Source organism: Nyctibius grandis, chromosome 1, assembly GCF_013368605.1.
Source record: "Nyctibius grandis isolate bNycGra1 chromosome 1, bNycGra1.pri, whole genome shotgun sequence".
In the NCBI taxonomy this organism is placed as follows: Eukaryota; Metazoa; Chordata; class Aves; order Nyctibiiformes; family Nyctibiidae; genus Nyctibius; species Nyctibius grandis.
Window position 1 is genome coordinate 64959449 of NC_090658.1, and position 70480 is coordinate 65029928.

Below are 70480 nucleotides of genomic sequence, written 5' to 3' on the forward strand. Positions count from 1 at the left end.
ACTCACACCTTGTCCATGCAAGGAAGTTCCAGGGGGTGACCTGTGATTTTTAAACCTGTTCAGTTTCCCCATATAGCTAGGTCTACACTGACTTTTTTCAGTTTTATTTATGGGACAAGCTTAGGTCCTCGACTCCTCCCTTGATATGCTGAAATTAACAGTCCACAAAGCAAGTGTAGAAGCTGAAATTCCAGTTTCCCAAGGGTGAAACCTCTTACACTATGAGTATACATGCCAGTGACAGAAGATAACTGGTAGAAACTCGGATGCTTATGATGCTCGCTGCTATTTAAATGATTTTGTTTTACACTCTTAGTAAAACTGATAAACGCTTTTCCACAGCAGCAAAACCAGACCAGTCAGGACATGACTTGAGCGTAGTACAGAAATAGTACCTATCACAGAAGGTTTCTTGAGGTGAGATTTGTCAGGCAATGGGCAAGTGACAGTATACCTGCTGTGTGATGATAACAAAGCTCAGGGGACCATATAAAGGCAATAATACTAAAGCACCAGGAGGGCAGGGTTAGACATGAATAAGCCATTTTTTAAGAGAGAAACCTGTACCTAATATATGCCCAGAGGTTTTATACAGAGTTTTGTGAACACACACACAATCCAGGCAGCCAAGCAGCTCACTAGATACTTGATCACCTCTGAAGTAGGCAGCCTCAGCACTCCACTCACTCTTCAGCTTTGGTCCTTTTGTAAATTCCCGACTTTGCCATGTGATCTGCTGGAAAGGGTTGTCACCGCAGCTGGAAGCAAGTTTCTGTCTGTTCTCAGTTCCTTTAAAGTCAGCCTGTCACTCCTACCTCTTGTGCTATTGCTGCTTGTCGGTAAGATGTAGAAAGAAAGGAAGAAGTACAAAATATCGCAACAATGATGATTGTGAGTGTGAGCTGTAAGTCAGCTCAGACTGACACGCTCACTACCTTTATCGTTATTTGAGAAAACATTACAGCATCAACCAAGCAGGAAACTCTTCAGGCATTTTTTTTACATTTTAGCATGGGTCCAACACTATAATGCAATGAGACTGTAATTTCTCTCTGTAGGCAGATGGCAAGACAACACAGAAAGCTTTGTAATGATCAGTGTGGGGTGTTGCTAAGACATGAATTAAAGCTTCTGGACCATAAAGCCTAGGATTTTATAGAGATGAACTGCATGCTTTCAGTGTGGGCTCATCTAAATTACCAGAAATGAAGATCATGTGTAGCTAATGGGTACTTTTGGCATTGATCTGGTTATGTGTCACTCATCTAGCTTTGTCTACATCTAGCTGTTTTCTCTTGTGGGAAGCCCCATCAGGCTGAGTCCTCTGACATATGTTTTCATGTGTTGAAATACATCCTGTGAGGTAAGTTCAAGTCAAATGGAGTTGAAGTTGTACCTTTGAGCAGCCTCTTTCAGACCAAACATCACACAGGATACTAGAAGTTTCATTTAATTCCAACATTTAATTCCAATTTTAATAGGACTCCACTGAAAACATATATCTGGGGCAGGATGTCGTTATCTAAATCAGGGCAGTAAGTACATTTTAGGTGGTAAGGGTATCCTGCCTGGCCTTCAGCTGCCACTGCAAAAGAGACTTCAGGTCTCCCTATTACATGTGTCATATCTACCTGTCCTTGCACGTGTCCTGCATACTCAAGGACGTTATTAACAACTATCAGACTGCTGCATATTAATACCTCTGTCCTCTTAGGTGGTGATGTATTTTTCTCCTGGAAGTTCTTGGCTGAGGTACAGCAAATTGCACATCTGCAGTACATATCCTCGTTCAAAAAAACTAAAGACTGCAGTCAACACTGCAGTCAAAATGAGTGCTGGTTCTGCATCAGTGTTTAGGTGTCCACTCTTACACTGACTTCAGACTAGCTATTTTGGATGCTGTTAGTCGGGTAGTCATGAAAATGCCCAAAATAGCTAACCACCTGAGTACTGCAGCACACACAGAGCTCCATATTCCCATAGGCACATTGCTATAGGTATCTCAGATACCTTTGGTATAGGTCCGGATGCCACCATGGGATAGCATAACCCTGGTCACAGTGAGTGCACAGCTCTGGTCATGTGGTATAGAGTAAGCCACTGCACTGAGGACGTACACGTGTCATGTCCTTGACTATGTTCCTGAGGCTTGTGTACTTTATACTGCTGTCCCACTGCGGCTGCAGTGCCACCCAGCCTCACAGACAACCCATTCTCATGTCTCCAGTCCAGGAAATCTTTCCCCTTCCCTGCACAAACCATCCCTGCTATGTATGGAGATTTTTGCTTACTTGAAGCAGCCATGGTAGGCCAGTGCATAAGCCAGGATACCAGACTATGGTATCCTGATACCAGGTTAATGATCTATCCGTTATGCTAAATCCTGTGCAGCAGCACTAATTCTTCCTATTCAATCATCCTTTTCCCAAGAGCTTGGGACAATACACGAGACATGGAAGGCTAGCTGATTTATTGCTTTCATGCAAAAGGTCAGACTAAGGAAGACCAGCTAGTGGAGTCTGTCACCCTATAAACTTAGTATCTGACTAGCCATTGGTTGGCTTGTCTTCAAAATATCCTTTGACACAGAGAAGTTACTATAAAAACAACACTTGGAGACTTTCAGTAACTTGTACTTCACCTATCTGTTTTTTCCCCAAAGCAAATGAGAAAATATGTTTTATGATTTTCCAGCATCACATATTCACTCTGAAATGAAAGCTAAGACTTTCTGATTTACCATATCAGCTACACCTATATCAAAGCTTCATGTGGGGCGAACTGATAAAAGTTATCAATCACAGAAGATAACCCTACAGTAAGACTGTAGCCGAAATTTCTGTTATTGAGTCAGAATACTCAGTGTGAACAGAAATACGTAGTAAACATTTTTCCTTTGAAATAAACAGGCATATCTCTACTTTTTCAGCTCAAAACTACAATTTAGGACTATTGAGAATACATACACCCGTATACACCCACCAGTACAAAAATGGTACTGGTATGTGTATGGTATATTTGTCTGTGTATATATAAACATATCTATTTGTTAAAGATGTATTTGTTATATATGAGCGTATATATTCTCTGCAAGCTGAGAGACACAAAAGACCCTAAGCCACCACTTCTGAGCTTCTCTCTGTAGGAGAGTTACCTTCTGACAGCAAGATAAATGAAGGGGCAGCTGTGTTCATTCTCTAGCGCTCATGCTTGTTTAGTACCCTGATTAATGATGAGTGCTATACTTAGTCTAATTTGTCTCTTGCAAACCTTTATATGCTGTTCAGAACCCAATGTAAAGTTTATGTGAAGATGCACCCACACAATAAAATGATTCCATATTGAAAATTACTTCAGTTTAATTCCAAAGTGAGTCCCCAAGGACCTCATTGCTAGGGAAGCAGTATCTCAGTCTGCCTTGACTTTAAGCCACGTTACGGGTTCATTGGCAGTCTGCAAAAGAGTTACAACATTGCAGTAAACAGAGGCAGTAGATATTGTGAGAAAATGGTGATATCCAGTTGCTACTTAGGTAAATTTTTTAGTTCGTTTGGACATTTCAGAAAGAGAGGGAAAGAAGCAGGGGTAGCAATAGAGAAAAAACCTTGTCTACTAGAAGACCATCCTGCGAAGGCTTACCTATCTGAGGAAGGTAAGAGACTCTAACCTTTACTTTAAGACTCCTTCTGGCTGAGAAAGTGATTCCATCCCAGAAAAAAGTACATGTGGAGGAAACATCATGGCATGAACCTTCTAAAGAAAAAGCAAATGATGGAGTCCTGCTGTGGCCCTATAGAAGATTTTTAACTACATTTCCACTTTCAGCTGAATAAATATTTTATGGGATGAAAATAATTGGTAAAATGGTGTAATGAGGGATTATCAGGAGGAGTTTCAACACCTCTCCATGGACTGGTTTATTGCAAACCTTTGCCCTGAGAAAGAGCCACGTGAGCGAACTCCACGTGAACTGAGCGCCAAACACCTGCAGAAGCTTAGAAATAGCCTGTGGTGGCAGAGTGGGTAATAGGAAAAAAACACTTGTTATAAAGTCAAATGCACACGGTTAGGCAGATGTGAGCTCAACAACATTTGCTGGCTTTCAGCAAGCCCACCAGAAATTAGGAATAACTCTCAAACTGGTGCGTAAGCTCTTAAGAGCAGGAAGATTATTAGTCACAAACCAAAGGATCCTCTATGTGAAAAGGCAAAAAATGAAAAACAAATGAAAGGATAGTTCTTCACATCATAACAGCAAAGAGAAGCCAGCTTAGGCCACAGATCCATGCTCTACATTTAGGTAATTCTTGCTTTTTGGTGAGATGAATGTTGCCTTCTATTCAGCAGGACACTACTGAGGCCTGCAAAGGGCTTGCACACTCTCATCAGTTGGCTAGTTAGACATTAATTTTGAGACTAATCTTACTCAGAGTTACAACTTCAACATTGACTGCTTATTTCCTCTTTCCTTAATATTTCATTTTAAATGTAAGCTGATGCTTTTTGAGTACAACTTCCCTAAATAACACTGCTCTAGGGCAATGAATACAGATATTCTTCTACTGATTTTTTTTTAAATTAGAGCTGGTATAGTAAGCAAACACAAATAAAATTTATCTTTAAACTCTTTGAGATTTTTGTAGCAAATATAAATTTAGCACTTATTTTTCTGAAGCTAAGATGCTCTAATGTGTTTTATATGACATTGATGTTGATAAATGTAATGCAGAAGTTGCAGTTTCCTGCAGAAAGTGAATAGTTGGCATGTTAAAAAAAAGATTTAAAAGAATTTACAATGACTCAAGTATTCATGCTATCAAACACTTGTGTGGTCATATTGATTTCTTTACCATTGCATGGAAATGAAGTAGCAATAATACTTGTTTCCTTCAGAAGTTAACACACTGAGTTACAGCTAAAGCTTTCAAAATTACACTATTATGGCTTCTTCATAGGCTATTTGTTTCTTCTTTCAACTTCCCACAGCAACAAAATACTTGTAAAAACTTGATTTCAAGAGTTAACAGTCTGATACTGCAGTTAAGCAGAGAAGATAAAATCAACAGAAACATTATTCAGAATCTATGGGATTAGCTCATTTTCTGAACGACTACAATGGAAGCAAAACTTTTGTTTAGGTTATTCCTGTTACTACTATAAATGCAAACTCATCCTCTAGCCTCTGAAAAACAAGGCTGTGATTCATATACCTAATTTCTAATAGATAGCCTAATTTAACTCTTGAAGTGCTAAACTCCTCCATGTGCATACATTCACTGTGTTGCTGCTTCTGTGAGCTTTAAAAATCACACTCCACTTCCATGGATTTCAATGGACTTGCATGCATCATAGTAAAAATTATTCCATGCAGTGGCAATAGAATACAGACTATTAATTAATCTATTAATTTATTCTAATTCCCTTGTTTGTCCACAGTAAGATGCCTATGATCATTGCCAATATCTTTGCAAATTAGCAGCTGTCTTCAAGAAGTAGTGTGTCATGTCCTGTTCCTAAGAAACATGGTCATGGGTGTGACTGTCCTGAGACATCCGGCTGCAGGCTTCACAAGGGATTTCACTAGACGAAAGATGGCAAATCACTTCCTAAAACTGGATCCAAAGCATTACCGGAATATTGGAGGGAAAGCCTTAATGCAGTTGGGGTTTGATGATAAAGAAAAACAATCATGAAAGAAAAATTCAAGGAATTATTTTATTATAACTATAGGCAAATTAACACTCATCCAGTTACTTGAAATGGCCTACCCTCCTATTACCTTCAGACACAGCAAATGAAGGCTGGATTTAGGCAGTAATCTCAGAAAGTCTACATCTCAGGAGAGGTAGCCATCAGGTTACTTGGCTTTGGATCACACTTTGCAGGAACCAGCACAAAACACATTATTACCTGTTCTTTTACATCCTCCAGATGATGTTGAGACACCTCAGAGTCTCCCTGGTTCCTTTTTGCTGCAGCAATGCAGGAAACCCTCCTCCTGGTAACCCTGTTCCAGCCAAGGACCATATCCCAACATCCTTTTTAATCTTTCATTTTTACTGCTGTCCTCATGAATGACCTACTCCAATTTCCTCTGCACATGTTCATTTAGTACTTACAGAATCACAGAATCACGGAATCAATCAGGTTGGAAGAGACCTCTGGGATCATTGAGTCCAACCTTTGACCTAACACCACTGTGTCAACTAGACCATGGCACTAAGTGCCACATCCAGTCTTGTCTTAAACACCTTCAGGGACGGTGACTCCACCACCTCCCTGGGTAGCCCATTCCAATGCCTAATAACCCTTTCTGTGAAGAAATTTTTCCTAATGTCTAACCTGAACCTCCCCTGGTGCAGCTTGAAGCTATGTCCTCTAGTTCCAACTATAGCTGTCCATAGGCCAGCCAAACCTCTCACCTGATGACCAAGGAGCAGTGTAGATTCAGGAAAACAAGTCAGAAAAACAAGTCAGCCTGACTTGTACAAGATGACAGGACGTTTGAAGCTGTCCAGTTGTATCCCTGTCTTTGCTGACAGGTGACACCCAAGCACGCATTTCTTACTCAAGACTATTGGGAATGTGTGCTCAGGAGGAGCCCAGGCAACAAAGCATGTTGAAACCATGCCAAACCTGGGAGGCTAGACCATGCCAAGGCAGGAGGTTTGATTACATGCTTTAGTGGTGTACTTGGTAGTGTTAGGTTAACGGTTGGACTCAATGATCTTAAGGGTCTTTTCTAACCTAAATGACTCTGTGATTCTATGACTTAACGCTTTCAACCAACACTTTTGATTCTGTGCTGAGTTCAATTAAACATGGAAATGGTGGCAATAACCACCTTTACCACTTGATCTTGGCAGGACTGTATCCACTTAAGATGTGGGGGACTTAAATTCCTTTACCCAGGAAGTAATGTCTGTGCAGGTGCCAAAAGCTCTCAGCTGGATGTGTATGTTTCAATGGTCAATGTTTTATTGACCATTATCCTGGAGGGTCTGGCCTCACTGTACCTGCAGAGTGGAGATGCATAGCTCACCCCTAACCCTGAGAGAGGCCAGACTCATGGTGCAGAGGCACTCAGAAACCACAGCAAACCCACTGGCCCACCTCCTAGGGCCTTCTCCAGCTGCTGTGAACCTCAGTTTGGATACCCACCACACTGCCACTCACTCAGGAAGGACCCAGGGGGAAGTCCACCCTCCTGAACTGCTCGCTGTGCTACAGCAGCCCTCAACGTTGCAGTGCCAAAGATCTTCTGCCTTACTGAGTCTCAGGCACCCTCAAATTTTTACCACAAACCAGCAAACCCCACTGACTCAAGTAAGGTGCTGTGCAGCAGCCAGCCATAGCACCTCCTCTGTCAAACAGCATCCAGCTATCCTTTAATGCCAGCAACCACATTTCAGGTGTGTGTTGCAGCTTGAAGAAGCTGATGGAAAGTACCATGTCATATCAGCCGTGTGTGCTCCTGCTAGACTTGGAAGCAGGTTTTCCCATCATTAGGACAAAACCCTGCCTTTGGGCATCTCCACTTCCTTACCAAACTCTGCTACAGTGACACCGCTCCCTCTTACATAGTCGCCATCTCTTTCAGGAGTTCAATACAAGAGAAGCCATTCATTATTTATACGGAACTAAGCCTCTCCGTTTATTTGAACGACTGTTTCAACCGTCTCTTATGATTTATTAAGTATTTGCAATGTTTTGCAGTGACACTTTGAATGGGATGGTTTCCACTCTGTTCCCAAGGGATGTAACAGAGCAATATAACATCTGCATTGATCATGTTATGGCGAAACCTTTAAATGCGTGGCTTCTTTATTCATGGTTTCTTGAGTATGCCTGTATTTTTGCACATGTCATTCCCAGATGGCAGTGCTGCCTGGGCTAACCAGGCCAAGGTAGGCCACAGTCTGAAAGGTGATCCCCACAGCAAGCACACTTGAAATACAGTTCTGGACATGCCATGCCTACCTGTGTAATGGCCATTCAATCTACATGTCTGCAGTGAACCCTGCCCTGTGTGTGGTGGCTCCAGTCTTATTGCATGTGTGATGAAGAGCCCTGACAATATAAGTTATCCACATTCAGGTTTCTCCGATTCTTAAGACATGACTGACTCTGGGCACCTATGTTAATAATTATGTGTGGCTTTCTAGCTGCCTGAGCAAGTGCACTAATCACAACAGGATCTTCCAAAGTGAGCTGGAGGCCTTCATTTTAGGAAGACACCTAAAATAGGTGTTGTTGTCAAAACATGAACACTTGAACAAGTGACTGAAAGTCAGGCTTTTTAAAGCTCAGGCATGTTAGCCATCCAAATATGGTAGCGTCCCAAACAGCCAGCCTTAAAAAACCTTCTGCTGCTCAAAAATCATTTGTGAACATACAGTAAGCCCACAAATACAGATGTCTGACTTAAACCCAGCTGAGATTGCATCATTCTTCTACTTCTCAGGCCAGCAGCGGACGTAGCTGAGACACCTGTCTGCAGTTTCTAGGCCAGGTGCCATAGTATGAAGGGTAGGTTGTACTCTGAGGACCCAGGCAGGAATACGTTTCCCTCCTGTTTCAGGTGTTTTCTAGACTCATTTCTGTTCTACAAGGCAGTATCTTAAGGTTATAAATGTTTCTGATAGACAAGTTAAGAAGTCTGGTTTGCAGGACAGGCACATTTTTTAGCATACGATGATACTGGTTTTCTGAAGGTTCATGAGAGACTTCCAGGGAGTCATGTTAGATCCTTTCTACCTTTCACAGCAGGATTTCTCTTGCTATGTCTCACCGTACTGCTTAATTATCCAATAAATTAATAAAGAGAAGAGGGTGAAAGAAATAAAATGGCTTGACCAGGTCAGTGAGCCCTGTGAATACAAATGATTTAACTGAATCATGACTTTCCTCTACTAACCCCTCCCCAAGAGACAGCAGAGTGATATGCAATTCATAGTCAATCCATTCAGGCTGCTCTTGATCCCAGTTAATCCTTGGGTGCAACCTTCTGATATTCTGGGGATTGTTTTCCGAGGACAGGATAAATTCTCTTCGGGAAGGATGTCAGTTGCTTTCCTCTTGAGGAGGCATTAACTGATTTCCACTAGCAGAGGATCTTAACTCAGAGGCACGCTTCATATTGGACACGGTTGGGCTCAAACATTTCTCAGAGCTTCTCCTTCACGGATAGTGCTGATATGATTATTACTTATATGTGTAGGTTAGATTTTTCTGTCTCAGTGCTTGGACTTGGTTTTATAAAACAGGAGGAGCGCTCTTGGCTGTGGTCAGTGCTTGGGCCTGCTGCCTGGGCTATGCAAATCAGGATTTGTAAATACACTGCTCAAAATAGCTCCGCAGCTGTGACTTTGGAGGGTGGAAGAATGATTTTCACTTCCCTTATTAAAATGGTTTAACTTCACGGGTTTTGGTAATATCAGTAAATGGAGTCAAATCAAGACCACATGACGTATCCACCTACATTTAACACCTGATGTAATATGATGGTGAATCATAATTATTCTTCTCAGTTGAATTAGAGACAGGGAACAACTTTGGTAAAGGTATTAACAAATGTGGTCACTGGAAGGCTTACCATGCTTTCCTGCCCTGTTAGTCCTTACAATAAGCAGTTTATTTTTATGGAGACTATTGACAGCATGGTAGATTCAGTAGTCCGAGGCATTTTGCTGGGAGAAGACCATTTACTTTGGTCTTTCGTTGTCGATAAAATCCAGAGCAGAGTGTATAGCTATGTCTGCACTGACCTGCCACAGTCAAGAAGGTCTCCTGAGGAAGACTCACTTCAATTCAGCCATGATGGGGCGGGAGACGAGGGTCAGTTGCAGGTGGGACCATATCATCTGGCACAGATAGCACTGCCACTCTGGCTGCTGTGGAAGGGGAGAAGGCTGGACAAGGAGGTGTATCTCCATTTCCACCGTCTTCACTTAAGGGAGCCTGTATGCAAGGCATCCACACACACGCTGGAGCTTGGATATCAGAACTTTTTCCATGGTCAAGTTTGCATTTATTAGCAACAGCTTCTAAGAGGCAGAAGGCAAATCATTTGTGAAAGAACCACAGTTTAATAACCTTCAGGGTTTAGAATATGTACTTAATTTCATTCTAATTACAGCTGTGTGTAAGGATGATTTTTGATTGATGCTGATTTGTTTTACTTATGAGTGTAAGATGACTTGTTTTGTTTAGTCAATCAATCTACAAAGAGCAAAGGAAGATGCAACAAGTAATTTTTAAGATGTTTCAGTTCACCATGAGCAACACCAGGACTGTCTGAGATATGTTTCTTTTCCCAGAGTTCTGGAGAAGAACACTGTTTAAACAAGATCTGTTGATCTTTTACACAAGTTCTTGGTGAAATATAAACATCTCATCCTTTTGTTTCAGCCTATGACTGACAACTGTGGTGTTTTGGATATCTTGGAAATCATGAACTTTTATATAGGCTTTTATAGTAAATGACAAAAATATCTTAGGAAACAGGATGATGAAGAATCTCTTTCACAAGACTGACTTTATGGGGGAAGATGAATAACCGTTGTTACACTGAAACTAGTAGCATGAGGAATAACCTATAAACTCTGTCTGGAGGAACATGAGTCATCAATGAAAACTCTCTTCAGTAACACTCAGAACAATTTTATTTTGCCCTCCTCAGCTTTCTCTTTGAAAGCTCTGACAGATTCACATACCAGGGAAGGAAAAAATGTTATTTAACTTATTGCTGCCTAAGTATATATTTCTTTCATTTTCAAAATGTGACTGAATTTCATAATCAAAAGGAAGAATTGCAAATGAATGAGTTTTGTTTGTATTTTCCTTAGGATACTTTCTTGTAGCAATTTTTTAAATAACAGCATGAAGGGTAGCAAAGCTAGCAGTCGAGCAGTCTTCCCGTTGGTATGGACACTATGCACTTATTTCCCATCTAGCTTCTACTGAGCTGAACAGCAAGACCATCGCTTCTCGAGTGCACCAGCAAAACCTTGTAGCCTGCACCTGAGTTTTAACCTGGCTGGCAGAATAAAGATTTACGGCACAGTACGGATGAGTATGCAAAGGAGGTTGTAAACATGTAAGTCATAAAACTGTACATTATCAGAACAAAAGCATCCCAATCTAACCCTAAATCAATTGGTTAAACCAAAAAAAATGACTCACAACCGTAAGGTGGCTGGCATTCAGGATATACAAGGCACACAGGTCTATTCCTATAGCAAGTGCAAAACACAAACGTCTCTCTCAGTTCTAAATCTGGATTTCAAAACTTAAGTCTGATAGCATCTTTTAATATTTTCAAGCACTTTTTCTTTTAAGTTCCACTGAAGAATACTAAGCTGCAACTGTTCTAACAAATTAATGCAAAGGCAAAAATTTCCTGAAATATTTTCTGAGTAACAGTGTAAGTTTGTCTTTTCCATGTATGATTTAAAAATTGCCCAGGGCAGCCTCCCTGTGTGTTTAATTATAACCATGTAAATATTTCCATAGAAAGATCAGTTTTGCAAGGCTGGATTGGATCGTGGCCACATCTCTGAACTTTCCAGTTCCTTTCTAATGCTCACGTTGTTCTTTATTAATACATTTGGCAATGTCTGATTCTATCTGCATTGAAATGAGTCTTTTATTTATGCTCCTGAGTTAAACTATTTACAGAGTAAAGTGTAGGCTCTCATTATCCGAGGCAATCTCTCTGTTTGCTGGTGGGAGGAAAAGTCACAGAAAAGTTTTTGCCTTCAGTGTTCAGCAGGCACAGATTCAGGGGGGGATGCAACAGCAGCCTGATATTCTAGACTAAAATCAAATTATATTTTGTCCAAACAAGTTTTTTTTTTATTGCTTGCGGGCAATAAACATGATCCGTAGTAATATCTATGCAGTCCATCTACCCCAGTTTTTGTCTGTTAACACACCCAATCATAACCACCACCCAAGCATAGTCAATATATCACTCTCATCTGGCACAAACACCCGACCAGACCCTGCATGCCTCACTCAGGCAAATTTCCAATGGAAGCCAACAGCAACTTAGACTGAGAGAGGAGCACAGGATTACAGATAGTGTTGAAGCCAAAAGCTGTGTATATTTATGTACACGTGCATATATGTGTACTGTTCCATAAAATAAACATATTTCTTAGAAACATGAGCAGTACTCGGAATGAGAGGGAGATAGATTGATGAAAAGCACAACTATGACTTGTTATCAGTTGCATCTCTCATGATTAGGGGAAAAAAAAAAAAGACCCTTGCAGCCCCAGACTGATGCATTCGAGCTGGTTAACACCGTCAACCCCGTCACACTCAGCATCTCCTCCCTCCTGCTGGGCTTCTGGGGCTAAGGAGGTCAGGTGAACAAGCAAAGAAATACCCCAAGCCTGCCAGCAAGTTCCTTGGAATAGCAAGCTGCTCCTTAACACCTGTCACACAGCATTTTATCAGCAAAGATTATAATCTTTTTCCCATGCTTGTTTGACAAAGGCAGGAGCTAATCCCCACCCCATCTCATAGCCCAAACAGCTAAAAAGGAGTATAAATCAACATATGTAGGTTTTTGCAAAATTAACGGGTATATAATCCTAAATGGACTTCTGACTTTCCATTGTATAAGTAACTTCATTTCTTGAACTATTATAATAAAGAAAAAATGATTCAACCAACTCAGACTTTTAGCCACTTTGGATAGAAACTAAATTCTGCTCTTAACCACTCTCTTCTACAATCCATCTGGAGTAAATCTACAGAAGTTAAGGGCTAATCCAAATTTGCTGTGATGCAAATGAGAGAGACTCTGTTCCACTAAAATTAATTAGATTCTCCTATCACTAATTTGTTCATATATCCTTTATTTTAGAAAAAAAATTGACTCAGAGAAGAAAAAGACCAATTTAAAATGGAAACAAAGCTCCAGTGTCATGGGTGGTAGAGTCAGTCAGAGGTGATAGCAGAGCATATGGGCAGTGCCAAACTCTCTCAGGAAGCAAAGATATACAAATGCTATTTTTTTTTCTTCAAGAAAAAAAAGAAAATGGAAAAGGAAACACTGAAATTGAGGGGCTAGTTTCACTCTTTATAACACTGACATCCTTTAGCCACTTTGTCACAAGGTTTTCAGTCTAGAAGTCAGGCTGAAGTCTGCCTCAGGCTTTAAGCCAAGTCAGACGGGACATTTCTAAGAACAGGGGTAGGGGAATAAAAAAACCCCAGAAGGCCTCCTCCCTTCGCTTCTGCTTGAAATGCCAACAATGTTTATCCACAAGAGTTCAAGAAGTTTAAACTGAATGTGGAAAAATTTACGGTTAGAAAAAGCAGTGTGATCTTTCATCAAAGTACCTTGTCGGTACTCATGCTGACCATCACTTCAAAGTAGACTGATATGCAGCAGTCGGGTATCAGCTGTCAAAAAGCCTGAGGGAAATGGCAGGGAAGTAACTGGTGATGGAAGGTCTGAGAAACTGAAAACTGGCAAGTGGGTGCCAGGATGGGGGGGTAAAATGGAAGAGAGTAAAACAACTGGGAGGACAGTGAATAGATCAGTTGGCAGGAAAGGAGCTGGCAGGGGTCCATCTGAGGGAAGGGGAAGGGCCCATGCCACGGCACGTTCAACTGCTAGAGCCTCCCCAAGTATTCAGTCTATAGCACCCCATGAGCACAGCATGCAGCCTTTCAGGTGCCCTCACCTCCTTCTGCTCTCACTGACAGTTGCACTGCGCAGCTCCACACAAACCCAGCGAGAGCTCTGTTCGCAACAAAAACATGTTATTCCTCATAATCCCGGAGTCGCTGGGGTGGGAAGGCCCCTCTGCAGACCCTCTAGTCCAACCAGCGTCTGGTGAAGCAGGGTGCTCAGCTCTGTGACCAGTTGGATTTTAAGTATCTCCAAGGATGGAGACTCCATAGCCTCCTCCCGTGTTCAAACACACTATTTAATACAAAGTAATGGGGAAAATCAGACATCTGAACACCCAAGGATGTAGCACGTTGGCCTTCAGCTTCCTCTGCAAAAAAAGGGCTATAACGACATCCCGCCCACGTCTCACGGTGGCTTCGAGGGAGGGTTACTCCTCAGTGAAAGCACGGGGGGGTGCAGCAGAAGACAACCCGCGCCTTGGAGACGGCACCACGGCGGGAAGACGGGGCCGGCGGCACCGCCACCCGCCCGGGCGGGACCCGCAGCCCCCGCGCAGCCCCCCGCGCAGCCCCGCAGTCCCCCCGCCTGCCTCCACGGACCCCGCGGGAACACCTCCGCCCCCGCGCAGCGCAGCGCTGCCCACCCGGCTCCTCCTCCCCTGCGCTGCGCTGCGCGCCCCGCCCGCCGCGCTCGCCTCCCGCCACCTGCGCGGCGGCTGCGCGGGGCAGCCGGGGCGCCCGCGGGCCGGGGGATGTGAGCGCGCATGGGCGCCGGCCAGCCGGGGCGGGGGGCGGCCTGGTTGCTGCTGGTGCTGCTGCTGCTCCTGCCGCCGCCCCCCGCGGCCCCCACAGGTAGGTGGCGGCGCTGCCCGCCCCCGCTGCACCCCGGACCCGGCACCGCGGGGGATGCGCGTCCCTCCCCGGGCTGGGGGTGGGAGCCGGGCCCCCTGCGCCGCGGGTCCCCGGGGTCGTCTCCGCGCCCGCTTATCCTGGCACGCCGGCCGTGCCGGGCCGGGCCGGGCCGCGCCGCCGTGCTGCCGTGCTCCCTCTGCCTGCGGCCGGCCGGAGCCGCGCAGGCGGCCCGGGGGGCGGCTTCTGCCGGCGGCGGCGGGGCCGGGGCTGGGGCGCCGAGTGCGGCTCGCGTTAGGTAGCTGTGCCGGTATTTAATGTCCGTGTTTCTGGCCTCTGGTACTTGTCTGGGAGAAGAGGACTGGGTATTTCTGTGATGTTGCTTCATCTTTTTCTTTTCTCCATAGTTATGCTGGAATTAGGTTTTACAGGCTGTATGTTAATTTACTTTCAGCTGTAAGTGGATAGCGTGCTCTTGAGATAGTCCTTGTTACATGCTTCGCGGTAATTCCCCAAATGTCTTTGGCGTTTGTATCTTCCTTTGTGCTTGACAGTCACCAGACCCAGGAGTCCTACCTGAGCAGTCAAGAGACAGATTAAAACAAAAGGCAGGGTGGGTTTTTGGCAGAGATCTGCCGCTCATATGCCAGCGTCCCGAGTGGCTCCAATTCCTTTTTCCCAACTGTAGACCAGAGCACTCCTCCGGTGACAGCCACACATCCCAGCACAAGGAGACAGAGGGAGCAGGAAAGGTGGCAGCTGGAGTGAGCTGTGGGAGCTGCTCTAACAGCAAACGGTCCAGGGCACGAGCAATGATGTTACCAAGTGGGAATGAGCTTGTAAACCGTAGCTGTTGAATATGTGTGCATGGTGGGTCCCCTGCTGCTGATAAAAACGTAACACACCATTTCTTTTTTTATGTGCCTCAAGTATAAATCTGGGCAAAGCACTGCAGAGATTAACAGATCTTCTGAGAAACCTGCTCTGTCTTCGTGCTCTTGTTCTCTGCTGGAAACGTTGCCTGCAAAACCAAGTGCATGAGGACAGAGTCTGCTTCCATTTAAATCCACAGGAAAACTTCCAGATCCAGCAAGAGCTGGATGGTAGTAAGGACTGTTCTTCATATCCTCAATGCTCTTGAGTAGAACTAAGTACCATGTCACCGTTAACTCTTTTGACAGACTACTCCGTTATGCATCAGTGATTTTAAGTGGCTTTCAGAGGTACCAATGTCAGCTTCTTTTTAGAAAACTGACCACATCGTTTTCATCTTATTTAAGTCCGCTGTCATCAGTGCAAGTGTTTTGGAAAATCTGTATAACTGGCATTCAGTTGCCCTTTAAAAAAAAAAAAAGATTTAAATTTGATTAATACTGGGTTTGCTTCCAAAGAAGGTTTAGAAAAATATCAGGGGAGTTATGTTTGTTTTGTTTAATGGTCCTTCAAGGGAGAAGGGAATCTATTTGCATGTCCCTGAGGTTTAGCTGGACATAATTTCAGGTTTTTGTTGGCAGCAATAGCAGCACGGAAGGGAAAACTGTGCCTTTCACTAAAGGCTTAGAGCTTCCATTTTCACCTCTTCAGCGTGAGACAGTAAAAGTTGTTTTAATTCAGCGTAGCAGTATTTTGCTAATAATGGAGAAAATTACATGAGGTGCGGAATTGTCATAGCAGTGCTCCTGCTTTTTCTCTAAGTGAAGTGATAGGTAGAAGAGTCTCTTTTGGGTACCTTCTTCCAGCAGAAGCAGCCTGGGTTGCCAGTTGCACACAGATGCAGTCCTGAAAATACTGCAGTTGTCCTGAGGGCTTGATCTGATGCAGGAATAAGAACAGACTGTACAGGAGGCCAAGTGCCATGGAAAGCAGTTTTACAGCAGCACTTCACAGACTTGAGCTCTCACGTCTTATGGGATCTGTGCTGTGCCCATCCCTTTGGGTTCTCCTGTTGAGTTCCTTTCTGAATTCTGTGGCAGCAGCGTTTAAATACTGATTTATAGTTGAACCTTTGCAAAACACCTTTTGTTGTCACTGTGGTGTGTTACTGGGTACAATCTTATTCTTACAGGCTCTCTGAGCATTACCTGGTTTTGCACAGGACAAAAATTTTACTTGCCACTGCACTCCCGTGGGATTTTTGTAAATTGGTGTTTCACTCTCTGTTTAAAAATCTGTACCCTAGAACAAATGAAAAGGCACAGAAAATGCAAAATGGAAAAGCAAATGTGAAAAAATGGAAAATTCATTGTTTAATCAACAGGATCAAGAAATGTAGCATGTTCTTCTTTACTGCATGAGAGAGTTTAGCAATTTTTGCACGCAACTCATAAGGATAGGAAGGAACCTCCTGAATTCTGCATGTAGTAGACTCTTAATCTATTAATTTACCAAGCTCCATCTTAAATCCTTCCCCATACTCCTAGTGGAGATTCCCCTAACCTCATTATTCTGAAATTAGAGAAACCTTTAAATTTCTAGCCCATAGAGTCCAGTCTCTCCTTTGTAGATCTATACAGAAAAAAAGAATGCAACAGATACTACAATATATACTTACTCTGAGGAAAGGGAAGTGAGCCTGAATGCTGTACTGCAAAAATAGAAGCTTTTTGATATATTAACGCATGCTTACTATTTTTGTTCAGGTAAGGCATGTGAAGTTGAAGCAAATCTCTCAGTCATTTCACTTACTGTGCTTTTGTCTGTATTGTGACACAGTCTTGGAACTGGATTTCTTCTGGATGAAGCTGCCCTGGAAGATGTGCTCCATCAGCATATTTAATGCAAGTAGAGCTAGTCCAATGTTAGAAAGAAAAAAACTGAAATGTGTATACTGTAGGCAAGATTTTCTCAATACCAACATTTTCATGTAACAGACCTGCTCGTATTGGGTTGCATTACTCGCTAACATAGACATAGCCTTAGATCCTACTGGAGTTGGTATGTGACTATATCAACTATGTTTCTTATGATGGGACCTTGAGAGCTTCCCCCTTTTAATGGTTTCTAATAGTTCTTGGTCTGTATTGACACACCTGATTTAATTTACTTGTCTTTCATCTTCCACTTTATAATATTTTTACTAATAAATAGATCTACATTTTGAGAAGCAGCTTCAGGCCTCCCTTTAAGCAAATTTCAGTATGTTTTCTTTCATAGTTTCTAGAGCGCTGAAATGTACAAAACATCCCTTTTGATCAAGATGTTGTTCTGGGAAATACAGAATAAAAGGATAAAAAGGGTCGTGGTGTGGGCTTTGCAGTTAAGCCATAGAGCTGGAGTTCAGGGACCACATGGATGCCCAGGCATATTTTATCATGTTAAAACCATCCAGAAGGCAGTATTCCAGTGCTAATAATCCACGTCCTTTCCTTCTCACATACCCACAGCTATCCTTGAGAAGGCTTCCTGATGTCAGCATACATGCAGTGCCTTAAAAACTTAAAGTCCCTGTGTGGATGCTGATCCTGGATTCAAGAGAAGAGGAGAGACTTCTGTTTGCAATTCACTCCCCCCAAAAACTGGGACAGCAGAAGTGATTTGCTCAGCTTATTTTGATAGAAACAAAGCCTGAACAACCACTTTTATTCCTGCATGAATACACGGTCTTTGAGTACCAGTCATAATTTGTGAAGGACAAAAGTGAAATGCTTGGTTCGAAGTTGAACAGTGCTGAGATGTTTAGGTATTGGCACAAGGTAATTTAAGGTACATTTTGGATCTGAGAAGAGGCTGATCTGTTGCGCTGACACAGCCAGTAAGTATTAGCTAAAGTATTAAACAGTGTACTGAAACGTCAGATTATTTCATATATAAGGCATGCAGTGGGCACGTAATAAATAGGCTAATTGCCCAGTGGATATACTCCGTGATGTCTGTGTCCTGGGAAGTTTATAGATTGCACTTGAAGTGATGGCTGTACGTTACCCAAACACAGTAAGAACTCACAGAAAATTGTCTTCTTTGATTAGCTAAATGATTCAAAGAGGAAAAAATATGTTCATGCAACAGTAGAGATGAGAAAAGCAGAAAATTTACCATATTACAAAAAATATTGTAAATGTTGTAAATAATGATTTTTGAACCCTCAGAAAACTTGATAATTTTGTGCATGTAGTATTTTGTATTATCTAGTATATGTCTGTATACTCAGCAGGATTGAACTGCATTTGTGGTGGTGATAATCTGTTTACTGGAGAGGGCATTAAGCTTCAGTAATAAGAGTCAAAGTAAATGGGAAGGCTGAGCTTGTGTTTTTATGTCATATTTCCTGGCTCTCTGCCAGCATGAAGGAGAGAAGAATGCATGTAACATAGTAATAAATAAAAAGAGATATTGGCGTTAAGGAGAACTACAGTATATGAAGAAGGAGTGTCGTGTTCATATAGTCAAACAGCTCATCCTTATCTTCTCATCTCCAACTTCCAATCTCACACCAGGCTGTTTGGGACAGTGCTGCAGTCTGTGCTCTGGCGGTTGGCTTTGCTTGTGGTTTCCACAACTTGGCAAATTCTTATTGCCTGTTAATTAGGAATGGAAATGGTTAAAGGAGGTAGTTCATTCTATAGAGAAACTGTGAATGCCGTTGGGATTTGTGATTAAAGTCCAAAATTTAGATGTGCATTGCAGTTCCCCATGCAAACATTCAGGTTCACCATTCTAGCTGATAACCTTAGTGGCCTTTATAGTCTTAATTCCAAGAGAAGCGAGTGGTTAGGATTGCTCAAGTCATTTGTGCGTATGTGGTTCCAGTTTATGTTTGTTTTTATAGTTGTGGCTTGTACAGATTGATTTGTGCTGATTGATTTCTCTCCAAGAAGTGGTGTTGATTATCTACAACTACAGGATTAATAGCTAAGAGAGAGAAAAATCACCCTTTATGAGCCAAACAAGAGCTCCCATATTTTAAGAAGCTTAGCTTTGCAAGAGCCTGAATTCTGGAAGCCAGGCCTACCTCCAGACAAAAATGAGATTTTATTAGAGAGCTGTGTTTAAAAGATTTACAGGTCTCTGTGTGCTTTATACTTGGGGTACCAGTAACTTGCAGGTTTTTATCCACTGCTCGTCCTGTCTTGAAAAAAGTAGAGTAAAACTGGATAAATCAGAGAGAAATGGAAACAAGTTGTAGGACTAGAGGTATGTAATAGTTTACATATGAAGAGATTAAATAAACTCTCTCTCTTTCTCATGGAAAACAGGTGACTTGTCCTGCCTGCCTGGGAGAGTGTTTTAAGGTCAATAAAGGGACAAGAGGAAGACTGTAGTTCCTTCTTCCCTTCTTTATACCCAAGCATCTTAAGTTAAATTTCACCTGATATAGCTCAGCTATTTTTGAGCCTTCCATTTTCCACTCAAATTTCTGGGATGGGAATAGGAATGTGTCCAAAGAGAAGTAAGAGAAGAATAATGTTGCTTCAGGAAGTGCAAGGACCTTACACGCTCTTACGAAGACTTATGCGTTTGAGCTGAATCACACTCTGTGCATAAAAACACACGAGTGGATATTACAGCTCTTAGATGAAAGGGGTTAATTTATTTCCTGCTGGTTTCTTAAAGGCTGGAGGGAGCAGTTGAGCTAGTATTTATTATTGCATCTGCTTTGCCCAAGACTTCACTTCTCTTGGCTTTCCTTGTCTTTTCTGAAAGTACATCAATATCGTGCTCTTGGGGGGTACTGTAGTCAGAATAGTACAGGATGTGGCTCAGAAACACTGAAAACTGACTGAGGCACGTGTAAGTGCTGACAGGGCTTTTTCCCACTGTAAGAAGGCAGCAGACAGAGGGCTGAACAGGTCTACTTCTGTGTCTGAGTCTAAATCAACTTGCAGTAGCTCAGACGTGACCGAGAGCTAGCCTGTCCATGAGCCCAGGCAGTGGTCACGCTTCTCCTGAGCTCATCAAAGTGTGTTGGCTGTTGCCTTGAATGTCAGCAGCACCACACTGTCCCTTGGATCCAGCTGTGCGTGTTACCACCTTTAACTCCATTTAACTGCCAAAGAGGCAGTCTTTCATAACTTACGTGTAAAAGACGTAAATGATTATGCTGAATAACTTCCTCTGTACAGCAAAATCACTTTAAATCTGTAGGCGGGTAAATGAGTCTAAAAATCATGACTGGTGGTTTTAACAAAAAATGCCTGCTGAGTACAGGAAAGATGGTAAAAATTCTGCTATACCTATAATTAGATACCGACTTGTTCACATCTGAAATTACTGTGGGACACTGAACAGTCATATGGTGCCTCAAAACACACCAGCTTGCACCTGACAGGAGACCAACAGAAATGGGTGGGTACCCCAGGACACCTTAATTTCTTGCAAGTTCTCTACAGGCAGTTGCTTTCAAGAGGCACTTATGTCCTTGATCATCTGTGAGGAGAAGTGTAAATGTGAGGCAGAAGAGGGAAAAATAATTCTGCGAGTGCTTCAAGTAGTAGAGATTCTCAGCAGGCTGCCTCACGTCTGCTGGGGTATCGCTGGTTGGTCTCCAGCACCATGCGAGAGATTAAACCTAGAGCCGTGCTGGCTGTTCCACAGGGTGAACTTGAAGTTGCCTCTTGCCATTTGCAAGCACTGGCTGGGGACTGGAAATAGGCCATTTATGGTCGTTCGGACAGGGGTGGCTGTGTGACCCCATCTTGATTGCCTGCAAGAGATGAGGCATTGAAAGCTTGCTAGAGTGTTGGTCCTTCCTCTCAGATCTTGGATGCAGAAGGTGGTGTTTGAGTTGCATCTTATGATTGCCTTTCCCTCAGAAATGAAGGCAAGTGCTCATCCTCCATTGACACCACACTCAATTTCCAACGGGGAAATGGGGATTCAGAAGAGGGGATTTCACTAATTAAATTAATTTGGACTCCAAGAAAAGCAAAATCCCTTCTCTAGATGAGCCATCAATAGGTCAGAGAGCAAGGAGCGACACCTATTAGGCAATGAATGTAATGCTGTCCGTTCTAATTGGACTGTTGTTGCTTAACAGATATTAGCCAGCACTGAATGATGAAAGCCAAAACTAATTTTTGCTCAGTTTATGTGGAAAAAATAGATATTTTATGTAAGGATGGATTAGGAGTGTTCCAAAATGTGGTGTATCAGGATTCGGCTGGTAACTGTCACACAGCATAATTTTTACATTTCAAGCAGAAATCTCACTTAACTGTTAGGAATTGTGAAAAACAAATGTAAGATGTCAGAGGTATTCTAACTGAGCTTTCATTTTCTTGGCTGTTGGGTCCTGGTTGGTCTACATAGTAACAAATTGGTAATGCTAAATAAGTTTTAGGGAGAAAGGAAAATCCTCAAAATTAAATGGTAGACAGTTGGGCTATTTTTAATATTTTATATGACTTTAGAACATCTGTTTTTAAAAGCAGCTATTGTGTCATGAAATTGTGTCAACAGTGGACTTTTAAAATTAATTTAGTTCTTTTTGACAAAAAATATTTTTTTCATTCCAAACTTAACAAAAACTCATTCAATTTGATAGGTTAAAAAGAAAAACTCCACACAGAACACCTCTGATGGATTATGACTCTGAAAGCCTTGGAGGGGTTGTAAGTGATTTTAGACAAGCACACCTTGAATTTCACTCACCTTGTTTCAGGCCAGTATTGATCACTCAGAATTAATACAAAACATACCGTCAATAACTTTCTCCTGTTGGAGTGCATCAAAGAAAGTTTTTGCAGCAGGGCATGGTTAGGTAGTACAAGCTCTACTCTTACACTTGCAAACCTTCGACACAGTGGGAAGAAAATTCAGCTTATTTCATTTCTGTCATGCAAGTTAGCAAAAAAGAATGGTTGTCAGCTGCCATGGCCCTCTCCAGCTGTCTCCTAGCAAGCCGTGGATGGACTGGGAAGACTTTCTTCTCCTTTCTGAAGCTGTGTCTTTCTGAGTCTGAAATGTTCTTTGACCAATATTCTCTGGAGGGGTGTTTTTATAAGTTAGGATGTAGTTTGGATAAATAAATGCAAGGCTTCACACGGAGGAGGAGAGCATGTCAGGGCAAGCCGCAGCTTCAGTTCCCCTTCTGCATCTCTCCCATTCGGGCTGTATTTCCACTCACAGTCTTTCCGCACATGACCTCCAGGGCCTCACCTGTTTCCAATGGCAGCCTGCCTAATTCTTCAAAAAACAAACCTCGCGTGCCCCACTCTTGTCCTTCTCTCACGTTTCCCCACCTCTTTTCTCATGCTTTTCTGTCTGCTCCACCGCCTGGGTTACATTTAGTCTTATGACTCTGTTTCTGTCCCCATCTTTCTCTCCCCTGTGCCCCTTCTGAACAGGGAGTGACGGGCTGTGTTCTGGGAGGGCAAGAGTGTGCTTTGTGGTTAGCTCTCGTGCACTGTTATGACTCGAACAGGAAATCACCTCCGTGCTCCTCCCCACATTCCCACCAGCGCCACTTGAGTCAAAGGGTTTTGCTAGCCCGGCTTCATACGCAGTGGTCCCAGAGCTCCAGCAATCCACCAGGAGAAAGGCAGCTAAGCTGTAATGACTACTCCTCCTCCTCGTTATCCCGCCTGTTGAGCTTGAGTCTAAAAGAATCAGCACAGAGAAAAACTTTCAAGCCCACTTAATTTAAAAAAAGTTAACTCATTTGTTTAAATTGTTGCTAAGATGACTAATAGCAGGTAATGACACTTGCTAGCGTGTATTCCTGGCTTTGCTGGGTTTCCCTTCCTCTCTGTAACTTCTCATCTCCAATTTTGGCTTGGTTCCCCTGTTTACCACTTGATTTACTCCCTTGCATTCCTGCATGGCCAGTGCCAGCTTGCTTGAGGCTGCAGATGTGCCAGAAAAGACAGCCCCAACCCTCTGCTAGCGAGTGCCACCGAACACGATGCTAAATGGGCATTTGTTCTGACTGAGTATGACCATTTTTATGTTATGCTTAGCTATGCATTTGAGGGAATATTTTTCACTGAGAACAACATAACCCTTGGAACAGATGAACTGGAGGAAGAAAAGAGAGCAAAAATTCCTTTAAAAATTAAAAGCAGCAGCATAGAAAGAGCAAGCAAGGTTTCACAGGAGTTCAGTGAAAGTCGCCCAAAGCTGAACAGAAAGATTAAAGAAAGGGCGGTGACTTATGGCCTCACCAGAAGCAAATGTTTGGTGTTTGGTGTCCTAGATTGCTCCTAAATTGCTTGATGCTTCCCTGGTGGGTCTAAGCTCCCAGTGGGAAAGGGTGAATCAGCGACTGGGGCTGTTTGAGAGGCTGCCTGCTCACCGACGTGTGTGAGCATCCGAGGTGTGGATTAGATCCGTGCCCTTGAAGTAGCACCTGCAAATGGTGAGGCACAGGGAGTGCCTACAGCATTGCTTGTAAATTCGGTGCCCAGCCCAAAGGAGCCACTTCCATCAGAGGTGCTCCCAAGGGCCACTTTCATAGAAGAAAATACAACAGTAATTGAAGCCAAAGTCTCTGCTGTTGTCAGAAAAGGAGTTCCTTGTTTAAATTCTGAGGTGATTGTGGGGAGGAGTCCCTAGGTTTTACTGCTGTGGCTATTGGGAAAAGCTGTGTTGCAGTAAGGCTCACCTTTCTGTCTTAATGCTTTCCACATCACTCACTGGTTTAACTTGTATCTTACAGTTGTCTAGAGAAGCCCTGTGACCTTCTTTGTTGTTTTATTTTATTGGATAATTTGGTGTTTGCACCCTCGTAGCCATGCCACAGTAAAATAGAGCAGATGATCGCTCTGCTTGAGAGCGGCACGGTCAACAACAGTACTAACACAGGTGGCATTTCTGTGCCAACAGGTCAGCTTTCGGTGGGTCCTCTGCCTTCTCCCCACCCCAGAACTACAGCCAGTGTACAGAAAAAAAAAAAAATCTATATTTTTATGTATTTGTGTATTTTTACACTTTGCAGTGGCTAGGTTACCTAACTCAAGTAAAAAGTTAACAGATCTGTTCATAGTGAGAGGGCACAAGTGGTTGCAGCTGTATTTGTTCTGCAGCATTGGGATCAAACACAGCTGCTTGTCACAGAGTTAGGCAGTGGTGCCTCCTAGCAGATAAAAAGCAGATACACTGAATGGATAATAGCTGTAACACAGAAATTATGTGTGTTTGTATTTGTGTATATGTGTGTATGCATGTGTGGATAGATAGATAGATATGGAAAACTAAGTTTTGAATAGTACTAACTCAAGCAAGGCACATGCCTGGCAGGGAGCTCCACGCAATTAAAAACTGACCGCGTTTTTAAACCAGCCCGCGCTCTCGCAAAGAGAAGATGAGGCACCTGCCATGCAGTCTTTTACTCATGTGAATAATCTCACTGACGTCAGTGGGTTTTTTCGCTCACATGTGAAGGTGTTTTCAGGCTGTCATGTCTATTTTGGAGAATCTCGCAATAGCTTATTCTAAGATCAGGACTTGGCTTTTTGTTGTGGTGAAGTTTGCAAGCCCGTTATTATTCCTTTCTTTCCAGTCCAGGTGTGCAGAGTCATGAAGATGTAAAGAATGATATTACTCAAGATTTGATTTACAGCATTTCCAAAGACAGTAATAAGGGCTCCAGGTTTTTCCATGCAAGAAGTAAATAAAGTGACTTGGTGATACTGGGAAGTGATGACAGCCATTGCAGACTATCGATGAGACAGACTAAACCTAGCAAAGCAACACGTATGACTGATTTCTGCTCACACGTAGGCCAGTACGAACTGAAAATATTCCATGTGACACCCATGCCATTAATCCCAGTTAATGGAAGTAAAATCAGAATATAACTGGGTATACTGTGTTTAAAGACAAGATACTGACATAAGCAGCTGATGCACATACTTGAGTCCTTTCCTGACCGATAACCATGGAAAGTACAAGCTCTATGTATGATCTGTTTCCTACACGTGCCTCCTGATACTATTGAGCATCCAATAGACATGAACGATTTTATTCTTAACTCTTCCTGGAGAAATAGGTCAGTATGGCAGTTTTATTCTTGTTTTACAGATGCATAACTGAGGAATAAAAAACTTGCATGATTTGTTGTAAGGGCAAACAGAAGCCTTTACTAAAGGGGCAAGATCAGAAACAGAAATCAAATCTCTGCTTTTGCAGCAAATGGAAAGTTAACGGTCTCGGTCGCTCTGCCTTCCAAATCACACTGAGCTGGGGGCAGGTGGGAGCACGCTGGCAGTGTTGTAATGCTTTAGATCCTGTAAAGATACAGTCTGCGGGTTCTGTGTGCTTAGATTGGCTCATTTGCTGCAGTCAGTGTTTCTGTTTTGAAACTTCATTTACCACAGCAGAAACCACACTGGGAGGAGGGAAATTTAAAAAAAAAAAAATCAACAAAAAACCACTTTTACAGGTTACTACTTTAAAAATGTTTTAGTGTAACAGACAAATGCATGACTCGTGCTACTTTAAAAATGTGCTCAAGGAATATAAATGTTTTTATGCAAGGATGGACAAATGTCGAAAGGTACAGGCAAACAAAAACTATTCAGAAAACCAATGGAAGTAATTTCCTTTGTCTGTGATGAGCTGGCTGCCTCCAGCCAGTTCAATTCAGTGACTGTGGATTAGCCTGATCAGCAGTACACATTTTAAAAATCTTTCAAGACAAAAGGTGTGACAAGTGAGCTGTTAGGGACGTTTTTAGCTGTCCTGTACCTGATTCAGCAGTACCCCTGCCAAATTTATTACTACACAGTGCGAAGCCAGATTTATCAGATAGTATAAGAAGGCCTATCAAAATGGGGCTGGCAGTGGCCTTAAGGGATCACCCAGACCATCCCACTACCCCTAGGGAGAATCAGCTAAATTTGTGTCATTTCTGGCAGGTGTTTCTCTAATTTGCCCTTCAAAAGATCCAGCAACCCTCCCAGGTGACCCATCCTCACATGTCTCTCCTCTTCCCACAAGGGGTTACTCCCAATGCCTCCTTTCTTGTTGAAACTGAACTCCGTTAGTTTTCCTCCTTGTTTATGGTGGACATGGAGGATGGATTGTCTTTCTCATGTAAAGGCTTACAGCATTCCCTGCCACTCCTCCCTGGACGAGATGCATCTCTGGTAAGTTTAACTGCAGAGAAAGCAGAGATCAAGGCTGATGGGCTTGACCGCCATCTCCACTGGAGGGAGAGAGGTGCACCCAGTCTGGTCCATCCTAACTAGAGCGATGAACCAACCTATGGAAGAGTTTATCTTCCTCTGCTCTTTATAACCACTGCAAAGTACATGCCTTGCTCAGAGCCCAAGTTACCAGAGACAAATCTCCTCATTTGCTGCTGTGTAAGGGCTAGAATGTTTTTAGTCTTTCCTCTGGAGGTTTTTGGATGGTGCAGTATATACTGTATTCTCCTCCAGACTCTCTTGTATTCTTAAATCTCTCCTTGTTGGGCTTTTTAGTTTTTCCTTGTTTTTTACTGAGAAGCCTTTTATGGCTTTGATTCCCAGCAATCTAAGAAAATACTTCTTGTATTTCCTCCTACTTGGGAACTGCAGCAGAAAGTTTGTTGGTGCCTCAGTCCCTCCCTCCCTTTCTACGTGGATTGCCTGGTTGCCTTCTCAGGGCTTGGGCAGGATTGTGTGACTTCTGATTTTTTTTTTTTTTTTTTAATCTCTTATTCCCGGTTGTTGATTATGCAGTTGATGTGTTTCCTGAAGTCTCATACACTTTAGTGCTGGGATGTGGTACAAAGAATGAAACTTGATGCATGGATGATTTCTGGTAGTCTGGGTAATGCTGGTTTTGGTTTGTTCTTCTTAGTAGCATGCACTTTAGTGGTTTAGGAGCTTCTCTATTTTACTGAACAGATGTTGCAAATTTTAGGCTGTTTTCTTCGCTCTGTTGGGCAGTCTCATCTTTACATTTGGATTAGTTTCACCTAAAGCAGTTGCAGAGGACATTTATTTTGGGGGGAAATAAAAACTTTTTATTTTCTAGGTTCCGTATCTCCCACTTGGAAGTAAATGTTAGAGTAAGGCAGATTCCCGGAGGTCTCTTTCTGCTGCTTTCTCATCCTCGGGCATCCTGAAACTTTTTTTATTTCATTATAACTGAGTCTATAGTTTGAGCTCTTGCAAGATGACTGTCACTGGGCATTTCTGTGTCCAAGTGTTCAAGGAAATGGGACTTTCTACATACTTTTTGTAAATAAATAAGCTTGCCCTAAGGACTGTACCTGACGGAACTTGTCCTCTGACTAGAAGAAACTTGAAAGCCACTGAACACTAGCTAACTGCTAGAGATAAAAGAGAGCAACCTTAGCAATACCTTCCATAAACAGCTTTATGATCTGAAGATACAGATGCAGGCATATACCGGAGTTTGTTTTGAACATTAACATACAGCTAGAGGCCTGGAAAACCCAGAGTTTCCACCGAGACAGTTTAAAGTAATTGGTCTCTACAGAATTGCAGGGAGATTGTTTTAATAAATGTATTGAAGAGAAAAGCTTTTACTGTTTGGCTCAAAGACAGCTAGAAATCAGCAAGTTAATCAGGCAAATGGTGGTGACTTTTAATTACAAAAGCAACTATATGTTACATGTACAGGAGGACGAACACTATTACTCTGGTAATAGTGAAATATACTACACAAAACCCTTAAGGTCTGCTTAGGGAAGTAACAAAGGTCAAGGACTATTAATTCAGAAAGGTTCCCCCTGTTTGTGTTAATATGCTTTATTTCCCCCTTTCTTTGTCTCTTTTTCTTAAATCTTAAGAACTAGAATTGCATCCCTGGAGGAGGAGCTTAAAGGGTTTTGAAAAGTCCTGAAGAACCACAAATTCACTTTTTCTCTTCCCCATTAAGCTCTCGTGGCCACTCACAATGAGAAGCTCCTTTCCAGCAGCTGCAGCTTCAGGGCTGGTCTCGGGGTTGCTCCCATGGGCGCAGATCTCATGGCAGGAGGTGCTGGGGATTGAGTCACAACTTGGAGCTTGGGATTCTGCTCCTGAGCCCACAGGCCTCTGTTTTGCAAGCAATTTAGCAATGTGAGCATCTCCATTAAATTTATTAGATTAGGAGTGTGTATTAGGAAGACGTGGAACTGGGTTCTTAAGAGCCCCAGCCTTGCTTGTTTATTCATTTCAAAAGCTGGTGCAATGAACAGCAACTTAGATGAGTGACCTAACAGTAGGTGTTCACTTTTGACTTTCTGGAGAATCACCATGGATGATCAAATGACGCTGGGGCTATTGTGATCATCCAGTCTGATTCTCCAGTGTGAAGTTGTATTTCTGTTTGTAAAGCTGTGTTTGCAGTAGATTCCACGTGTCTTTTTAAAAATACCTGGTTTGATTTTTAGAAGTCCGCTTGGCTACAACAAGAATTCTACTGAAGCATCAAGGATATTTTTACAATTTCCAATGTTAAATTGTTCTGATATTCAAATACCTTTACAGTGGTAAAAATGCGTGTCTCTTCTAGGCCAAACTTTTCTAGCTTTAGCTTCCAGTCCCTGGATATTTCCATGCCAATGTCTGTCATAAATGTCAAAGCCATTTTTGCTAGAGAAAAAGCACATTCATGCAGGTGGAATTTGGGACTGCACTAGCTAGGGACACTTTTGAAAAACGTGAATTTCCACGGCCAACAACCTTGTGCTTTTAATGATAAGAAAGGCAGTAGAATTTTATGGCTTACTTAAAAATAAGTATCTTTTTTGGTTAACTTGGAAGCATGTGTATTTGGAGATTCTTAGTGTATGTTGTTCCTTTCTTATTTTCTTTCTCAGGAGAGTTGTATTGTTCTTTGCCCAACCCTAGGAATGTCCATTTTGAATCTATAAACATGAAGAATGTCCTTCACTGGTCAGCACCAGAAGGCACAGGAGATGGAGTACTCTACAAGGTGAAGTATTCAGTGTAAGTTGGCTTGTTTATTTTATCCCCCACTGACTTTTATCATTTTAAATAATAATTTAAAAAATCTTTATGCAAGCTAGGGCTGCTAAAAAGTGAAGAAAGGAGAACTAAATTGTGGGTTAGACTTAAGCAATATGGTTTTTAACTTTTACTTCCGGTACTGATTACTTCAGATCCAGTTAAAAAAATTATAAGGAGATTTTCTTGATATTAAAGAAGTGTAGGATGCAACATGGAAGCTTTCAGGGGCATTCCTGAGAAATGAGACAGAACGACGGAGAAGGACCGTGCTGTGGATTAGCATTCTGTACACATTAGCATTCTGTACACATTTAAACAGATATGGAGATGTAGTATTTAATAGAATATTAAAAGGATGCAGTGTTTCATTGGTCATTTCTAACAGACCCAACTCCCACAGATTTCTTCTGATGCCTCAAGCTTCTCTAGTCTAGAGAAAATCTACTGAAGTTATCAAATATTGTAGAAAACTAAATAGTGTGATTGGAATCAGGCCCTTCTATTTTCAAGGTCTGCACCTTTGTAGGATATCAAGGAATTTGAGTGAGGACCAGAATCCATTTCCTTTATTCCCACCAAGAGAGCACTGAGTCATTCTGCAGGACAGTGCTGGAAGTTTAGCTTATAAATAGGTGTAGCACTGTAGTCATCAATGATGTAATGCTCCCAATCTTTACCTCTAATATGAACACTTCCCTCAGTCTAGTAATTTTTTCATGACACTAAAACAAATTTAGATCTCCAGAAGTTTCCTGTAACTTGTACTGGCTACTAAAAAAAACAAGGAATTGCTTCTACCGTCAGAGACTGCAGCCTCTTTTGCCCAGATCTTGTTCACTCTGCTAACAGAGGAGCAGCATAGTCCACCTCCTAGAAAAGGGGAGGGTGCTGGAATGAATGATAATCGTGTAGAAGGTAAAATGCTCAGAAAGCACTAGCTACACTGACTCTGCAGGGTCAGGTGGTTCACGGAAGAGTCTGTAGTCATAGGTATGGCCATCTTTCACACTGAAGACAAAAATATTCATATGTGTTTCTACCTGCCTAGGAGAGCAAGGCCTTGAGCTAGTGAGTGATACTGTCCTGCAGTCATGCAGAAGCTGACACATGCCCTTGCTAATTAGCAGACAAAGGGGAATTCCTGTCAGCATAATGTGAATTTGAGGAGCAGGAGCTTCTGGGCAAATCCAGGCAGGAATTTTACAAGGAAACTTTGATTTCTTCTGCTAGTGTATAAGAGTTGGTCAGTACTGAGGCATTGTTGATGGCATGTATATGCCCCTTTTTCAACTAGAAGGGTTTTAAAGTTCATTGTATTCCAATGGAGTCTTTCTTTTAAAGAAGAAAAAGAAGTAACAGTCAGTGATGTGTAGTCTCCTGTCCACTCATCTTGGAGACCCTGAGCATCATCTCTCCGTACACCAAGATGAGCCACTGACCATTCTGACAGAACTCTTTGTCTCTACATAAATAGTTATCCTGACTCTCTTATCCTGTGTTTAAACTTAAACTGTGGAGACTGAAGTTGAAGAGATCTCTGGTCTGTGTAAGCAAAACTAGACTTCGGTTGGTATCAGTAATATCCTGGTTAGTTCCATATGGCCTCTTCTGGATAGGGCCTACTTGGATTTATTTTTCATTAAAAACTTGTGGAAATCTGTGTTTTATCTCAGCTGAAGTTGGGAATTCCTTGAAATTGCAGATTTCTGCAAAAAAGGCAAACTGTTTTATCAGCTCTAATATCAGTTTCTGTGCTATATTATCAGGTGACTAATATCATGGTAATAGCTTTTGTACAGCTCCTTTCTCTTTCTTTTTCAATATAGATACGGTGTTGGCAAATGGATTAGAAAGCCAGAATGCAGGAATATCAACAGAACATGGTGTGACCTCTCCAGTGAGACCTCTGACTACGAAGAACAATACTACGCGAGCGTTAAAGCCTTCCTAAATGGGATGTGCTCTGACTGGATGGAGACCACACGATTCAACCCTCTTACAGACAGTAAGGAAAGCTAATCACACAGCCAGACGTTCAATGGCCTTGATTAATACCGTGTGCTCAGACTGCACGTGCCTTCATAGAGTATGATATTTTAATTTTAACATGAGGTTAGATTTTTTTTCAGTTGTTTCATATTTATTCTTTTGGCAGCAGTAGTTGAAATAATTGTATTAGAATTTGGATATATTTGTGTTATATATATGGTCTTATATATACTGAATACTCTTTTATGCTATGGTAAAGCTTTACTCAAGGCAAATAAAAGCTGTGCCACATCCACTCTGATTTTTAAAAGGGTCTATTAAACCGAGCAGTAATCATACTCTAGAGCACAATGTCTCTTATCTGTGCAAGATAATCTGAGGACATACTGGTAATTTAGCTTGTTTTAGCAAATTGAGTTACAAGGTTGTTTATCCTGCGAAGTCACAGGAATTCCTAGGCAAAATTCCAAGTTGGTGTTCACCTTCTCACTGTAAAGATCCTCTTAGTTATCTGACAAAATAATTTTCTATGAATATAAATGAATTGTTCGAAGTCCTACTTAGACTCCCAAAAACATTACAAAAATTTAATATTATCCACTTTAAGAAACTGCATGGTCAAGTCAGTGTGCCTCTGCTGCATTTGACTGCTTTTTGTGCATGCTCATTTTTCCAGCTAAAATTGATCCACCCATGGTAAGTGTATCTTCTACTGAGAAATCTCTTTCAATCATTCTGACTGCTCCTGAGAAGTGGAAGAGAAGTCCTGAGGGAGAATCCGTATCTCTGCTTCAAGTGTATCCTGGCCTGCAATACAACGTGTCTGTCCTCAACAAAAAAACAAAGAAGCGGGTAAGCTTCGACAAGGCTGTAGAACTGCACCTGTTAAATCTGTGCTCTGTGCTTACTGAAACGCACTTTGTCCATAACACCAAGGATCAGAATATGATTCATAGCCTTACAGGAATTGTAGGATCATTCAGGTTGGAAGGATGCTCAGGAGGTCTCTAGTCCAAAGTCCTGTTCAAAGCAGGATCAGCTGTGAGCTCAGACTGGGTCACTCAGGGTTTGTCCAGTTGCATCCTGAAAACCTCCAAGGATGGAGGCTGCACAACCTGTTCCACTGCTTGACTTTCCTCTTAGGGAAAAAGTGGTTCTTTATAACCAATCTGAACCTCTCTTTTTGAACTCATCCTCCCACCATTCAGCGGTGAATGTGAAGAGCCTGGCACCGTCTTCTCGATGACCTCCCTGGGTCATCCTGGGGGCTGCTGCTAGGTCCCTCTGAAGCCATCCCTTCTTCCCCAAGTGGAACAAACTCCAGGCCCCCAGCCTCCCCTCACAGGGCAAGTGCCCCAGCCCCAGCCATCTCAGTGGTCCTCTACTAAACCCATTCCAGTTTGTCAGTCTTTTCTGTGTTGGGGGGGAACAAAACTGGTCACAGTATTCTAGACGTGGTCTGATGAGTGCTGAATGGAGGGGAATAATCCCTTCCCTCCATCTGCTCCCTCTTCTTCTGTTAACACAGCCCAGGATGCTGTGGCCTCCTTTGCTGTGAGGGCACGTTGCTGGCTCATGTTCAGCTTGCTGCCTGTCCCCAGTCCTCTTTGGCAGAGCTGCTCCCCAGCCAGTCAGTCTACTTGCAGTACTTGCAATACATCGTGACAAAGTACATCCTTTGTCACCACATCTGAACATCTTCATTTGTCTGTCTCTGCAGATTCACATTTCATTATCAAGTAGTAGTTCCCAGCATAAACAGAGTAGATGAGGAAGAGTTCAGTGATCAGTTACAAAAACATTCATTCTTCTGTTCCTGCCCTCCAGACATGATCTCTCTGGAAAATCTCTCTGAATTTCCTGAAAAGAGACAGAGACTTTACACCAAAAAGATCACCTTCTGTCAAAGGGAATATTAAAATGCCAAGATTAGCAATTAGAGGTATACAAATTTTTGGTTTGTTTTTTTTTTGTTGTTTTTTAATAAAGATACTTAACATAGAGCAATTACTTTACCTTGGATTCCAAGGTCTGCATAACACCCCTTATTCTAAGGCTCCTCTCTTTACCAGAGCATCCCAATTTGAAAGATTTTGTGGAACTCTACCTTGTGCCTTTTATTGGCCTAGGCACCAGGACAGGGCTGGAGTGATGCTTTATCATCTATTGCAACATCAGCACAAGAATGTGGGCTAGTGGCAGTACATGGTCCTACTTCATATAAAACATGAAATTGTTCAGTAGTGGTAGAAGAATGGTTGGATGGAAGATAAAATATTCAGAGAGGACATGACCTAATTGTATTTGGGGAAAAAAAAAGGATGCAGATGGCTGTTCTTACAGTATCATTATTCTTTCCAGAAAATTTGTGTGCTTGTGACACATTTTGTACGTAATATCTTTACCTTTCTGTAAGTGAGGAGTTAAAGGGGAAAAAAAAATTCCTTTTTTATGTTTTTCAGTGGTTCTTCGCTGTCAGCAACAACACCTTGGTTGTGCCCTGGTTAGAACCTGGAACAGCTTATTGTGTCAGCGCAGAGATATATGTCACCACACCACTTTTGCACAGTGGGTTCTCTAAAGAATATTGCATTGCTACTTTGAAAGGTATGTGTAAGCTGGCAAATTACAAAAAGAAGATGCAAGTTAGAAAAATCACAGTGATTGAGTTTGTAAGTTTTTTATGTATCTATTCTGAGAGTGAAAAGCTAGCGTTGTTTCTCCCCTCTCTGTGCAATTGTACTGATGAAAAAAACCTTTGCCTTTAACAAAACATAGCTGGGGTCTACTGACTGGAAGGTACGACAGTACCCCTGAAGAAAAGAATCTGCATTCTTTGTGTCTTAGTGAATGGAGAATATTTTTTCTCCTTGAATGGGGTCTGGGATTCGCAGAGCTGGGTCAATCTCAGGGAGCAGAAGTTAGCAACAGGAGAACCTGAGGGATGGATTGTTACTTCTTTTTAGAATTTTATTTATAATTTAGATAATAATAAAAAATTGTCCTGTAGCTCAAGTGTAATTTTTTAAAATTTCCTGCAAATTCCTTGTTTATCATCTAAAACATTTGCATCCCATATCCAAAAAGCAATGTGATGAATGCACGTTACTATCTGAAAACATTAAAAAGTTGCTCACTACAATGAAAACTTTTGTTTTGTTAACAGATAAAACAGCAGATGAGACTGTAACAATCGTATTTGGATATGTTCTGCCTGTCATGCTTGCTGTCCTTTTTATTTCAATGACATGCTATTGTGTGCACAGGTATATTCACGTCAGCAAACAGAAACATCCAACAAACCTGGTAAGTGTTCTCTGTTGCAGGAGGTCACTGCCAACCTTGCCACTCACAGGAGGGCTGTGCATTTTCCAGGGCTCCAAGTCAGCTGGGAGGAAACCATGGCTAGCTGCAAATATGATCTCCAGAGGTCCCTTCCAACCCTTAACCATTCTGTGATTCTGTGAAACAAAAGCCCTAGCTGACCCTCAGATCAAGAAAAGAACATCAGATTGCGGGTTATTAAATGCAAGAAAAACAGAGTAATAACTCAAGTTAGCAACTGTGTCTAAAAAGATGCACAGATCTGAAAAGATGACCAGAGCTAATGAGGATCAGAACAGAGCTGTTGGTTTGGGAAGAGTCATTGCCATAAGCAAGGTCTGAGGTGCACTGAGGCAAGTTCTGTTAGGAAGTCAACACTCCCTAAATTGACCTAGGAAGAAGCAGAGTAGAGATTCAGTGAACAGAAGTTATTAACTGGTTGAAATTAGAAACAAGAAGAGAAGATAATTAAGCAGTGCAGAAACCCCATGGATGTTTTCTTGGACTGTTGCTGGGTATTACCACATTTTACCATTTAATTGTGATTGTGAATGATTTAGCAGATGTGCATCATACAGATAATTTAATCTGGATTTCAAGAATACTTTCAAATACTGCACTGTTTCCTAACACATAAAAATGTACCAACAAACACATTCTGTTATTTACACAACCCAAATACACTTTCTATGTAAAAATGTTTGCAAGTTTCTTAAAGCTGCGAAATTTGTTAATTTTTAGAAAGAACACATGAAGTCTAAGAAACACTATTGGTTTCTAGCTCATGAGCCCAGCAGAGCTTTCTCACAGTTATCTCTAAACAAGTTGCTCAAACATAAACATACAATTACAATAACAAATGAACACTTTGATATTAATCCAGTGACACCGTGGGATGGGAGGTATAAGGGAGTTGGTTTCAACATGCCAGTCTTTCTGAAGAAATCTAGAGCAGCACAGAGGTGATTGATAGGAGAAATGTTCACCAAGGGACTGTGGGTTCAGAAGGAGTAGAACACCTGCTGCTGCAGTGTGTTCAGATGTGCGCGGAGACACCTCCTGCACCTGATGAGGCACTAGCTTTATCACAGAATCATGGAATCACAGAGCAGTTTGGGTTGGAAGGGGCCTTCAAAGGTCATCTAGTCCAACCCTGCTGCCGTGGGCAGGGACATCTGTCACTAGACCAGGTTGCTCAAAGCCCCATCCAACCTGGTCTTGAACACTGCCAGGGAGGGGGCATCCACAACTTCTCTGGGCAACCTGTTCCAGTGTCTCACCACCCTCACAGGAAAGAATTTCTTCCTTATATCTAATCTAAATCTACCCTCTTTCAGTTTAAAACTGTTGCCCGTTGTCACTACAGGCCCTGGTAAAAAGTCTTTCTCTGTCTTATTCTTTATTCTTTATCCTGGGATGCAGGGCATGGTAGGGGGAGATGGGTTCATCTCCCTTGGAGAGCTAGCAGGACAGAGCTTTTTACAGTCCAATAATGTAAAGGGCTACTTAGTGAAAAATTCCCACTCAAAAGCAGACTAAACTCTAACTCCAGGACTTTTTTCTGTAATAAAAGTATAATTTGTATGTTGGGGATTCTTTTAATGTCCATTGCACTTTTTTATGACCACCTTGAAGCTTCAATTTTATTTCTTCACCTCTGGATTCAGTTGATGTTAAGGTAACAAATGAATATAGACCTGGTATTTTAATGATGCTGTCTGGCTCGCCCAAACTACAGACTATTCCACATGGGCACCACATGTGGTCAGGGGGAGGTGGAATAAGCAGTTTGTTTTGGTCCAGCACTTCTGACCTCAGGGAGATTTCAGACTATCTGGTGCATCGATTAGTGGTCTTAGTCTTCCATTCAAGCTTGAAAGCACTGAATTGCAGCTTCTGGTTGTTGTTTTTGTATTGCACTTTCCTTTAGTGACTGCTCATAACAGTATTCATTCCTGTTAGAATTATTACTCATTTCAGAAAGATTCCTATTGTTTAACTAGATGATTTATCACAGAGTCACAAAAGCAGCCTGTGTCAGACTGCACAATGTGGGCTCCATACACTGCACTTCAACCTTCTGTATAGCTGCCTCTCTGAAAGGAAACCTGATATTATTTAATTCTCTGTAAGCTATACCTTAATGTGATGCCTGACTCTGTGCTTGTGGGATGTGGTTTTGACTGCACTTCTGCTTCACTGGTTAAAGAGAGTAGAATGCATTCTGTAGTCTGTGACCCAAGGACAACTTCGATGTTTTCTCCAAAGTCACTTGAGTTTGTGCTGGTGGAAACAAAACCAGAATTTGACAAAATTGTTCTAACCATTATTTTGACGCAGGGAAGATGAGAAAATGGGTATTAGAGCTGTTCATAATATAGTTTTAGTTCAGATGATAGAAAAAAAAGTGGAGCATATTAACACTTATAAGATGAACTTCCTTCTTCCCTAAATTGAAATAACTTCCTAATAAGGTCTAGCCTATCTTAAAAATATATGACAGTATAAGAAGCAGCATGATGGTATTTTTATTATACTTCACTGAAATCAAAATATTTTTTGCTTTCCAGGTGTGGCACTACACTGACAAATGCAAGGAAATGGTTTTCATACCATGTGAAAAAATAGTCGTCAACCTTATCACTGTTAATGTGGATGAGTACAAGCCACCTCAGGAATCGAATAATCTGTCAGAAAGGAAAAGTCCCCATTATTACACTGTTTACAATGGCACCGAAGGGAAGGATTTGCCTTCAAAAGAAGTGCTGGAAACAAAACACTTGCTTGATATTTCACATGAAGAGATTTCACATGAAGAGGATATTTCAGGGGAAGGGGACCAAACTGGGAACTGGCCATCTTATGGCCAGCCTGGAACAAAGAATACTTTGAGACAGAAAAATGAAGGGACTGTAGAGTATGAACATGATGTAAGGGCTGAAGACTTCAGTCCTGGTCAGAAACTAAAAGACCTCAGTTTGAAGGAGAAGACCTCTGCCCCCGGGGGATTACTAGGTGAGCCACAGATTGCTTTGGGGGACTTGATTAATATGAAAACAGGACAGCCGTATTGCCCTCAACTTGAGGTGAGAGCAACAGACCCTTGTTTGGGAGAGAAAATAGAGGAACTTAATTTGAAGATGGTTGATGATGCAGTTGATGAATTGCTGGGTGAGACCCATATCAACTTGGTGAACTTGGATACTGAAAAGTCTGGGCAGGCATCCTATCCACAGCTAGAAAAAGTAGCACAAGGCCTCATGGAGAAAGAGGGTAGACAGACCATATTAGTAGATTGGGATCCTCACACTGGAAGACTGTATATTCCTACCTTGTCCAGTGTTGAAAATCATGTGTGTGAAGGAGTATTCAAGTGTGATGATCCTGACAAAGAGGGAATTTTGTCCAGACTGTATGAGAAAGAGGTGTCTGATGAATCATCAGAGGACCAAGAAATGTATCTCTTGCAATTCCAGGAACAATGGGGACTGCATGTAGAAATGGAAGACTGAACAGTAATTTTCTAAAATATTCTAAAATGCAAAATCTGTTTTCCTTTGCCAAAGAGAGCGATGGACTCAGTGGAGCAAACACTTCTTAATGTATTGAAGTTTTCAGAACTATCACAGTTGAACAACTTATTCATGATACGTTATTTATAAGTTTCCAGATGTGATATAAGTGATTTCAACTCTCATCATAAACCCCTCAGATAAAATATGATGGTTTTGAGATTATCTGCTTTTTTAAAAATATATATTTTTACAGAGGATGCTGTTAGGATTTTCACATTGTAATTTCTACCAAAACAAATGATCGGTATTTGCAAGCAGTTATTTTTAGCAAATAAAAAGCAACAATATGACATTTTGCTGGGCTATTTCATATATCTTGACACAATGCAGTCTTTTATAGATCTCACTGCTGCTACATGTAATGGTTTGAGCTGACTCTTGTGGAAGTTAAGGACATTCCAGTATATATTTTGTTTCTGTTTTATGAACATTCTTCTACTTAATGAAGTTCTTACCTATTTCTCTTGAAAGACTTGTGTGAGGTGCAGGGTCCCATCCATATTGTGCTGCGCAGATACAGAGCCAGCAATAATTCTTTTAGCAGATGTGCCTACAGGCTCAACAGACATAAGAGAGAAGAAAGCAAGCATTAGTCATATTTTAAACTGGGGGAAAATGTGGCACAAACAGATTCAGTGAGACACCTGTAATCTTACTGGATGGGCCTTGTCTAACTCAGCCTTAGACACTCGCAGTACAGCTTCTGTGTGATTCACGTCCTGCAAGTGTCAGTTCTTCTCCAATGACTTTAATGGCAGGCTGGCGTGACTAGCTCGGACAAGAGGAGTCTACCCCAGACACACCGCTGCTTCTTCAGACACATCCCACTTGCCATGGCAGACCCAGAAAGTGTACCTGGGAGCTTTCTTTTATTATCTGATGTCCTGACTGAGACTTTCGATAGAAGTTCACTTTTTCTCCATGTCATGTGATATTTATTTAGGGTAGTAAGATTACAGGATATTCTAGAAATTACTTACTAGGGCAGATGACATTTTTCTTTTCAAAGCCTATCTGTCACTTTTCTACTTAATGGACCTTTTTTTTGAATACCAAAAAAAACACAGTAATGATTTGTTTGGTTTTGAAAAGGAAAAGCAAAAAAAAAAAAAGAGGAAAAAACTTTTCTATGGTGTTTAAAACTTGTACCCTCCAAACTAGGTAAATGGTTAGGTATATTTTTGAAGGAAGACCCTTACCAATATCTTCTCTCTCGGATAATGTTTTCGTTGCATGACCTTGGCATTTTCTGTGTCTATTTATCCTCTAAAATATTTCAATGGTTGTCATAGACTTTAAAACCAGAAATGACAGTAAAATATTTCATGCTGATGACTCCTTATCTGATATAAAAAAATGTCCTCAACTGCTTTTATAATAAAGATATAGGTCATGTAGCAATGTTATACCTAAATACTTATATCAACGCATTTGTGCATTGGGAGGTTCACAGAGGAGGGTTATAGCTCAGTGTGAAAGAAAAAAAGTCGGAGATGTGAAAAGGTCAAAATTTCTACTACTACCAGCCTCATTTAAGCTACCCAAAATCTTTCCCAATGTTTCCTAAACATTTCTTAGCTAACCTCTTCGTGCATAATCTCCTAATTGTCTTTTGTGATGTGGGGCCTCTAACTCATAGGTAGGAAACAATTATTTAATTTTTTCTGTAGTCTGTTGAATTTTATCCAGTTACTGCTGCCCTAAGACCAATCACTTGTGTTTAGTGTGTATCTTCCATATGGAAGGATGAGGATGCTCCAGCTCCCTCAATAGTTTGGTGCAGCTGCCAACCAACCTTCCTTGAAGAGGAAAGTATCCCTCATTTTTGGTATGTATTTCCCCTGGCCTTATTTGCCAGCTGCTGATGTCCGCTGCTTCTTTTTCTGTTAGATAAACAAGCCTTGCACCAACGGTTACTACATGTAAGGACACTTAACATACCGTAATCAAGTCATTGCTGATTAAAATTTGAAAACTTGGTAACTAAACCATAGAATCTCACTTAATTCAGTTCTTTGGCCATTGTAATCTCCTTTCTCTGCATCTTATCCCATTTTATTTACTTTTCAGTTACAATTAAGTTGTATAGCATTTATTTCCGCTCCTATACTTGAAAAGGCATCGCCTTCCTAGTTAACGTTACTTGTGATCAGGACACAAGATACTGAGATTCTTGCAATCACAGACGCATTTTCATGATAAATTTATACTTTGAAATAGTAGTTAATTTTTGGACCAAAATATTTGTAATCAAAGTTTGCAGCACTTTCAGTGTTGCTTCCTTTTGATATGAATTTGCATTAAGTTCAGAACTGATACTAGATTATGCAAACAGTCCTTCTTCATATTTATAAGATACACTTTCAAAGTGTTCTCAGGATAATCACGGCAAAAAAAGCTGGGGGGGGGGGGAAGTAAACAAAGCTAAGAACTTTCTTTTATATGCAAAAGAATTTTTTGGGTTAGCTAGTCAATTCTGGAATTGATGAGGCAGAAAAAATGGTGCCAATTTCCATCAGTATAATAGCAGTAAATTGTTGATGGCGTTTTTAATATCCTCAAAGTTATTCTTAAAATCTTTTAATTATATTAAACAAATTAACTGATTAGACATGGTACCATCAGCAAGCCAAACAGTCGGCAAGAAGCAAAATACTTAGATGTAAAATTGTAATTCTGCCTGCAAGATTTCAGACAAGAGGCAACTATTAATTACATGGAAAATGGAAGCAATAAGAGAACTGACATGTTCCTAGTCTTTATTACACTTTATTAAACTTTGGTTAGCCACATTTAATAGACTTAATGCAGCCAAAAGCAAGGTCATATATCTAGAGGCAAAGACTATACTTGAACATAAGGCTACTTGCAGCCTTAAAATCAATGATTTTGAAAATTATGTGGGAGATTAATAGAACTAAGTAGCAGTATGTTAAGGACAAAAGGATATCTATTTCTTTACTACAATGGCAATGAAAATAGAGTTTCACCTGTGGCTGCAGGGCTGATGTGAGCACTACTGGAAAAATTTCATCCAGTTTACAAAATAAGCCAAGCCATGAAGATAGAAGGCAAATACTACTATAAAAGGCTAAGGCAATGCTCTTTTGAGCTCGAAAAACAGGAAGCCTCACTATCAAAATGAGTTCTAATGGTGATGAAACTGATAGCTAGGTGTGGGCACACAGTTTTGGAAAAGGAACTATCATTTGTAAGTGTGGTTTTGCTGCCTACAACTTCAAGAGAGTGACAGGGTTCTTGAAGGACACACTGAAACAGGCAGCTGAGTGCAGGATACCTGTGGTCTGACTTACTGCAGCCCTGGAAAAACTACTGCATAATGCAAACGAGCACATGGAAAAGTCCAGAGACAGCAGGCAAAAATGCAGTATGAGCTGTGTGCCTGGCACGGTAAGGACTGCAGCCTGAGTGCCTGCCAAGTGCCTGAAGTTAGCCAGGTGAGGAATACATGATGACTGCCTAATACACGATGCAGGATAACCTGTAATGTGAAGTATAGGGAAATGATCAAATTGTTAGAAGGAAAACGAAATTACACAGCCATTGGATGCAAGCAGCTGGATTGCCTGGACTTCACAGGGCTGTCTGATCACCTCACCAGAGAATCATTAAAGGAGCATGGGTGGCTGGACAAGACTGAGATGAGGGTGTTCTCTGCAAAAGCGGGATCAGAAAGAGTTCTTGGAGTGGCCTGCTGTGGGTAGAGGGTAAGTGGGTGCAATTTGGAGAAGCCAGCAGTGCATTAGCATCTGTGATGGTCCAGTAATTTGCAACATAGTGGTAGTGCAGTGGTTAGAAGGAGAGGTGGGCTCTGGAAAGAGTAGCTAACACTGTTAATCAGATAGCACAGATTTTCCTATGGATGTTAAGGTAGGTCCAGCAAGAGCTCTGAAAAACATTCTCAGGGTCTAGAACATGCACAATATGAAAACATCTTGAGAAAGGAAATACTTCAAATTACATTATTAATAAATGACTGCACAGAAATATGCTCAATTTCTACTGATTTCAAATTAAATTTTAAGTTAAGCTTATGTTAGCTAAAAGGAATTCCCTAAAGAGGAATGAATTCCTGAATTTGGGACTGACAAAATCTATCAAAGTTTATCAGAAGAGAGTTAAGTCATGACTTCCATAAGGTCTAACCTGCAAATACAGGCTTAACCAGATGAAATTATTGGAATGTGAAGCAAGGAAAAAATTAAATAGAACAGCAACATGGTTTGAACATTTTAAAACAAGGACAATCGACTGTTTACCAAGGGCTGTGAAAATTCTCCAGTGACTGTAGGTCTTTAGTGTGTCCTTCTTCAACAGTAATGCTAACAGATGGGTGACATTTCTTGCCTAGAATACGCTGAATGGTATCATCATGCTCATACACTGTCAAGTCTTAAAACTTATTAATCCTTTTTTTCCCACTTTAATTAACACATGTTGCCTCATCTATAAAGTCGAGTTAAAAAACAGTTATTCCAAGCACCATAGTTTTGAATAAGTGTAGCTTCTGTGTCTGACATGATTCATTCTTGCGAAGTCAAAAGATTTAAACCTGTTCAGCTATCTCCCATTGCCCATTCACAACACCAATGTTCTGCATAAAAGGAAGACACAGCAACAAGTCAAGATTTTTCTGCTTTCGTTTTGCATATAGGTTTCAAGCTTCATCAGCCCAGGATCACATAGCAGTAAGTGTAGGAAGTCATTTTCATGTTTAGTGTCACCTAGAAACCATAAAGATTTTTGGTAATTTGTACCAGCAATAACACTAAGCTGGTCTCCTTAATTTCTCACTGTCTTTTTCCTTTCTGGTACAAAAAAAAAAAAAAAAAAAAAAGAACAGAAAGTACAGACTTCTGTTTTTTAAAACCTCCAGAATCAGTTTAGCTGAGACAGATTTTCCTGGACTGTTAGGTGTTAAGAAGAGGACTTGCTCCTTAGCACCACATGGCTATGAAAACCCTCACTTGCACACATTCCAGTAGCGCTTCTTCATCTCTCGCCTTTTCCATCCTTTCTGCTGAGGGACCAATATCCTGCATTACAGCAATGTTTTTCAGTCAATCACACTTGTTTCCTGCTCTGAATGCATGTTGCTTGCCACTGCTCTTTACCACACTGTAAGGTCTCTGCAGGCTGAGAAACCTGCAGAAAGGGAACAGTCTTAGTTCCGTATCACTTGCAAGATAGCATCCTGGATCTCACTCTGCCTTACTTGTTACCTTGTCAAAGTTACAAGGAGTTATTCATCCAAGTAGAAAGCCAGCACTGCTCCTCACCTCTGACAGCAGCTTCATGAAATGCTGTCTGCTCGCATCCGAAATTGCTGCAGTGCCTCCCGTAGTGCCAGAAACCATTCTCATTTCACCGTAACTCGCCCAGGTACTGGCTTTAGCAGCAGCAGCCTGTGCTGTAAATATGCATCGTCAGCTCTGCCTTACAAAAATTGGCAATAAGAAACAACGTCTTCCAGCTGTCCAAAGTTGGCATGCTGACAGCAGTGTGGCCCAGCACCAGGGCAGAAAATTGCTTTGGGTTTCTAAATTCTCAATGATCATGTCATTGCGTGCTGGAAGCAGAGGAAAATGTTCAGCAGGACCCGCTACTGAAATCAGCAGGGAACTCTAAAAAAATACCTGGACTCTTTCAGTGTGACAGAAAGAGATCAAATATTTAAGCATTTTTTGACTGTTATGGATTAGGAAAGTTAGCACTTCAATACATCATTTGTGTATTTTAATTTTGGCCTTGATTTTTATTTCTGTTCATAATTCAGGCCCTTCAAGAATTTTACAGTCATTAAATAATACAAAGAAAGAGGAGTTGCTACTCCAGTTTTACAGACAGGGAAACTGATACATGGAAAGGCTAAAATGGCTTGAAAACACAGATCCCGCTTCCCCAGTGCCATGCGTTAACCCCTAAGGTCACAGTTCCCCTCACCAGTATGTCACCATAGTGCAGGTTACTCCTAGTTGTTGGATGTATAAGGCTATACACATATACAGTTTGGCTTGAATTAAATAAAGTGAAGATTTAAGGTGAAAATTTAGTATGTGAACCAGCTGCAGAGTCCAGAGATGACCAATAAGATCAGAGGTCTAGCAAACCCAACCCCCAGGGCAAACTCAGTCAAACTAATCTAGGAAATCTACTCCCTAGGGAAGACAAGGTAACAAGCGATGCCATGCAGCCATCTTAATGGGGCATAGATCTCTGCTCTGCTGAGTGGGGTGAGCTCCGCATTGACCCCAGTGCAGGGCCATTCTGTCCCACCACCTCGTTAATGCTGACATTAACGGTGCTTTGCTGGATGTGGTCTGTTTGCTTGTTTGTTTTGTAGCACTGCTTTCTTCCAAGAAGGACAGTAGAGCAGTGGAGTAGATAGCCTGAGAAGAGTGGACAGTCCTTAAAAATTTAAAAAAAAATAGAGAAACATCAGTCAGGGGTGGTTTAGATACAGCTGATCTTGCCAGGGAGCAGGTAAGAATCAAATGAACCGCTCCTGTTTTATATCAGTGAGCATTGCCAACCAATACAATGCTCTATAGCAATCTGTATCAACCCAAACAGCAAAGAAAAAAAAAAACACTACACAGTCAAGCTATCAATGAGAGAGGTGCTTCTACACCTCTCCTTCACTCTTGGCCTAAGATGAGGCATGGTTTGAGGAAAGTGGTACTCTTCATGCAAGCCCCCTGTCTGAGCTGAGACAGGGCCCTCTCCACTGGTGTTCAGTTATCTCAATCAAGCCCTTCACTACCTCTGCCAGCTTCCAGGCTGCTGGTCTTTTAAGCCCTGAATAACCAGGGCTCCTCATCCTGTCTCTGGGAAATTATGTTCCTTAGACTACCCCTTGCTCCCTGTAATACAAGCACCATTACATCTACAAAAAGATCACAGGGACAAAGCTTGTGCAACGTAATTTAGAGACTGTTTACTCTTCTCCCACTGGACAGAGTGCTCTATTTGCCTCCTGACGTACACAAACACCCCAAAATAATTCTTCTTCTAAACTGAATGTGCTTATGTTTTCCTGTGTGGTCACAGATAGATTTTACTCTTTAAGTGGTTACCACAGATAAGGTGCATCCTAACAGAAAACAAAACTCTGTTTCTATGATTAAATAGGTTTTAAAGATAGATCTTAGAAAGTCTTGGGGTTAACTTTTCCCTGGTGTGCAAGATTGACCTTGCATAGCTCACAGACTGATGGAATGAGATGTTTATTATTTACCCAGCTCCATAAAGATGTAATACAAATTTTAGTAAAATTCACAGAGGTTTCATGGTCAATTGGAAATTTTAACACACACACCCCCCCCCCCTATATTTTAGCTGTGTTAAAACATGAGTAATGGTCTGTTCTGCTGCTCAATGCTATTATCTCTTTTCCTCCCACACCCTGTTTTTCCCGGGCCTCACATTTTTAAGCTGTAGCCAAGAAGCAGCCTGAGAGTAGGGCAGCAATTATCAGTCGGAAAGGGATAGTCAGCAATTGTTCAGGGATAACCAGCAAAATTAATGATGTCAGGCAGTGCAATTGGTTGCGGTAAAGATGGTGTGTGTTGCCAAAGAGCAAAGGAAAATAGTAAAAGCTGTTGAAGGGTTGTTTTCTGTTCTACTGAATCAGGAATTTAATCATGATGGAGATGAGTAGAGAAGCCCTGCGCCTGCCCCGGGGCAATGGCAGGAGCTTTCTACCCTCTTCTTTTTGGCAGGAACTTGTTGCTACCTGGAAATTGGAGTGCCTACATCCCAGCACTGACCTACTGGGATTCTCAATATACAGTCATGAAAGCATTGGACAAAGGGCTCCAAATTAGTTATAGCTACAAGTTTAGGCTCTGCCTGAAGCTGGCACTCAAACTGTTTCTGTAAGGATTACAAGCAATGATACTTCCAGGGAACAATAGGGTAGTGATAGGAAATCTGACTTCTGTTCCTTTCTCTCAGGCTCCTGCTTGCTAAAAGACTTTATTGCAGCTGCTGAGAAAGGGCATGAAGGAATGTCACCTGCTGCAATGTCACCTGCTCTGCTGAGCCTCTGGAACCAGCAGTGAGCTGGTCTGTAAGCTGCTCTGGTCTGTAAGCTGCTCTCCTACTAAGGAAGCTGAGGTTTGTCAGCGAACTGATCCCATGGCTTTTAAAACATGAATGTGAGCATGAACCTAAAACAACCTCCAAACCATCTACTGTATTAATCTATTGATGGGTAGTCCACAATACCTTTGGTGTACCTTACAGCACTAGTTAAACACTAATTTACTTGCATTTGTGTCCTTCCTGTATTTGCAACATCCTTAATTTCTCATTGCCATCACAAATATTTCATCACGATCTTTTGGGACAATTGTGCTTCTAGTTTATCAAAAACGCAGATGTCAGAACTACCCAACCTCACATCCCTTGTTGAAACAGTCCCAGGTCTCTGTAAACACATTCCAGTCCAACACACCGAGGTGCGGCAAGACTATCACCTCTTACCCAATTAGTAAACACAATTGATTTGCGTGGCAAAGAGAAAAGACTCTTCTTCCATTATGCCAACTAATAAATTTCTCATAAACAGGTCTCTCAGGAGGGACCGGTTCTGCCCCACTTACACCATTATCTTTGATAGAAACCTTTCCATAATCAACACCTGTTCGACCTAGGCATGCTTCTCAAAACCTTTTATTTTTCAAAATGCAGAGTATGCTTTTGGAGTAAAAAATACTACTGTTTTCCAAGATTGTATCAATACCATTAATAAAAATAAGCTGACCCAAGATTAAGTGACACAGAGCAGCCAACCCACAATCTCTAGAGCTGCATGGCTGTGCAGACATTACATTGCAGCTGGCCTTAGGTCTGAATACTATATGCTCTAGTTTTAACATTCTCCTGGCAGTGGTACACTGTTGTAGCAGTAGGTGTTTTACCCTGTTGCTTGTGCCATGCTCTGTTTCCTCAGTTCTGTTAAGGTTAATACCAGTTTTCTTTTCCTAGTTAAGCCCCAAGGGAATCTTAGCAAAATCTTGACATTTTAGTGCTTCTCTCAGATCCAGTGTGTGTCCTGGCCAACTGAGCAAGCAGGACATTTAGAAACCATTGCCAAATTGCCAACTTCCTTCTCAACACCACATGAAAAGTGAGAGAGAGAGATCCATCACTTCTGCAAGGACTGGAGAGTCTGAAGAGCAGTGTGGTCAGCACCCGAGATCCTCAGTGACTGCACTGAGCACTGGACACTCCTGCCAGGGCTTGGAGCATTTGGAAGAGAAATTTCACCTTCTCCCATGAAAGGGGGCTCAGTCCTATGTGTGGTGGAAGATGCAATGAAGATATAAAATTAGAACTGAAGATTTTATTCTGAATGCCTGGAGCACTCTCTTAACGCTGGATAATTTCCTGACATTTCTGTGGCATTAAGCAATGCAGAATCTCCCATTACTAGGTGTCTTCGTAATACCTGTGATTGTTTTGAAGTCCATCCTGTAAAAGCAAAACCATCCCACCTATCAGCTGTAGTTTGTGCAGTGGTCAGGTCATGTTACTACTGGCTCCCTTAAAAATTAGCACTTTAAGTGACTGACAGAGATGAAACGTGCATCTTCAAGGCTCCTGACTGATCCAAAGCCAAATATTCCAGTAAATGGCAATAATCAAAATCCATGAAGTGGATGGACCAGTTGTCGCTTGTTTTCCCTAGCTTTTTTTTTTGCTGTTATGTTTTTCATTAGTAAGAAGGCAGATCTGTTCCTCTTAACTTCATTAGCGTTTATCAGAAAGCTATCTGCTACAGTGAGGCCATCAGAGTTCCTGGGAAATGCATATAAAGACCAAAAGAAGCAACCTCACTGAGACTAGGTTTGTAAATTTGCTTATCTTCTAACTTCTGGTCACTGTGACACAGGGCAGATGGCTAGATTTCTTTCAGTCTGATTTGATTACTACTTGTTTTTGTCTCTTCTGCAAGAGAGCACATGAGACTCCATGCTGCGTTAGCTGGGAAGGACCTCATCCTAACAGTCTCACCAAGGTAATCTTATTACTCTGTGATCCAGTGTCCTCTCCAGTGCTCCTAGTAGTAAAAAAACATCAAAAGCCAGTGTAGTCAGTTGAAATTCAATTAAAATAAGCACCTGAACTAGGTAGTCTGATTTTTATCTATTAAAAAGAGAAATCTCATAGCAACAAGCACGGTAGAAATACCAACGTGGACAGGTAGCTTCAGTTGGGGATGGAAAACTGTTAGCAGTTCAGATCCAGGGCAAGGATTTACTATTTAATCCTCAGGCTTGCAACAGACTTCATTAGGACTTCAGGCAAACCAAATTATTTCCTCCTGGTTTCTATTTCTGCCTCTATTACTCTGTGTTTATTATTTAGAAAGCTCCCCAAACCTCTCTCAACTTTGGTCTGCCTAGTGCAAAACATGCAGAGACTCAGTTTCTGCCTTGGGCAGTTTTTGTTCAGCTGGAGCAGAACTGAAGGGATCAGGAGCATTTTGGCTGCCAAGACACATTACAACTTACAACAAACACCAGGAGCTGCAGGGGAAATCCTTTGATTCATTCTCTAAACCACAAAAGCTGGTTGGCAGAAATGTGTCACACTACTGAGTGAGGAGGCCAGGGCAGCACCTAAGAGCCTGGCTCCAGGTCCATGAACGCCCCGAGACAAGGAGACACCTCACCTTTCCAAAGCTCTTGCTTTCTCAGAGGGAGGGATGGTGTCCAGGCCCTTTGTATGTTAAAGAAACCAAATGTCCTTGAGTCTTCCCATGCGACAGCTGCTGAGCGGTGCCAGCCCACCCAGGGAAGATGCCCATTGAATGAAAAGCTCTTCACAGACAGAATAGGAATTTAAAATCACTAAATGGATAGACTAAATCCGCTGTAGCTTTTTGACATTTTAAAGCTGTTGCCAGCAGTGCAGGAAGAAGTAGAGAGCCAGACACCCGTCAGTCACAGAGTTTTAAGGAGAGCAAATGACTGAGAACTTGGTCCTGCTGACTTATGCTGAACCCCACTATTCACTCCCTTTTTCTCAGCTACTCTATTTTTGTGTTATTTGTGCAGGTTGTAAGAGCTTCAGAGCACAGCTCAGACCCATCTCATCTCCACTGTGTCTTTTCAGTAAGATAAGAAGGACAAAAAATGGCAGAATTTTCTCAGCTTAGGAAAAGCAGACTCGACGTGAACCTTCTGGTGTGTAATGAGCACATCTACAGAGCCAAAAACTTAGAGTGGGTGAAATCCATGTGCTGCTTCAAATTCTAAAATGTAAATCAAGTAGATATCTCCCAGATGAATACATTACAATATACAGTAATGTTAGAAGGCTAAGTCTGACAGGCTGCTCGGAAGGCGCATGGGTGCAATACATAACTGAGATCATGGCTGTCTCCTTTTAGCCTGCACCCAGGGCTAAACAATAGCCAGTTGTTCTATCACCCAGGATCCCTCCCCAGCTGAGAAAGGGAATTGGGAAAAGGAAGGAGACTCATGGGTTGAAATTTAAACATATTTAATAAAATAAGAAAACCAATACTAATACAAAAGACACAAAGTTATACTCAGCCCATAGAGTGGTGGCAAGTCCCTCCAGGGATAGTAACTGTTGAAGTAACTGTTGAGAAGAGAGGAAGAGTATGAGAGAGAGCAAGACAAGAACATAGCGCAAAAAAAAAAAAAAAACACCCACCAAAAAAAAACCAACACCTATTCTCTACCAAGCTTTCCCATTTATAGTGACCCTGACATTAATGTTACAGAATACACCTGTGGGCCAGCCTGGGTCAGCTGCCCTGGTTTTAACTGCTAATGGCCTTGATCACCATACCATGGCTGGCCCCTTTGTTAAGGTTGTCTCATGATTTTACATACAATCTCAAGGTCTGCTTATAATCTTGTCTGATTTCCGTTCATCAAAATTAGTATCTCTAGCTAAATAGTTCTAGCTAGTTCAACTAGCTGGGTAGTTTTATCTACGAGGCATCCAACAATTCCAGGAATTTTCCTCTACAGGAAACATCTCATCAGCACAGCTGAGGCAAACCTCAGGCACGTTCGTCCAGCTGTTCATCCATCTGCAAATGGGCCAGCAGAAATTGGTGACTGAAGATAGACATTCGTATTCAGTGAGGAGAGTCATCTTTTGGTGGGTGAGGGGGAAGAGAAGCGTTGAGCACCCCCCAGTTCATCCGCAGTACTGAGCCAGGGCCTCTGGTCACACTGCCACATGCAGAACAAGTGCAGGCTTGGGTCTAAGGGGAGGTGAAGGTAAAGGAAAGATTTGTTTCTCAACTGCTCTGTGTTTCAATATTTCAGAAGCAGAAAGTAGAGCAGCCAAGACATGCTCTGTGTCATTTTCCTAAACATGTTTGTTTCTATGTGTTTTTTTTTTCTTTTTTATTTTTTTCTCTGTGCCATCTGAGGTTTTGTGCTTATGAGACCTTGTTGTGGGCTAATCCCAGCCAGCAGCTCAGCGGACGGCGGCGGGGCCAGTGCCGGTGCCGGTACATGTCCTCCTGCAGGGCAACCCCTGAAGTGGGGAAAAACACCAACATGTTTTCTCCGCCCCCGGCTCCCCAGGGTTGTGTTTCTTGTGTATTTTTTAACACGTCAGCACTTTAAAAGCCCCAAAGGCCAGCAGCGATGGGGCGCACCTGCGGCGCGCGAGGGCATGCGCCTGCGCGTGTTGTAGGACTTGCCGAATGTTTCCATTGCTTTATTCCCATGAAGTTATGTCAGCCTCAGCATCCCCATCAGTGTGCAGCAAGGACTTCAGAGGAGTGATTTCACACAACACAAACACGACTGTATTTGAGGTGAAATACAGCCATTACCACTGTGCTGGGTTTGTCTGGGACAGAGTTACGTGTCTTCCTGTAGCTGGTATGGGGCTGCGTTCTGGATTTGTGCTGGAAACAGTGTTGATATCACAGGGATGTTTTCATTACTGCTGAGCAGTGCTTACACAGAGTCAAGGCCTTTTCTGCTTCTCACACCACCCCACCAGTGAGTAGGATGGGGGTGGACAAGAAGGTGGGAGGGGACACAGCTGGGACAGCTGACCCCAACTGACCAAAGGGATATCCCACACCATATGATGTCATGCTCAGCATATAAAGCTGGGGAAGAAGAAGGAAGGAGGGGGGACATTCAGAGTGATGGTGTTTGTCTTCCCAAGTAACCATTACACATGATGGAGCCCTGCTTTCCTGGAGATGGCTGAACACCTGCCTGCCCATGGGAAGTGGTGAATGATGCCTTGTTTTGCTTTGCTTGCACGCACTGTCTTTATTTCAATCCACGAGTTTTCTCACTTTTACTCTTCCAATTCTCTCCCTTATCCCACCAGGGAGGTAGTAAGCAAGCAGCTGCGTGGGGCTTAGTTGCCAGCAGGGGTTAAACCGCGGCAACCACACATCTACACTTAGTTCAGTAAAGAAAGGCAACTACTAGGTCAGGATGAAACTACAGCCACTTTACCAGGCAGGTTCTGGCAATTACCTGACCTGGTTTGGGGCTAATCCTCTGGGATTAAGATTCCTTAAATTCTGGAACTATCTCTAAAGACTACCTGTAGATAGGTCTTCCACTTTACATTACCTTAGAGAAACACACATTGCTTAGGTCTCCCCATAAGCTGGTGAAAAAGAGCTCCAGTATCTGCTCGGAAAATATACAGCTCAAGCCAGCTCTGCTGTCCTCCAAGTGAAATAAAGGATAGTCTCCCCTTGGCAGGTATTTTAATTGCATGAGTGTGCCTAGGTTTGAAATAGCCTTGGAGGGTTTATTATTCTCTTTGTTTATTATTCTCTTTGTCAGAGGAATCTCTGACAAATGTCCTCACATCAGCAGGATTTTGGAAAGGGAAGTAGATTAAATGCAGCTCCTTTACCAGCCACCATCTCTGCCCTAAATCACACACAATAATCACCAACACGCTGGCTGACAAACACGTGGAAAGGCAGGAGAAGCCCACGAGGTACACGTGCATAGGTCAAGGAGTGCAGTTCCCAGAAGCGAACACATCTCTGTGTCTAGAACCTCCACACCAGGTTCCTCTCCATTTTGAGGGTTGTCACTGGCTTCCTCTTTCCAGATAGCAGAGGTGTAGCCTGAGATTTTTAATAATGCCAAATGCAGTGGGTTGACACTATTTTTTCATTATTTCTGATAATTGTATTTCTCCACTTCCTAAGAAACAGTGAGAGCAAAGCAAAATCCGATAAAGGTCTTAAGTGCAGGCACCCACCCCAGAGTGGACTCCAAACTCTGACTTGGTGTCCGAAGTTGCTATTTAAGGAATAGGGACAGTTAGGTGTCTCACAGGGTGTCAGAGTGATTGGTGCTCAAGGCAGAGACCCAATCTTAAGCCACTAAGCCAAGTCACCAAACAGGAATGCACGAGGGGAAATCTCATGTCTTTCTGAGATGTCAGAGACTTGTGCTAGGCATGAAGAAAGGAAGCTCCTGCACTCAGTATCCTGAGCCCTGAAATACCTTTTGAAAATAAGTATTCAAAGCAAGAAGGGCTCAGTCTTCTCTTAAGCAGGATCAATGGCCAGCAATGGTATCACCAGTATATTTGAAAGGTTGGATCATTTACCCAGGAAGTGGGTTGCAGAATTTAAGCTCTTCCTCTGCCCAAGGAGGGATCCAAATCCGTACCAATTTGAACACTCCACACACCAGGAACTTTTGAGGCTATATAGCAATTCAAGGATGAAAACTTTCCATCTCTCTTGAAGAACACATGAGGAAGCAAGTGTGTCGTTTCTTGTTAGTAATGAGAAATCATCTATTCTTGTGTCTGCTCTCAGTACTGGTTATCTGTTTTATTTATAAATGTAAATGCTAAGTCCAACGGAAAGAATGGCCACTCCTCTGGATGTGCTGTAGGAGAACACAGCAGCTAGCACACAATTTGTGGGGAGCTCAGACTTGTCAGTGTGTGCGAGACATTCTTAGAACAAACAAATTGATAGAGCCCATAGGGACATTTAGGGGAAAAAAAAAATATTTCTGGATCCCAGTAAGGCTGAGACATAACTGAAGTATATCTCCTGCCAAGACTCAGATGTTGCCAAATCTGAACCTATCTATCTTTTTCACCATTTAAATACCCCAGGTCCACACACGCCATACCTCCATCTCTTGAAGAAATATTTTCAACAAAGTATTTTTGTCTTTCAGCAAAGAATAAGGATCGTAGAAGACAGAGACGTTCCACAGCAAAAGTTGTCTCAGGGAAGCAGGATTCATAGCAACCATGTAAGAAAAAAACTATTACAGTTTGAGAGAGTAGAAGGACTATAACAAACAGGCATAAACTCAGGGATAATCCAAGGATGGTGGCAAACCTTTTCTTCAGCTGTTGCTAGTGAAGATGATGTAGAATATGACAAGTAAGAGGACATAGCCAAAATGGCTCAGGGGGATGGATATGTGAAATTCTAAATTGCAATCCATGATTTTGAAACAGAGCATGTAATCACAGAGAGAAAAAAGAGACTAGAAATGAGAACAAAGTTTCTCGCTACTGGAGAGTTAAAGCTCTGGAATGGTCTTTCCATAGCAGCAAAGGGCCCAAACCTGGCCATTTTTAGGAGCTTCATAAATCAGTGAAAGGAATTATACTAAAGATTGGACCAAAATGACCCTAGATATCCTTGGCACTTATAGGTTCATGTTTATAAACCAGGGAACAGAGACTCAACAAATTCCCTGGGACGCTAATCACAATCACCCTTCTGCAGGATCAAAAATACTGTTAGAATAGAATAACATTTCAGTCAGATCAAGTAATAGTGCAGACAAATACAAGTTTTGCTTCCAGTTCTTCAGATTTTCTGTTATGTGTGGGTGAAGCTCCCATTCATGGCTGTGGTCTATAATTAATATGTTTCATGCAAATTTTGGACCATATCCTTATATCCTGCATGGTCATACGCAGGCACAAGTCCTCAAAATGAGCTGGGATGCTTCGTTGCTATTGTACTGAAAAATGGATGCTGACAGCCATCCTCCACATCCTGCCGCCCTTACCAGGCCATGAGGCTGTGAAGCCAGGGAAGCAGCAATGCCTCACATACGGTGATGGGTAGGATACCTCTTCTGCAATGAGTGTTTCCCCCTTCTGCTAGAGCAATGCCACAAAAGTGCATTTGAGGCCCAGAAACAGTGTCCACCTTGCACTAGCACTCGGCCTTGTAGCCACAGTATAGTCCTCTTAGTTTCTGTGCTGGTGCATCAGAAAGACTGAATTATGGCACTTGCATCTTTTTTCCTCATGCAGCTGCTAGAAAATGGGGGCTCTGTTACCGGAAGGACAAGCTACAAACAAGTGCCCTGGAAAATAAAGCTGATACTGCCCAGGATCCCTGGAACAATTTCAGATCGCTGTAAAGATCTCGCTTTGAATCGATGGCTCAAGATTCACAAATTTGCAGAAAGTATGAACACCATAGGTAGGCTGAGGATGTGGACCTGGTAGCAATCCTGCAGAGATAATAATACCAGTCATTTGTATTTTGTTTTCAATTTGCTTTCTTTTTAAAATTTATTTAAATAAAAGCAATCTCTTTTTCAGAGAAACCCAAATAATCAAGAGATCTGTCAAGACTTCTCCATTGGTTTTCTCTTTGAAGACAAATAGTGTGCTTTTATGTTCATATGCAGAATCTTCTGCTACGTAACTTCAGTCGATCGGAAACAATGACAGTCTCTGAAAAACAACCAAAGGGGCAGGAGACCAGCTTTAATCATTTGTAGATAATACACTGTGCAACACAGAGAGGCTGGGGAGAATAATTCTATATAGGAAGTCAAAAGTACTGTATTCCTTACAATTACCCATCTTCAAAGGAAAGAAAGGCTTTGGTGGTATAAAAAAATAATAGTGGGGCTGTAGTAAAGCCAAATTTGTTGCATCCTGTGTGAATTAGTTTCATTCAATTATGAACTGTGTTGGTGGCTTTCTAATTTACATTGTGCCTCTGAATGGTTTTCTATAGCGCCTTTTGAGAAGAACTTGGAGTTTTAGACAAATTGAATATCGTTCTCTCTTTCATGTAGATCATCCGGATCCAGTCAATGACTCATTTTTTTATAGCCCTTTTTAAATTTCATTTATTTTTAGAGTGCAGAACTTTTTTTGACTTGTTGGAGCTTGTTCTTTCGCAGAGACACGTTTAAGAAATCACAAGAGCTCTATGGCTTCACATAAACACTCAGGAAGGATCAGAGACTGGAAAAGTTGTAGAGGCTGCAGGAAAATCTGAGGCTGGAGCACAGCACTGTAATGCGATGTATTACAACAATTATCAGACAAAATGGAAGAGCTACTTGCTGTTCAACATATTTCAAGCCTTTGCCACGCTTGTTACTTTGGGAAGGGATGGGGTGAGCCAGGAGCTGCATTTGCTGCACAACACGGCAGCGACAGCATGATCCGAAGAAAAGAATTTGCTGTGCTCAGCCGTGACAGAGCAATGCTGCTGCTGCTCTCCTGGGCACAGGGCAACCATCCGCTGCCTCTCAAGAAGTGCAAGCCCTCCCGTGAGGGCTTCAAATTCCCAAACCCTGTGGCTCTAAGGACAGGGAAATAGTAGCCTGAAGCCTGAAGCCTGACCCCACTGAGGGTTTTTCCTTCTCTCTGGGACAGTCCCAGACTGAGGACCACATAGGGAGTCTCTGGGAAAGACAAACTCATTTTTCCCCATTCTTTTGCAACTTTCTGATAGTCACTACCCCATCACTCTCCATCTACACCATATGGTGCTCACATCCATTTTCACTTGCTTCTGGAGGCTACGTTGTTCCCCGCTGTAGAAGCAGTGGTCTGTGACAAGGATGGCAGCTACACTGTCACAGATGTCTGGGTAGCTACTTTTATAGGTCGTGTAGCATGCTCTCTGTTATCAGGAATAGTAGATAGCCTGCTTTAAAAAAAAAAAAAAAAAGACAAAACATTACAGAGGCACAGAAATCTGCTTTGCCAGGGCTTTTGGGCAGCTCAGGAGCAGTGCAGCTCTGTTCACATGGTGCTACACCCATGTAAATCAGTCCAAGTAATCCCATGCTATCACACAGAGCTACCTCAGATGTCTCTGCACCTGAGGCAATCCGTACTTTAGATAATCTTCCCAGGAACAATAAGGAGTTATTGAGAGTAACTCATACACTAATCCCCAGAGCGGACCAACCCAGGAGTGTCACAACCCATTTTACAGAGGAGGAACAAGAACTTCAAAGCCCTGCAGAAGGCTTTGGGAACGCCAGTGCCCCATTTTGAGGCTCCCTGTTGCCTGATGGAGTTCTCTGCCCCCGAGGAGGGACGCAGGGCTGCAGGTGGCTCGGGGCAGGGACGGGAGCCAAAGCGTGGGAGTTGGAGGCTCATGCTGCCAGCCAGGATCTGCTAATGTGGGAAATGCTAAACAGGGCAGTGCACGTGAAGATCACAGTTGACAAGGTATTTCAGTTCTTTTGTTCACTTGGTGCCCATGGTTATTTGTCCATAGCTTGAAGTTTGCCATTTGGTAATTTTTGCAAGCTAATGAAGACTAGCCTGTGTCCTCTACATCCTGTAACTGCTCGCTCTTTGTTATGTTACCACAGAAATATCATCTTCAAAACACAGCTAGTAGAGAGCCTCCAAAACACAAGGCCTTCATAGTACAGAAATATAGCATAGACTAATACTAGTGAAACGCATGAAACGCCTTTTGTCACAGTATGAAATTCAGCAGGAATTTTTCAGATGACCACTCATCTGTTTGGTTTATTTGGTCCCATTGGAGTCATCTGTGAAAATCCCATTAGCCAAACAAGAAGCACATAAGAAAAGCTCTTTACCACTCACACTCCTTTTATCTTCTAAAGTGATGCTCATACATGCCCAAGTCTATGTGATCAGTAACTCAACAGGCAGGAGTATTTTTCTGAAGCAAGCAACTGGTAAAAAAAACCCACACTTTACTCTGTCTTACTTGGGTTTACAGTCAGAGGCAGAATTTTTTTTCGTTATACTAAAGAGTGAAAAGCATTGTCAGAGGTAGCCGCGACATTTTCCATCTGCAATACATATATGCTCAGCTCACTGCTACAGAACACCAGACAGTATGATCCCAAGTGACAGCTTGGCTGAGCCTTTCACTGCAAACAATACAATGTGGGCTCAGAGGACTTTTCTGTAAAGAGGAAAAGAGCAGCTGGGCAGCTGCTCTATAGGAGGACGCGCTGCACCTTCTTTATCTCCCTTCTACACCTGTGAGCTCTCTTCATTAGTTCATCTTCCTCTCTTCAGATACAAGCTATTATGAATTGTTAAGAAATATTGCATAATGTATTTTACTAATAAGAGGTTACCCATGAGTGGAAACTCGTATTAGATGAGGCAATGTTATCTATCTGCCCTGACAGGTTTGTGAACTGTGAGCAATTTTATTATGTACTTGATGCAGTTTTATCTTCTAGTAGCACATACAGTTGCAGAGGATCACTCAACATTTTATTTTGATTGCAAAGTCTTTGGGCAAAGACCATCTCTTGTATAAGCAGAGCCTAACACAATAGGGATGCGATTTTTCCTGTGTCCTCCAGATACTTCTGTGATGCAGATTCTAAATATTATCAGTCTGAAAGACTGAATTATTCCTGAGCCCTTCCACTGCATAAAGTTGGTATAATCCACTTGGTGTTGTGTCAATTGCTTTACAAAATTAAACCTTTGTGCATTTACTGCAAAAGCAACATGGAAAAAAAATAAAAGCTACATGCCCAAGGAGAAACACACACACATGTCCAGGTGTTTACGGAAACTCTTCAGCTGCTCTGAAGTCCACAGTCATTGAATCTTCTGCCACTGGCCAAACACAAAACCATTTCAGTCAGACCACCCACCACCTACAGCACTTCAGTCCTACTACCAGTTTCCACATCTACATCCAACCATTGCCAGTAAGACAAAATCAGGTCCCCCCATCACCTTGTTCTTTGGTGAGCACTGTAGTAGCGTATCTCATTTAGGCAGACAGAGAGAGATGAGGAGCTGAACCAGCTGAGAACCTTGACTCCAGGAAATGGACCAGAATGAAGAGTCTGAGTGGGAACAGGTACTTACTCAGCTGCTGAAACAACCTACAATCCTGCACCAAAGGAGCATGTGTTGGCATGTTCTTGGGTGGGCTCTGGTTTCCTTGCTGCAGCGGTTAGAAAATTACCATGGTGACTGTGACTGTTCCAGCTCTCTCCAAGGCACAAGAGACAACCATTGAGCTCTGAGCCAGCTGGCGCAGCCAGAGAGTGCAGGGTTCATTTCCTGTGATCAAGCCTTAGGTGCAACACATGACCACCCCCATCCTGCTTTTGCAGCCCTATTGGCTACACATAGCTCAGGAAAGCCTGCATCTCATTGACTTAGCATATATACATACCTTAGGCCACTGGGAGGGGCTGGTCACCTTAATGTACAAGTGGAGAGCTCCATAGGAGGAAGAGTAGTTAAAATCAGGTTTTGCAATCTGTGGCCACATGTCTTTGTACCACTGTGTGCTTTGTGCCTTTGGAAAGTTCAGCCCTGCATGTGTTCACCTTTTAGTGTTTTAACAGATCTTCCAGCCATGTGAATCAAATTGTCATTGAATCCAGTCTTTTCAAATCAGATCAAGTGTTAGTCCTCAAATTAAAATGTTAAATATAAAAGTCAATGGAAACATTTTAATATCGCACTCTTGGGATTGTTTTAGAGATGCAGTTACAGATTTCAGTCAGCTGTAGTTGACTGCAGAGCCTGGGAGTATCTTTCAATCTAGAGCCATGCCTCCGCTTACCTTCTGCTCACACACATGGCTGTTGCTCATCTGGATGACATACTGCTGGGCTGAGCACACACAGCATAAATTTGAGGCCTGAATATTCATCAGCAGCCCATGGCACGTACATATTTTCTGCTACTGTGTCAGCAAACAGGCCTCATCATCTGGGAGATTTCTGAAAATGAAGTACTTGTAGATTCATACTGGGTTGTGTGTATCATACTGGAGACCAAATCATCCTTGAGCCATCAAGTGTAGGCTCATCACTAGGGAAAACCAGAGCAGAAGGACAATGAAGGAAGTTTTGATTTAGTACAGCCTTAAGCCTGGCTAGATTGAGGTCCTTCTCTGTTGACTTTAGGCCTCCAAATGCCTGGGCATCGGGACTTAGAGGGTATTGGAGGTGTCTGGCTCTGAGCTGTACTGTCATTAAAACCTCATTTATGTAAAAATTTGTTATAGGATTTTGCCGTCTTAAAACTGTCCTCTGCTGCCACATGTAAGATCCAGCTAGATCCATCATCCAGATCATGATTTTGAGCAACTTTTGGGTATTCTTTGTGTCACAAAGTACCCTGAAGGCCTAGCACGTCTTCCATCCTGCAATGCAAAGAGCTGGTGCCTGCAAAGGCTGTGGGAGCAGAAAACAAATGGTGGATACAGCAAAGGGGGAGCATGTAAGACCATTACCTCCTACAGCTGCAAGCCACTGCTCAGTGTTTCACAGCAAGTCACCAGCCCAATTCCAGTTAAGTGTTTTGTAGACATGAGGGGTTGGAGTAGTAAAAATGAGGTTTTGATGACTATCTATTGACACAGCTCCATGTTGTGCTTGTAAACTGGGGATTGTCTGGTAGCTCCTTGAGGGGGCTGGAGTAGGTACATCATTCACTTACAGGGTATTCTTTTAGGAACATGGTGTAATTGGGTACTGCCCATCGTAATTATAACATTATATGTCTGTTTGTGATTACTGTGGTGTTTAGTAGCTGACGAGGTGGAGGATTCCAGCAGGGCATACACTCGAAAGCAGTCAGTGCTAGTTAATTTTTTCACCAGAACTCAATGGCTTTTGCAAGGATCTATCTTTACTTCTAACCATGCTGAGTCACTATTTTGGCACAGCAGAGGATAAAAACCAAGCCAGAGAGTGCAATAAAGACATTAACAGCAGGTAAGTACAGTTGTTAAAATAAGGATTGAGGGCAGAAGGGAGTAAGTAAATTGCTGAAGGACAGGTTTTCTAAGACCTTCGAAGATGGAGGATATCTTGAGGAAACCTTTACAGGTTTTCTTCCTAGAGAAGGCATTAGAGAAAACATACAAATGACCATACTGGGTCAAACCAAAGGTCCATCTTCCCTCATTTCCCGACCTCAGCAGAACCATAAGCAGGTGCCCAGGATGAGAACAGGAGGCTGTGCATGGTCCATCCTCTGAGTACTCTCCCAGACACAACATATTTCCAGCTCAAAGGACTTCCTGGTTTATGTGTGATTTTCTATACTTATTAACCCTCTGTGGAGTTCTCTTCCATGTGCCTGTGTTGTAAAGTAAACTTTTAGCTTTCGCTACATCCTTTGGCAGCAAGTGCCACCACTCCACTGTCTCCTGTGTGAAGGGCATTTCTGTTTGTTTTGAACACAGAGCTACAGCACAGTCCTCACATTATATCAGCTAATTCTACTTGAAAAAAATCCACAATGAAAATTATAGTTATACCTGAGGGCAATGAGACCCAAAGAAAACTCAGGGCCAAATGTGGACAAGGTCAGTCTGCCCTTGATGGCACTGAATAGTCATAGCACGGACACAAATCACTCTGCACCGCTTGCAGTGTAGATATGGCCAGAAGGGCCAACGGTGCAAGACAGGCACAAGATTTGACAGTGTGAAATGCAAAGAATAGAACAGCAAACAATAGAAGAGTGTAAGTTTTAGCTAAACTAAAGATTAACCATTTCAGATCTTCAACTAACAGTCATTTTAATTTGAGATTCTCCTACTCAAAGCCAATTAATTCCAATTAACGCCAATATTAATGCTCTGCCTTTAGTCTGTTAGCTTTCCCAAGTCCTGTTCTTCACTTTAAAGGTACCAAACCACCAAGTCAAAATTAATTCAACCAATGAATAGTTCTGTACCACTGGACTTTCTTAGCAGGGATCAAACAAGTAAAAGAAGTCCATGGATTGCATTATTTAGTGGTTTTAGCCCCTTGCTGTTTCAGACGGAGTTAACAGCTACAGGCAATCACCCAAAGGACCATTTGGATAACTGAAGCAAATGCTATTGTACAAAACCATGCTACCCATGGTCTGCTGAACTTTCTGGTTGCTGTTGCAGAACAGCTTTACAGAAATGCAGGACAGCTCCTTTCTGCATCCTTTTACCCATGAGTGTTTTATTTGTTGTTGATCACCATGCAGGGGTGGTAACAGACAGAACAGTTAAATGTGTAGCTAGACAGTGTGTCAGGTAAGTGGAAAGCTGAGCAGCTCAGGGTTGGTTGCAGCTCAGGGTCTAATGCTCACATTGCTTCTACCAGTGTCTAACACTGTCCGGGAATTCACAGGGTATATCAAGCACATCAGGATGTCTAGGCATAGCTGCCATACAAATAGGGAAGCTAATTTTAGTGTGTAAGCAATTGCTCATTTTTGTAAATATTTAATGAAAAAATAAATTAAAACTTAACAAATGGATATTTTTTAAACTTACTGTTTTTCTCTCCCCACCACACAGTGAAGGCTTCAGTAGCCCAGCCCCATACACTGTTTATTCAGGACCTGCTACAAGGAAGCCTGTGACTGAGATGGGGAGCCTGTCCATGGGCAGTTGGAAGGAGGAGAAGGGCAGTTATCTCCTCAAGTGGATCTGCCATTCATGGAGGAAGATTTTAGCCCCCACTGAGTTCATCCGGTCCCCATTTCACGCATCAGACATTCCTCCCCCTGAATTTTGCCAAGTAGCAGATCCACAACTTGTAGACTGCATCTGAACTCAAGAGGCAGGTATATCCCAGCATAGAGTTTGTGGTTGGACATAGGGAGTAGGGTGCAAACCTTAACTAATAACAAAATGACAGCAAACTGTGTAGCACCAAGAGAAAAAATAGTCAGAAAAAAGGTCTCCATTCAACATCTCTAAATGCAGGTAGACAATGATGCCCATAGGAAACTGCTCTACAACATGGGAAATTGTAACAGGGCAAAAATCCTGAGCAGCACCCCAGCAGCCCCTCTGACAGGTATATACCAGATCACACTCCCCTCACAGCAGCTTTTTTATGCTTTTCTCTGCTGCCACAGCAAAAAACTCTGCAGCTTTATGTGCATCGTTTCCTGACCAGGAGAGGTGCTTACAGCTCATGGGGGACCCATTTGTCCTGAACCAACTTCTTCCCAATCAATTTCATTGGCATTATGGGACCGTGCCAGTGTAGCAAAAGAGAACAGGCTCTTTACTTTTTTTTTGAAGCACATTGATCTCACCAAATCCACAGAATTAACCCACAGTACAAATCAATGGATGAAACCCCCAAATACTCATGCCTGCTCTTGCAAAAGCAAGTGACAGCACATTTTCAAAGAGAGTGCAATTCTGTTTACAGTTGAAAAGAGCCCAGCAAGGAAAGACCTGGCTATAGTCCAAGTCTAATGGACTTTATTTAAATGTAAACACCAGCCTGGGAACACAGCAACTTCTGTCACAACTGATGTAACAAAAACGCCAGCTTTGGTGCATCATCTAATCTTTATCTCACGTATCAGACTGACCAAAATCGAAAAGAGCAGCTCATCCAAACCCTCACCAGTCTTTAAGAAAGCAAGTTAGCAGAAACAAAGATGACTAAATTAGCCTGAAGGCTGTGGTCAAAAAAAAAAAAAAAAGTCAACACGTCTGGCTTTCTTTTTTTTCTGGCAATACTGCAATGTGAATGCCAGTTTAGGCATTGTCACAAAAAATATGTGGGTGGGGAGAGATTTGCTCCTGAAGGAAAGAGGGCAGCAAACAGGACCATCGACCTGAAATGGTTGTGAAGTTTTAAATTTTGGCTGGATACACAAAAGCATCCTCAGACAAAAAAAGGCAGTAGATATATTTATTTCCAGCCTCCCAGGTCCCTCCATGCTGTGGATGGGGGCTGCTCCAGCCAGCTGTAGGCTCCTAAAAGTGCTGTGGTGTGCTGGGATGCTGATGGCTCAGACCCAGGCAGCTCCTGCTGAAGCACCTCATGGGCTCCCTGCACCTACATTTGGATCAGATAGTGATGCTGGATTTAAAATAATCCAAATTATCTATGTCCATCTCATTAGTACTCAAATGTTTATTCATTATTCTGACTGAAAAATGCAGAGCAACAGCACTGCAAATCTTTGGCAATGTGTCCGTGGGACTCTAGTTTTTTGCTTCCCTTGACTTTCCTTCTTTCTTGATAGCTTTTAATACTCTTACATTATTACTCAAGTTTAGCATTTTAGTTAAAATGAGAGTCGTTTTCTGCATGAATTTGCAAAATTGATCTCGTGTGTCTCTACTGGCAGCCACTTGCAGTCAGACTTCATGCACCCTAATGCTGGAAATGCACTTACCCAAATTAGATATCCCATCCCAGCAGAGTGCAGATAGCAGGGGCCTATCAGTGCTGCCTGCACCCTGGGAATCAGCTGGCTACTCCTTATCTTGCAGGAGATTGAATTTATGGCATTTTTTATTCTAAGGCTCAACTGTAAAGACGCCAGATTGGTTTGTCAAGTCAGCTCAAGAATAATGCTAAATCCCTGACGTTCTCAAATGGGTTTGAAGGTTTGCTGTAGCAAAGCCGCTTTACAGAGCTCATTCTTTATTACAGTCCTTACCTTTAAATCTTCGTTTTCCCAGCCACTTCGAAGGCAACGAAAATAAGGCAGCCACCAACCTAATCCATTCCATACATTGAATTATTTTGCAAGCTCAGCCAGCGCTGTATTGCCTTCAGGAACTTGCTTCTTAAATAAGTCTTTTATTAAAAAAAAAAAGCTATTAATGGATTTGCATTTTTGCTTTCAAAAATACAGAGGGAAATGTCACTGGGAAAAAAAAGTAATAAAGGAACCATTTCTGCTCCGGTAATAGCCTGCCTGATTGCACAGGTAAAATTTGTACCGTTCCCCTCCCTCACCGCGATGCCACCGAATGCCTGAGCTGACCTGTTACCCTGCGTGGGGATGGGGCCGAGCGAGCTGCCATGTGCCAGCTCCCTCTGAGGTGCTTTGGGAAAGGGGCAAACCCCTGACCCCACATGAGAACCTTCACCCATGCAGCATTAGTGGCAGGAACTGCTCTCTGAAGCCTCTGCAGCTGCAGCTGTGCTTGTTCGGGGGTGCCGGCACACCCGGCTGGTGGCCCTTCCCCGGTGGCACGGCTTTGCCACCCAACCCAATGGCACATGCTGAGCCGGCAAAAACTCCCTTCTCCTGCAGCAGGTGCTTTTACTGTTGGTTGTCCTGACACAGCAATGAGAGTAAATACATTTGGGGTGCAGGGGGTGTTTCTTTGCCTTTGCATTGCTGGAATTGTGAGCGTTAGCTCCTGTGCTTGGTGGGATAGAGAAGTAATCCCAAACCCACTTTGAACCCACTCCTGGGGTTGGAGAGGTGAAACACCAGCCACTACTGAGCCCCTAATGTCGCAAAATGCTTTCATTCAGGTTCGTGTCCTACTGAATGAAGGCTTAGCGAAGGCACAAAATAAACATACACTTAAATATTTTGGTACAAAGGCAAGGACTACTGAATGAGCATCCGTGATGGCAACCAGGAAGGTGTTGCAGTGACTGCTCTATATTGCCACCTAGGAATCTGTGTTCACACAGCAGCTCGAGTCTTCAAAGTTCGCCAACTTACGTGCCAGCACATTGGATCTATCCAATGCACCAAGAGAAGCCTTGCCAAGAAATAATCTCCGTTTTTCAACCCATGCTTTAAATGCGGGGATGCAGTGAAGCCTCCTTGGCTCTGAGGGCCTTACTCACTGTGCTTGTTCATGATGAGTATAAATCAGTATAAATCAGCAATGAAGCTCAATCACAGAACAGCGTGTCCTTGTCTTTGTCCAGGAAAGTGGGACCTGATGCTTTTTGTCTGCTGGCGGCTGCTGCTTTGATTTCCCTGAAGAGGACGCACAGGGTGTGTGCCAGGCCCAGGACAGCGTTGTGCCCTGCCTGACCAGCCACAGGGGGACAGGCAGAGGTGGAGTTTGCAGAAAGAGAATAAAAAAAGAATGGTGCCAAATCAATATCAAAGCTCAGTGAAGACCAAAATTTACAAGTTTTGAGAAAAGGCAGTGAAGTAGATAAAGCTGAGGAAAGTCTAAAGCTTGGATAGCAAATAACCCGAACTCCTCTTGCAAAATCTTCTCTTGAAAAGCCAATTCTTGCTGTCATTTTCATCTTCCATGTCTTAAAGGAAAACATGATAAACCAGAGGGAAGAAATTTCATGTGATACATGCACATGAAACCAAGACTGCTGTTCGGTAGCTAGCTGTTGCTTAGTATCTTTCCTGAACTGTAATGTTGAATACTTGGAACAGCTGATTCTATAAAAGACCTTTATGAGTGTGCAAGTATACTCAATCACTGTTAAGTAGATCCTCCAAACAGAAAAAGAAACTGCAATGGTTGTGTTGGATGACAGAGGTGGATGCAGCATGATTAGCCCTGGTTTGATCAAGCCACTGCAACATTCAAGTGATTCAGAACAATTCAGCACCCAGAAGGCACCCCAGGACATAATCAGATATTACAGACCATTCTGCTCACTCTTAACTGTTACTAACAAAAAAAAACCACGAAGACAGCGGCACAGTTTTGGAAGTCCAATCCTGTCTCAGGAATCCTTGAAATGTGCTGCTGGCTTGGCAGTGATGCTTCTTTGGAGAGGAGCTCTTCAGAAAGACCTGCACCCCAATTTCCCTAAGTTAAGCAATTTCTTCCGTTGATGCCAGCCAAATGCATCCCAGTGTCTTTGGTCTTAGAAAATATTGTAAATCCCAGGGCCAAAATTGTGTGACTGTGCACTGTCAGTTGTGGTGTGTTGTGTGTGCATCAGCCTTCTGGTGTTCAACAAATATTCAGACCCAGTGGCCTGTCAGCCACTATGCTTGAGGAAATGCAATTTTTTCCTGTAAAATTGTAATGAGGACATCTTTAGCTGGTTTTTGTATGTTTGTAGTAATATATGTTGTTCGATCTTTTCTGTGCCACTCCATGTTCACTCACTCAAGAAGGCGCATTGACAGAGGGAACCTCTCTCCCCTTCAGAGCTCAGGGTGGCTAGTAGTGTGATAATCAGAAGTGAAAATCCATACTTAACATTTTAACCAAGCGTACATGGGTTGGAATTGGACAGACCTTAAGGACAGATTTGCAGAGATACTCTGAAGACTGATAATTCACTTAAGAGGATTAAGCCAATTCAAGACACAAGGAGTTAATGGTGATATACACAACACCCTGCAGCTGTTTTTATTTATTGATGATACTCAATATTTACAGCAGCCGGTAAACCTGACTGGTTTACTATCATGACCAGTTACAGCTCATTATTGTCTCTCATTTGACCCCCTCCCATGTCAGGTAAGAAACAGTCTGTGACCTTAGCAGTTACCGTTCTTTTTCAGAGAAATTCTGAATTTTGTTAAAGAATTCTTGAAATCTGTCTTGTTTTGTCAGGAACACAAGCACCTAATTAAAAAAATGGTGTAATTTTGAGAACAGAACTGACATTGCTTTTATTGGATAAAGGACAAACTTATCAACAAAGTTAATGTTCCCAGAGTAGAATTTCTTACATCTACCCAGTAAAAAAAAATCCTGGGACCACAAAAAGCAGATCCACTTGTCTTCCCCCCGGCCAGGTCATTCACGCTGACTCTCTCCTTCATGTGTATTGCTCTTCCAGGGCCCCAAATTCAAGTGCATCCAGTGCAGATTCACCGCACTGTTTGGCCCTGGGTTTCCGATTCTGTCACTATTTCTTTCTGTGTAAGAACAGTGACAAGCTGAAATTTGGTGGAGGGGCTGGCTTCCAGCTCCCCAGGGATGTTGGTGTATGAGAGGGATATGAGCTGAAACATTTCGCTTTTCTGCAAACTCTCACATTTTCCCCATCTGTCCTAATTTGTAACTAACTCTCATATTTTCCCCATCCATCCTAATCCCAATCCCATGTACTTCTTTGAGTAGTGTTTTCATGCTCCCTACCCGGGCTTTCATCTCAGGCAGTCTCTCTCCTAGTCAAACACAATGTCTAGCATTAAAGTGTGACTGGCTTTCTTAGTCTCCACATATAATAAAAACGAGCCTGGCTCAACAGCAATAATGATGGCAACCCCTTCTCAGGTTTATAGCTTTATTACTCAAAATGCTCTTACTGTAAAAAAATCTCATTCTGGCTTTACGTGTATAATAAATATCCACACTGGTGTGCATGACTAGGAGATTTCGGTACTGGCGGGCTGGCAGAGTGAGGGCCCTCACTGCTGCGTCTGTCCTCCGCACAGCCCAGCTCCGCAGGATACTGGTACACAGCCCTGGCCCAGCTCCACAAGAAGCTGGTACGCAGCCACGGCCAAGCTATATAGGGAGCTGGTAAGCAGGGAGCTGGTGTGCAGAAACATGCACAAAGGTAGCAAGAAGCAATCTGGACACACGAGATCCTGCTGGTCCATCCCCTCCCTGCCCTTCTAGAAAAAAAAGGGGAAAATAATAATGTGGCAGAAGCCTCTGTGGCAAGTCCTCCGCCACTGGCAGAGGTTCTCAGGCTGGACGCTGGGAACAGTATTTGGGAAATACAGCAGGAAGGAGGGAAGAGAAAGGAGGGCATGTGCACGCTCATCAATTCCCGACAGGCACAAGGTTGAAGTGAAAATCTGCCCGACGACCTCCAACAAGCTACTGAAGCATGAACGCAGCAGCTAATTGAGAGGCCGAGCTGATTGCCTGCACTGCACTTAGAGGCTTCAGGTTAAAACAACACAGAAGAAACCTCAAAGCGATATGTGAAATTGTACGGGACACAGACAGAGAAGGCACGGAGACAGGAATCTATGGTGTTAAACCTTAACCACGACAAGCAGCAAAATGTTCAGCTGTTAATTTAGAGACCAGAGCTGAAGGGCTTGCACCTTTCTGCCTACCAAAGCCTCTGCCTGCAGCAAACAGACGTAATCAAATTACAGGAGGCTGTTAAGCACCGGCAATAAACCACCCCTGGACATACACAGGGCTGTGGAGTGTTGCTTAATAAACTGTAAAATTCCTTTCACTCTCACCTTTTTTTGTAGGTTGCTGTTCATTTTCCTTCTGGAAGTGATGGTAAACGCCGGATCAGTTTGTCAGTGATGTATGCAAATTTATTACTTATCCTTAGAAATTTTAACTGTCCCTGCTTCCAAATAATCTGGCCTCTCTTTAATTTCGTTGAGAAAATAAAATATTTTAGAAAAGATAGCCAGTCTGGCTTTCATTTTCCTGTTGCATGTCTATTTGCATGCGTGCACGTGCATGTGCGTGCGTATATAGTAATGCTAGAGCAGGTGTTACTCGATGATGTGTTGACACTGAAATTAATGTTTAATCTCAAAGTAGTCATTGTGCATCAGGTTCATTCATTATCCTGGAACAAGGACAGTTTCTTTCTCTGACCCATCCTGCAGGCACATTTGTGTGGAGCTCTAAGATGAATTCTGCAATAGTCACCAGCCCGAGAGTCTGGCACAACCCAGTCTCAGCCACGGGCATGTTACACACCTCTCATCCGAAGCAAACAGGTAAAAATTAACGCTTAAGTCATCTCCTAGGGTTGCCATGTGATATAGTTGGTAATACAAACACTTAACATTGTAACATAAAATCAATATTAAGTCTTTTAATAATGCAATGATTTTATAATATAACTATTTATAACGAGCATAGTTTTATTTTTATTTATTCTAAAGTTACAGCAGTTACACTACTGACACTAATTCATCTTAAATATGTAACCAAAGAAATCACTGTTGAGAACCACAGAAACTTCAAGCTCTCCAGAGGACTCCGCCACTTCAGCCTCTTGTGTTCCTTTGTCTGTCCTCAGTCCCTCTGTCCAACACAGTATTTATAGTGTGCGGTCACATGTTGAGGAAACTTGGACGGTATAAAGGCACAAGAATAACTATAAATGAACCAAAACCGAGCACCCCAGAGTAGCAACAATAAGAAAACCAGAAGGCTTTTGGAAAGCAGTGCATTTTATTCCCACATCTCATTCTGCAGTCTTCCGTTGATGCTATTAAAATACCTCAGCACGAGGCAGTATTTTTATTTTATTGTGCAACAGTCTCTGTTACTGGAAAAAATGGCTTGCATTTGCCAAATTCCTGTTTTAGTTTAGCGAATTTACAGGTATAAACAGAATACAATATAATCACATTTTGACTATACATGCAAATGTACAACATCGTAACAGCAGCTTTTTTAACAGTCAAAACTATTTGAATTTCTGCAAGTTTCTACTAATACTTCAACAACAGTATGCGGCAAAACATTAAACTCCCCCAGGAAAAAGTCCTGCAACAAGAGTCCAAGGGGAGAGCTTTCTACAGCACGTGCCAAACACGGAGCGTACGCTACGGGATCGAAGAGTGGCATCCAGGTGGTAAAAATCCACATTTCTTGGGGGCAGAAAACACTGAGCACAGTGAGGACAGGTCAGAAATGTGTGTTCCTCTTCAGCCATCTGTATGATTACAATGCAGTTCAATATCGTAATGAGTTCAGTAATACAGCAACGATCAGTCATAGGCACAAACTTCTTTAGACCAGGATGCATTTGAGAAACTAACAAAACCCCTATTGTATTAGCCTATAAACAATAAATAGAGCTTTTATTGAAAAAGATACCATATGGAGCTTGAACAGAAAGTAAACGTATTTTGGCATACAGCCAGTATCTCTCGACTAATCTTAAACACAAGCTCTACATGATGTGTGATGTACAGATCTCCGTACCCCGTTCCCCCAGCTCAGCAGCTACAGGCTTTTAGCCTGAATCTCTTTATAGCCGTCTCTTTCAAAATTCATGGGTGATGCCAGGTCACCCAACTTCCACACTCACCCAAAAAACATACTGTCACACCAGCTGTTTCTGCCTGCATTTATTGACAAGAATCTAAAGCTCCCCCAGAGATCAGTTTTGCAAATATTCCCTGCTGGGTAAATGGCTCATTTTGGATTTCAGTGCTGAACGTGCTGTGAGGCTAATGCTGCCTGCTTGGCTTGAGAAGGCATTGGGCTAGGCACTGCTTAACTAGGGCTGTGGGAATAATTGATTTTCAGTTCTGTGGCTTAATAAATAATAATAACAACAACAACAATAACAACTACAACAA

General features: G+C 42.3%; 1 protein-coding gene across 1 annotated transcript; it reads left to right on the forward strand.

Moving 5' to 3' along the window:
• Nucleotides 1-14431: 14431 nt before the first annotated feature.
• On the forward strand, nt 14432-38463 carry IL20RA (interleukin 20 receptor subunit alpha). The gene is made up of 7 exons (XM_068410287.1): nt 14432-14505; nt 29195-29324; nt 31172-31350; nt 32011-32186; nt 33797-33941; nt 34501-34640; nt 37229-38463. Exons 2-7 carry the CDS (start codon nt 29251-29253, stop codon nt 38168-38170), a joined length of 1656 nt encoding a protein of 551 aa, XP_068266388.1. The 5' UTR covers nt 14432-14505; nt 29195-29250; the 3' UTR covers nt 38171-38463.
• Nucleotides 38464-70480: the final 32017 nt, after the last annotated feature.

What these genes read in the sequence shown, in the direction of transcription:
- IL20RA (XM_068410287.1), top strand. Translation starts at nt 29,251, where the DNA reads ATGAAGAATGTCCTTCACTGGTCAGCACCAGAAGGCACAGGAGATGGA. An exon ending in TACAAGGTGAAGTATTCAGT is followed by an intron (nt 29,325 to 31,171) that starts GTAAGTTGGCTT and finishes TTTTCAATATAG; the next exon opens with ATACGGTGTTGGCAAATGGA. An exon ending in AGAAACATCCAACAAACCTG is followed by an intron (nt 34,641 to 37,228) that starts GTAAGTGTTCTC and finishes TTTGCTTTCCAG; the next exon opens with GTGTGGCACTACACTGACAA.